The sequence below is a fragment of the Drosophila gunungcola genome (genome assembly GCF_025200985.1).
Source record: "Drosophila gunungcola strain Sukarami chromosome 3L unlocalized genomic scaffold, Dgunungcola_SK_2 000003F, whole genome shotgun sequence".
In the NCBI taxonomy this organism is placed as follows: domain Eukaryota; kingdom Metazoa; phylum Arthropoda; class Insecta; order Diptera; family Drosophilidae; genus Drosophila; species Drosophila gunungcola.
In genome coordinates this window covers 4,792,253-4,856,680 of record NW_026453179.1, presented here as the reverse complement: position 1 = coordinate 4,856,680, position 64,428 = coordinate 4,792,253, and the positions used below count along the sequence as shown (strand labels likewise).

The following is a 64,428-nucleotide window of genomic DNA, read 5'->3' as shown; positions in this document are numbered from 1 at the left end:
ATTCCCACGAATTCACTAATCAACATTAATTATCAACGTAGCTTAATTTGTTAGCCATCATTTTATCTGGCACACTCATCCGAAAGCGACGTCAACAGGTGTCCTGGCCAAGAAAATCCCCTGACTCGAACTTATGCTACGCTGCAGTGACTCTGGGATTTTTTTGAATATGTTTTTTGTTTGCCGCATCGCACGTGACGCAAAATAAACAGAAAAACAAAAACAGATAAAAAAATGGATTCAAAAACAAACCAAAACCAAAACAAACACGAAAAACAAAACGAAATGCGAACGAGGCGCGCGGCTATTTTGCATATTCAAATGAACAATTTAACTGCTAAATGCGGGCAATAAAATCACAGCCACCGCAGCAGACGGCGTCATCTTTGGGACCCCAGCCCCGGAGTGAATCAGCCATAAACGAGCTGATCTTAGAAAGCGGAGAGATACCCGCCCCCGAACTCCGATTCCGATTCCAATTTCCAGCACGTGATTGACATATCATCGGACTCAGACTCGGAATCGGACTCCCCCTTTCGACAGCTCATCGACATGGCTAATACTGTACTACATACATACCCCAATACCGACTACTTCGATTTGGGAAAGCAAAACCTCAATATTATACAATAATTAACAACAAAAATGATTGCCATTTGTAATTAATGCACATAATTGCTGGGCCAGATTGGTGCCGTATAGAATGTGGCTCTGTGGAATGAAAAAAAAAAATAAGTAAATTGAGAATTGAGAATTTTTGAAATGGACTCGTAATTGTATTTATTAATTGCGCTTAATTGAATTATGAATAATATTTATTTGCCCCATCGGAAGTGCTGGTCGCTGGTACAGTCCTAGCACAGATTTCTGTTCTCGGAAGTCCGCGGCAAGGGCATCCAGCGAGGGCTGGGAAATCGCCAGTTCCAAGTGGATCGCCGCAAGGCTGCAAGATTGTGATTCGGAGTGGGATTCGGAGACGGGAAAACAAAGCGATCCGGGACGGAAGGCTGGGAAAAACTCTCATTGCGGTTTCTGGTCTTAATAATTCTCTTAATCGTTTATATATTTATTTAGTTTTTACTACAATAAATTGTATTTCATCTTTAAATACTTTTAGTTCGGCGTTTCCTAAGATCTTTGTACAAATATATTAGTGCCTTATGTGTTTTTTTATGGAATTTCTATAAGCTGTGAACTAATAACTTTTTGTTACCTTAATCATTTTACATTTTTAAATTTGCTTAGATTTAACTTCGACTTCTGAAGATTTTTTAAAAAGATTTGAGCGAATTGTGATTTTTCTGGTTTGTTTATTTATATATTATTTTAAAAACAAAAATAAATTCACTGCAGGAATTATATAAATCATCTCTAAAATATGCCTCTAAAATATGTGATACTTAAGGGTTTTTATGATTTTACAAAGTATCGCCTTGTTTATCCTTTTGTTTTTTTTTTTCGACTTCATGCATAATTCAATATACCTTAAGGTGAAACATTTTTTTATATTATTACTATTAATTCCCGTACCAATTTCTCTTAATTCTTGTTCTCAGTTTCAAACAAATAACTAACAGGAATTGCTTTCCCCGGATTTGAAAATTCGAAAATTTTTGGCATTTCATGCTGACAATTATGATTGATGGAATGGATACACAAGAAACTGTACTTCGATACTCCCAAGTTAAGCAGAAATGTGGACTACGTGACCGAGGCAGAAATAAATACACCTTTTAATAGAACAATGATTGTGTGTGGCACAGTAAAAAGCCAATAAAGTCCGAAAAGGTCGTTTCCAGCTCTTGCCGCCTGTGAAATTTGTAATTATAGAATCTAATTTGTTTGAACGCTCTTTTATCTCGATGATTGATCATTGGGTCTAACCAAAAAAGAAACAAACATAAAACAAACGAAAAGAAAAAAGTAAATCCGTCTTATGTAACAAAAGTTTAAAATTGCAAAAGCCAATATCATCGACCTTCAAGCGCGAGCCAAATTCAGTTCTCAAAGGAGCCATTTCAAATTTATCGTGGCAAACAATTAAACATTGTTTAATGGCAGGGAGATAGAAACATCAAGGGAGGCGGGGATCGCTTATATAGACTGTTTAACTGATTATGGTTTGATCATGAGACTTCAATAAAACAAACAAACAAACTGGTTGGCCAAATGCGAGGGGGATGGGGAAAGAGTTTTAGAGGGGGCATCGCTCAGGAGCTAGTCAACCGTTAAAAGGTTCACGGCCAAGGACAAGGAAATCCCAGTGAACGGCCACCGCCTCCATGAATCACGACTAAAAACTCAGACTCCATGTATCTGAAACAATTTTGTGACTTCTGAAACCTTGGGCGTTTGCTCGTATATTCGTTTGCATATTGTTCGCCGTCTTATATCTAACACTACCTTTAGAATGAGCCAAGCGTATGCGCCGTGCACAATTAAATTTAAATATTAAATCAAACAAAAAAAAAAATAAGAGAATTAAATAGCAAAACTAAAGGCTGTGCCTTAATTATGCAGCGCAAAGAACAATAGTAGAAAACTAGTGTCGGAAGAAAAGTTTGTCCCAGCCGTGAGGGCATTCGAACGTGTGAGAGATTAAGATATGTACTGGCATAAATCTATAAAAACCTTAAACTGAAATTATAGTTTGATTGGCTTCCTAAAAGATTGCACGAAAATCGGAAGTAAATGTTTAGCCAAATGTGAATGGCATGGAGGCTAATGTGGGAACTTTTGCATATGACTAATGGCTAATGTAGTACGCAGTTTAGTTTATAGGCTAAGTGGGTTGCAATCTATTTTTTATAAATAAATGTATTTGTTTTAAAATGTCTTGTTTTTTAAATTACCTTTTAACATGCATGACAAAGTAACAATCTAAGCTCTATACTTCCGATTTAAAAAGTGGATATATAGTTGTTTTTGAATAAATAAATACAAAAGGAAATGAAAACATTTATAAATATAATGTCAAGGTATAAATTTAATGATTTAATTAACTATAGTATATAGTTATATTTTTAAGTACCTAACAAGTTTTTAAACGGCCTTTCTATCAAATAATCTCCAATAATGTTATAAAATTGATTTCGTAGCTCCCACAACCGCCAACGAACTGAATCATAAAGCCCACTTGATCGATCCAATTTGTATAATGAATCTATCAGTGTTATGATTATGTTTTTGCTACGCCAGATGTTATACAACTCGGTACACTTAATAACTTAATGCTACTGTACGATCGGTACGGATTGAATTGGATAGACGTATAGATGATGTGTTAGCTCATTATCGGGCTCGTTAGCTCAATCAGTCGATTTGATCTACTTATTTGATTGGTCCGCAGCAACATCGGCATTAGTTAGTTAGTCGCTAGATGCAGGCTGCAAGGATGACCGGATTGCTGGCAAGTACGAGTGCAAATATGTAGATCAATGGCAAATCGCGTCGATCTCGAGCGGCGCTAACTGAATTTGGTTGAAAAGCTAGCACGCTTGAATATAAAGCTGCCACCGCCACTGCCACTGCCACTGAAAATGTCATTCGATGGCGGCCCAAATCCAATTTCAGCAGCGGCGGCAGCCTTGCCGGCGTTATCAGCTTACAGGAATATGTGTTTATATTCATATTCGATCTCGTAGTCCGTCAGCTGCCATATGCTAATAACATTCGCCAGATGTTTTGCCGCTGCTTTCAATTATGCCATAGATCTAATTATATGGCCGTACTTATCGCCCGGGCTTAGTTTAATGTGCTACATTTACGCATGCAAATTAGTTGTTAAATGTGCTTTTAAAATATAATCGATATGGCCGGGTGCCGCCTACTCGGCACTCAATACTCAATACTCGATACTCGGCCACGCACGTACACAAGTGATCGGAACTTCCTGTTTATCATTAGTTTGTTTTTCTGCTCACTTTCACTTTGTCCCTATATGATCCGCTTCTGCATCCGCTCTAGTTAAGATTTCTGGTATTTCAGTTGAGTCATTCAGGATCTACGGGCATTAGCTCGGGGCTTTGACTGCCACAGATCTTTGACTATAATTACACATTGAAAAAAATTAGAGCTAAAATAGAATTTAGTAAGCAAAACAATTGTTTATAGATCATAATATTGAAATATTGAACTTTAGGAATACTAGTTATGATAAATGTAGATATATCACAGATCAATAGATATCTTGGTTTTAAAATATTAAAAATATATACTTTAAAATGTTTACTCCATAAGTAATCTCGATCATTATGAAATCATTGTACTTTAATTTTAGGAATTTTTGTATGCCTTAACGATAAAAATATAAAATAAATACAAAACACAACAATTTAATAACTGCTTTTGTTTTTTGAAAACACTAAAGAAAATCGATTTTTATTTCATAGCTTTTTCTTACCGCATAAGGAAAAAAACACAAATGGGGAAAGTCCTGACACTATTTAGATTTGTTTTTTTTGTGCATTGATTTGTTTCAGACATTGGCATTTTTAATATAAAAATAAAAATAATGAAATAAATTCACGAAAATAAAGAGATATTTTGGTAGGAATATATTTATTATATTAAACAAAATGAAGTTTTCATGTTGTCGATAGTTTTCTAAGTTTCTAAATTTTGCAAATGATTTTAAGATCAAAAGAAATTTATAAAGAAAAACAAAAACGATTAATGTGTTCAGTTACAGGTCGCTAAAAAACCAATATAAAAATAAAACGATGTGTGTAAATTTTGCATTTAGTTACGATGTTTTTATGTCTTTAAAATGATTTCTGACCAAATGTAAGCGAAGCAATAGTAAGTTGACCGAAGCAATAGTTTTGTTATTTTCCCCCGTGCACGCGTCGTATACGTAACATTTGGCATGTCTTGGCTTTGTTTTGTTTTGGTTTTTTCTATATGACCTGTTGAGGCTTTTCTAATGACGCTCCACCTGGCCGAGAGACATTTCCAAATGCTTTTGGGTATTCTACCAATCCACCGACTGACGCGCACGCGCTAATGGTTAACCCCGCTTTTTAGCCAAGAGATGGTGACAAGCTAACAAACAAGCGAGCGAGCGACCGAGCGACCGAGCGAGCGTCCGAGCAAGCAAGCAACAAAAACATGGCCAATGCGACGTTCTAGCCTTTTGCCGCACTTGAACTTGGTCGAGTCAGGCCCCGCGATTCTCGACCCACTGCTGGTGAGAGGAAACCCCACGGCATCTCGGTGTTAACCCGCTCCAGCTGGGCAACTACGTCACAGCCGCGTCATGCGAAAACCAGTCATCGTCGTGGTCGTCGTCGCTGGCATCGTCGTTCGTTGAAACGTTCGTTAACTTGGCCGTCGGAATCGGTGTCGGAATCGGAATCTGGGGGTATTTAAGCGGCGGCAACTCGACCTGGAGCATGCATTGATTCGCTATCATTCGCTCTAAAGACTTGTGCCCAGCCTCAAGTAGTTTGCTGACTCTGTTTGTTGTAATACAATTAGCCGACAAGGATAACCATCATCACATCAGTTTCGAGTTCGCGAAAGGATCCACAAAAGTTATACACCCAATTATCCCGCCGTGAATCGAGAGTCGAGATTCGAGATTCGATAGTTCTTGTCCAGCTCAATTCTAGACGCAAACAGTTCAGTACCAGGAGCGTATTTCTTGCCAGTCCCAGTTCAAATCAGCCAGATCACCAATAAGCAGTGAAAGTGTCAACACATTTCGAGTGCTTATTGCAAATCAAACAAGAAAAGCGTAACCAAGCACATAAGCAAATAGTATTCTAAGTGTTTTTGGCAACACTTTGCGTAAATTTTTGTTAATACAACTACCACACAAAAATCAAAACACACACAAAACAAAATGATGGCCGTTGCAGCAGCCCAAAAGAACCGCGAGATGTTCGCCATCAAGAAATCCTACAGTATTGAGGTGAGTCCACATGATGAATATAAATAAACACTGTTTTCGAAATCAAAAAAAAGTCAGAGAAAAATATCCAAATAGAGAGACAAGATTTGGTCTACGTGACTGGCCAAAGGTTTAGTGTTTTGAAAAACAAACCGAAATCGTAATCGAAATCGAAATCGAAATCGAAATCGAAACCAGTTAGCCGGGCAGTCGGCCCATTTGGTGATCCCGCATTTCTTTTCGCAAATTCAGGTGGCCAATTCAGTTGGCCAAAAAGTCACACCTCTAAGAACAGGCGGCCCAAACCGAAAGGCCCAGCAGCCAGCGGCCACAACGAGTCGTGTGTTAAGTTATTATTTAACAAATAAGTGAAAGTGGCTGCCTTTATGCCCCTGCACTTAGCCTGGTCGCAACAGTCGCGCCTCATTGTTGACTCGTCTCTGTTTATGTTTATGCTGCGGCCGACCAAAACAAAATATGAAATCAATAAAAATGATTCAATGAGTTGGGCATCTTTCATCAGCCAAAGCGGTGGCCCAAAAAAAAAAAAAAAACCCACCGAAAGCAAACAAAAACAAGATGACAGTGAAAACTGCAACTGATGAAAACCTTTTTCCCCCTTCCCCCCCCAAAAAAAAAAGAAAGAAAAAAACCTTTAACGGTTGCCAGTTGCATTTTTTCCCCCCAGAATCGCATGGGGATTTTCGATGGCTTTCAGCCACACACACACTTCATATTTATCAGTTATCTTCGCACCTTGCCGTCTTCGAATCGGTGACATCGCATTAAATTACCATTCCGAGCTTTGAATCACAATCAATAGACTTCCATGAATAGCGAGCTCTATTCAAGAAACCTAAAGAAAAGATCTGAAGACTACGCTTTCACAGGCATTTTACATAAGCCTCGAAAATTGCGCAATAGTCTGCTTAGCAGCACCACCCAAGCGTGCAGCAAAAAACCAAACCATGCCTGAAGGTCAAGGCAACGGTCTAATTTCCGCTGCATATCCTGCAAGTGTCACTAACACGGTGCTATCTCGATGTCTTTTCCAGAATGGGTATCCTTCCCGTCGCCGCAGCCTGGTGGACGATGCCCGTTTCGAGACCCTGGTGGTCAAGCAGACCAAACAAACCGTCCTCGAGGAAGCCCGCAGCAAGGCAAATGGTGAGTCTCAAAAATCTATTAAACATATATAAATAAGTGAACAAAATAGCTTTAAAGTGGTCTGAAAACTTTGCAAATTCAACAAGTGGAGGGTTAAAAAATATTCAAAAAACTTAAATTGGGGTTTTAAATTTAATTCTTAAATCTTGCTAAGAAACACCTTATAAAGTAACTTTAATTTGTTTTTTTAAATTTTGTCTTAGTTTTAAGTTTATTATTTTTTCTTCCCTTTTATTTATGATTTCGTTTTGTTTTAAATTTAATTTTAAAGACGATTCCCTGGAGGAGTGCATTCTGCAGGCTCAGGAGCACATTCCTGCCGAGCAGAATGTGGAGCTGCAGGACGAGCAAGCCAATCTGGAGAACCTGCCCTTGGAGAACGAATATGTTGCAGGTTAATATCAATGCCTTTTGCCGTTTATTCCTTCTCCTTTTCCCTTCTCCCTGCCAAGCCTATTATCTTTGATTTGATTTTGATTATGATTTTCATGGGTTTTATTATTTTTATTTCATTCGCTTTTAGTTGAGGAGGATGTTGAGTTTGAGAGCGCCGAGCCAGAGGCGGAGCAGTCGCAGGAGCCAGAAGGCGAACGCCAGCAGCCAGCAACCAAGAACGGTGAGCAGGGGCCACTACCCAATCATAAGTAGTACTTAACTTCTGAGGGGCTTTTGAAAAGCGTGCGACATTGATTTAAGTGCTTAATATGATAAAGTGCCGGGGGCAGAGGAAAAGCACTCAACACACAGGCAGCCACAGCCACACGGACAATTGAGTGGGTGTCGAGCAGTTGAAATGTCGCATTTCCCTTTTTCATTTGTTACGCTCGACTTAATAAGGGCAAAGTGAAATGCGTTTGCCTGGCAACCAGTGCCGCCGTCAGTCACCACGTAGCTCGCTTATCGCTTACGTGACCCTAAGCCCTGGATGATTGCATCTTAACCATATTTTTTTCTTCTCCATTCGGCCCCTTTTCAGATTACGGTCTCACCGAGGACGAGATTTTGTTGGCCAATGCGGCATCGGAGTCGCCGGAGGCGGAGGCCGCCATGCAGAGCGCCGCCTTGGTGGTGCGCCTCAAGGAGGGCATCTCCTCGCTGGGCCGCATCCTCAAGGCCATCGAGACCTTCCACGGGGCCGTTCAGCATGTGGAGTCGCGACAGTCGCGCGTCGAGGGCGTGGATCACGATGTCCTGATCAAGTTGGACATGACCCGCGGCAACCTGCTGCAGCTGATCCGATCCCTGCGCCAGTCCGGCTCCTTCAGCAGCATGAACCTGATGGCCGACAACAACCTGAACGTGAAGGCCCCCTGGTTCCCCAAGCACGCCTCCGAGCTGGACAACTGCAACCACCTGATGACCAAGTACGAGCCCGATTTGGACATGAACCATCCCGGATTCGCCGACAAGGTGTACCGCCAACGCCGCAAGGAGATCGCCGAGATTGCCTTCGCCTACAAGTACGGAGATCCGATCCCATACATTGAGTACTCCGACGTGGAGGTCAAGACCTGGCGCTCGGTCTTCAAGACCGTCCAGGATTTGGCCCCCAAGCATGCCTGTGCCGAGTACCGTGCCGCCTTCCAGATGCTCCAGGACGAGCAGATCTTCGTGGAGACCCGTCTGCCCCAGCTGCAGGAGATGTCCGACTTCCTGCGCAAGAACACTGGCTTCTCGCTGCGTCCGGCCGCCGGCCTCCTCACCGCCCGCGACTTCCTCGCCTCCCTGGCCTTCCGCATCTTCCAGAGCACCCAGTATGTGCGCCACGTCAACTCGCCGTACCACACCCCCGAGCCGTAAGTACCCCTTCATCTTCCATATATATATGAACACTCTTTTCGGAGGGGGGTTAAAATCACTTCAAAAGGGGGAAAGCTCTTTGTCCCAGCCTAATTGCATTTGCCTGCCTGCCTGCCTGCCTTGCTGGCATCATTTCCTTTTCCGCCTTTTGCGTGGAAAACTTTTCCCTGGAACTCAGGCAAATTGGCTGCAGGAACTGCGGCGTGTTGCCCAGCTCATTTAGCCAGGCTAATTGCTTTATGCGGAGCACATTTTCCACACTTTTAACAAGCGTTCGTTCTCCTCTGCCATTACAGCGATTCCATTCACGAGCTGCTGGGTCACATGCCGCTGCTGGCCGATCCCAGCTTCGCCCAGTTCTCGCAGGAGATTGGACTGGCCTCGCTGGGTGCCTCCGACGAAGAAATCGAGAAGCTGTCCACGGTGAGTTTCTAATTGAGTTGCAATTTAATGACCTTAGCCTCAAGTGCAGCTATGACAAAGCTGGTTTTTTTTTTTTTTCGTATTTTGTTCGCATCCAAGATCATTGTTTAGTCACTGTCAAAGTCGCACAGAAAAAGTTCAATTCAATGATTTTTAGTACGAACAAAATGGGTCTCACTTCAGTATTTAAAACTATTTTAACCTGAATATAACATTAAATGTTGTAACTACAAATTGGAGCACCAAACACTCGGGTCTTTAAAAGTCTTAAAGTTAGCCATTCCGACCTGAGAATTCTAATTTTTGTGCTATGAGCATTAGTTACTTTATTTCATTAACAATATGATAAATTTTTTTGTTCTGTGCCTTAGTAACTAATTGGCTATATGTTTCTGTCACAATTCCAGGTCTACTGGTTCACTGTTGAGTTCGGTCTCTGCAAGGAACATGGCCAGATCAAGGCCTACGGTGCTGGTCTCCTGAGCTCCTACGGCGAGCTGTTGCACGCCATTAGCGACAAGTGCGAGCACCGTGCCTTCGAGCCCGCCTCCACGGCCGTGCAGCCCTACCAGGATCAGGAGTACCAGCCCATCTACTACGTGGCCGAGAGCTTCGAGGATGCCAAGGACAAGTTCCGCCGCTGGGTCAGCACCATGTCGCGTCCCTTCGAGGTGCGCTTCAATCCGCACACCGAGCGCGTCGAGGTCCTGGACTCCGTGGACAAGCTGGAGACCCTGGTGCACCAGATGAACACGGAGATCTTGCACCTGACCAACGCCATCTCCAAGCTGCGACGCCCGTTCTAAACGGAGGGGGGGAATACAAAAAGAAGCACCCAGAACAACGTCCAAAACAATCCCCCTCACCACCCACCACCCGCCACCCACTACCCCACACTCACATACAGGTGCAACGGTCTCATTTATACAAATTAATTTTAAATTGACATACCGCACAATCCCTCGTAAACGTAATCCTTGAACCAAAATTAAGGCATCGCGCATTATTTTTATTTTTGTAATTTTTTGTTTATTGTTTTTTGTTTAATTTTATTTTATTGTCATCTGAAGTTCTATTTGTCAAAACGCGCACATGGTAAAAGCATATTTATTCGTTAATCACCCAAAACACCACCCGACCCGCATATTTATCACCTCAACTATTATTGGACCAAAAAATCGTTAGACGTTTAAGTGATGTGAAAACAAAGCCAAGCCAAGCCAAGCAAAGCAAAGCGATTTAAGTGAAGTGAAGTGAAGAGCTGGGAATGCAAAGTTCATATACATCCGCACTTAGTAGGCAAAGTACCACACAAAAAACCGCTTGTATACTCAGACACAAAATGTTTTTGTATTATTATTATCTTCTTTTTGTCTCTCACAATATTTACCTAGACTATATAGACACGCGATATAGTATGCCCGGTATTAAAACTTCATTCGGAGAGAGTATTTCAAGAGAAAAATGAACAAAAAAAAAAATACAACTTCAAACAAACGAGAAAATATGGTAAAGATCAAATTGAAACGGAAAACAAAATAGGAATTTCTTACATTGTACAATAACTGTAAACGACAATATTACTATTGTGTACTATTATTATTATTATCTATTATTATGCTTATGACTATTACGTATTGTATTGTAGGTATGTAGAGTTTAAACATTATTATTTTATTTAAGTTTTGTGTATTAATAAAATTAAAAATGCAATTGAAAAATAATTACTCTTTGGTTTCTTCATTTGATTATGTTCTTTGGCAATTAGCAACTCTAAAGTCTGATTCTGTTTAGGGAACATTTTACGACATGAAAGGAGAATGATTATTTGAAATTTTTACATTTGAAAGCAATGAAATGAGAAGAGAATTGAATTTAAATGATATATTTACGGGTGAGAACAAGTGAACGAAATAAGAAAAGTGAATTGAAATCGAGCTATATAGTATATACAAAATAAATTAAATCATTAATGTCTATCAAGAAATCAAAAACCCTTGGACCAAATATATACCATTATAAAGTAATTAATATCCAAACATTTTAAAGTGGATTCAACATTGGGATCAAGAATATTACATATTTAAAGTTAACGTAGCGTGGAATTTTATTGTTATTGTTCGATGTAGTTGCAATTGGATCGAAAGCCAACCAAGTGTTAACATTTCTGCAAGCAATTAGCCAAACTATAAATAATTATATTCGCATATAAATATATATACAAGTTAAAGCGCAGTTGGTCCCCAAGACAGGCTTCGTTGGCTCTGAAAAAATACAATACATAAAGGTATTATTAGCATGAGTGGTGCACAAATCGTGCAGATATCAAATATATATATATATATATATATATATGTCTCTCTATCTCTATATGTATGTATACTCATTCGCTACTATATGAATAAAGTTGAAACCGTTTAAACTTGAAAAGGAACTAAATTTCTGGGAGGGGCTGTGGCACTTTTAAAACGCCCCCAGCACTTGACAATGGTTCGTTTTTTTGCACACCTTGACTTGCCAGAGATCCTGTAGTCATGATTAACAATTGGAAAGGGGCCTCTGGTGGAATTATTTAATTCTATTCTCAACCTATGCCAATTTATTTTAATTAGCGAGCTCTAGTAATTAGTCTTAATTACACACGAGCATGCTATAATCACCTAATAGAACTTTTCTTTCCTATCCACGGGTTATGTGACCAATTTTCGGTGTTTGCGATTTTGATAAATGTAACATATTTATTTTAATACATTTTTTCTGATTAACACAGCGACATCTGTTTCAAAACATGACCTACCTCAGCCTATTAATCTGGGAAAGGAAAAAATCCGATCAACAAATAACACCTGAACGGATTTATCAAATGGCAATTACAATACGTGTACGAGTACGAGATTATTGTGATATAATAATTGGCTGTGTGAATTGGAATTGAATGTGCTAATAGCTTCGAATAGCGGCGGCCAGCAACAACGACAATTAGCAACTGCCGATCGGATGTAGGCGATGTGGAGTGGACTCGTGGGAACGCCCACGGTGTCGTCCAATTATAATGATATTAATATAGAATCAGAACGACAAGGGACGTGTGAGTGTATCGAAGCTAAAATGCCCTCGCAGGTGTGCTGATCATCAAAACAGACTAAGCTAATATATGAACTAGGGCTTGGGATTTCCCTTAAGCGATTCTCTATTGGCTAATTATTTCTCAAGATTCTAATTCATAGATTGGCTTGCAGGTGTGCTAAGAAGATGTTGGCTTTACTAACTTAAATAGTTAATGCTTGTGCTAATGTAGAATAATTTATAAGGCACATGTAGTGCATATAAGCATTTTGATTTAATTTTATATAATTAACAAATTTATTATATTCTGCTTACAAAATAACAATTTAATGTACAAATTCAAATTAAAAAAGCCAATATGGTCATCTTCTTTGGAGTTACCTATTTAAGCCTGATATTTAAACCAAGTCTATGGAATCCTCATAGGTTAATTTCATTGAATTAATATTATATTATAGATATATTAGAATCTCTTGCAGGTGGGCTATCTTGCTCATAGGTATAATTTTAATTATATTTTTATTTTGAGCTTGAACTTGACTTAGGAACATATTTAAAATATGAAGTGTTCAGATTACTTAAACTAAACTTAGAAAATTAATGTTAACTAAAAGTAGTTTTCCATAATTAATTTGATTGATCAGGGGTTCTGGAATGTAGTTTATTACCCTAACGCATTTATTAACTTGAACCAATGTTAACTATCCAATAACAAATATTTAAAATTTTATATGCAGTTCTTTAATTATTGCAGTAATAATTTTAGTAGCCGTTAGGCATATAAAATGTATTTAGTTTATGTATGAACTTGACATTAATGTTAAAAATTAACGGGTTAATGAATATGTCTAACAAATCCCATGCGTCGGTATACCCATTTAGCACTTGGTATGCTATTGCCGATATATATCTATTATAGCTATTGCCTGATACTAAAAAATATGAAAAGGCAGCGAAGTTCAGCTGGAGCTAAGGCTGGGCATTTATCAACTTTAGTTGGCTATAATCGGCTAATTGTCCGAGTGATTTGGGTCAGGTTTAAAAGGCTGGCCGAATGCTTTGCGCTGAGTTTGGCTTGGGCAAACATTTGCACTTGATTCGATTGCCAAGAGCGGCGGACTACGTGCCGCTCGTCAGTTCGGGCTGGTCGAGTAGGCCCACTGGCATAAGGTTCTTATGGTCTTCTGTCAAGGCCACTGAGCAAATGGGTTAGGGTTGCAGGAAACGCGAGGCTCGCACGGGTTTGTTGAACCGACGACGGCGAGGTAATTGCCGGAAGCCCAATGCACTTTGCAATTAAACACTTTTCATTAATTGTTTAGGTTGTTTTACACTGCCGAAAAGAAAATAAAAATATTAACAAGAATAAAGGCAGTGGCAGTGGCACTGCGCAGAACTCAGAGCGCAGAGCGCAGAGCAAAACACGTTTCATTTACAGCCGCCGCAACATTTCAAATTTGGCTAATTAAAGCCGCATAAAACACAGCGAAACAAAAAACCCAAAATACAAAAGCCAAGGTTACCTGAAGCTTGGCTTTGACAGTAGCCAAAGGAATTAACTAGAACATGTCTACCTCTATTATTGCCATTACCAGTTGGTATTTGAAATTTAGCTTTGTCTAATCGAATATCAAAGTCAATGACTTACAGCTGGCATGGCCAAATTCTGGCCGCCATTTCGTGCCAATTAGTTGCAATCGAAACGCGAGTCTTGAACTTTTCAGAGATACTAAATCTAGTCTCATACTTAGCTGGAGCCGAGTGTGTCTGCTGGAGGTGTTAATATCTGCAGCCAAACCGTTAGCCAGCCCACTGTCAACTACACGGGGCTTTGGCCAGAGGTGCACCTGTTGGCCGGTTCTAATTTAAATGATCGGCCATTTATAATCGCAATAGCTCTAGGGCTAATTAGAGTATGAACAGGTTTCCACCCCGCGTCTCTCGAGGGGATGCAGTGCTTCCAGAGGTTGGGAGGCTTGGTCGTAGAACCCCTCATATGCATGTCTATGCCGCTGGTCAACAGCTGGTCTTATGAATATTAAGGGGCGTGAGAGATGCCCCCATAAATAACTGCAATATTTATACCCTTGCATTATAATTTCAGCCAGAAGTTTGTAACACTTTATATATATTCATGATCAGCATCACAAGGAGAGTCGATCTAGCCATGTCCGTCTGTCCGTCCGTATGTCTGTCCGTTTATCCATCCATCTGTCCGGTAGTCCGTTTCTACGCAAACTATTAGCTCAGTTTTAATGTTATCTGCATGAAACAAGTCGCAAAATTAGATTATTCTCAATAAATTACTTAATATTCAGGCTTTTAAAAGGAAAATCCCGGAATTCTGGCCCAACTTTTATGTAAGAATAAATTTACCAATACTTTTACTTTTAACTATTTATTTGTAAATGTTTACCTTATAGCTGCATAATTCAAATATTCGTATAACACTCTCGAATCAAACATTTCCATCAGACTCGAAGGAGGCGGAAAAGTTTCGGTTACAAAACTTTTAGATTTTATGATAGTACTGTTTCTTTAAGGTTGCTTTATTTATTAATTAGAAGAACCAAAGAACACAATACCAAACCTTCCTGAATTCCACCTGTTTTCTCAGGGGCATGCAAAATCTGTCTCCAGAACAGTTAAAGTCACGGGGCTGTAATTAAAACTATTACAGCATTAAATGGCTAAACAATTACGGCTACGGGTGCCAGCTGCGCGACTGCTAAATAGTCCAAGCAATCGATTTGGAACACAACACCTGGCCCAGATCAGTGCTGCAACAGTAGCTAAGGGCCGAGATAGCAAGACCACTTTCGATCATAAATTAAAATTAGAATTTTAAATGCGAAACTAATTAAACAAAACTGCAGAAAAAAAGGTAGAGATAATAGGTATTAAAAGTAAGTGGAGAAAACCTGTGAGATTTCATGCCAAAAGTTGTCAATGTTGTTAAACAATTGCAAGAAAATCGTGCATATAATTTCCCATCACCGGTTGCCAAGCAGCCGCCCTGTCTGGCATTGATGTTAAAAGCCAGATGGTCGTGGTAGTCGGGTTTAAGCCCGGACAGCGGGGCGTATGAGCGATAATGATTGCACACCAATTGGCTCGAAATCGGGATCGACTTGGCTTGGGCCTGATTCTGCGCATCATTGTACCCGTTCATGGGTGTCAATATTATGGTTTTAAGTGGGCAAACAGATCGGGTAACAGTTACCCACAAAAAGAGAGCTGACGCAATGTCAACAATGTCCGGAGCGATCTGTTTGCCAGCCCCATCTCATCATCTCATTCATCTTGTGGCTGCCGCAGAGCGTGAGCTGGACCTGCGACCACATATAGAGTCTGGAACGGCAAGTCTTAAGTAGATTTACACGCTCCATTGGGCCACTTGTTGACTCTGGCTAATTAAAAGTCATGCACACGCGCCGTCAAAGCGGAAGTTTGCCTAGAGCTGGGGAAGATGGCAAAGGTCGGTGCTGGATTAGGGAATCACTTGTCAAGTGATCTGACACATTCTTCTTTAAGAGTGGGTTTTTGATTGTTTAATTACGGTTCAGCAGGTATTTATTACGAAAACCTATTTCAAATCGTGCGAAGCTGGCTAAAGCTGGCTGGATAAAGACATCGGCGACATAACTTCGATTGAAGTTATATACATATACAAAATGGGGGCGATCGGACGACTTACAGCAAGGCCTCGCTAATTAAAAAAAATATACATTTTCGTGCGCCACCCTGTACTTGTGATTAAGCATTTTGTTGATTAATTTAAAGTCAGTTTTTTGTACAAAATATCAAAACATTTGTTTTGTCTGATGCTGCTTTTTAAATTTTTAAGACACTGAAGCTCCATAAATAAAAATTAATAAAAAAGAAATAACAAACTTAAAAAGTGGCGCCCAGAAAGTGTGACCGCCCTTAATCAATTCCTCACAGCTCGTATATTTTAACTTATACTAAGCTTTTTACCTATACTACTTTGGTAGTACAAGTTATATTTAGCACGGAACCCAACCAGTCGAAAAGCTTCTCTTAAGTAAAGTTCCTGTTAAAAGCTGAGTGTTGCGAAACAAATTTCCTTATTTTTCAAAAGTATCAAAACAAGTAAATAAATTTATACAGAATAATAATATCTACTGCGAATATGTACCAAAAATACGAATGTTTAAAAACAAATGTTAAATGTATTTATATGGCACTATTTTATACCTGAAAAGCTTTTCATTTTCTGGCTAAAAACATTTCAAAACAAGACTACACCAAAGGGCTACTTTTTAAAAAAATAAATAAAGAAAATACTTTAAGCAATCCTTTTTAATTTAAAAAAATTTACATTTATTTACATTAAAATCCCATCATCGCTATCAGTCTTTTGGCAAATTGCTGTCGCTCTTCCCTCGGCTGTAGGGGCGTGCCCCGCCCAGCATCCTTTCGAGCAGACTCTGCTTGGACTTGCGCTTGGAGGCCAGCACCTCCTTGCACAGCTCGTTGAAGACCTCGGCCACTTGGTCCACATGGTCGGCGGCGGAGACCTCGCTGAACTTGCACTCGAAGTCCTTGGCCAGGATTTCGCCCTCATCGCGGCTCACCTGGCGCAGGTGCACCATATCCACTTTGTTGGCGCACAGTTGGACGGGAGTATCGGACTGAAGATCGGACTTGGCACGGCGTATATAGTTGAAGCTTTTGCGATCTGTTATTGAGTAGACCAGAAGTAAGCCATCGGCCCATTGGACAAGCTCAGCTGCATTTGGGTATTCGTCCTCAGCCTGATGGGAAAAATATGATGAGACAATTTCAAGCGAATTTTCTGATAAAAATATGGATATTTCACCCACCTTGGGACATGTGTCGAGGATTTCGAAGAGCACTGGCTCGCCATCCACCATCGCCTCGTGCTTATAGCGATTCTCAGTCTGATGATCGTACTCCCCGATGTAACGCTTTGTCAAGAAACGCACAATTAGGGCTGAAATTAAATTAAATAGCCAAAACCATTTACTTAACATGAATTTAATTTATTGCCGGGCTGGCTATCAGCGGGATCAGGTGTAAACCAGGGTAACGCCCTACAGTCCGGAGCAACCCTCGTCCAGGATTTGGGTCAGCACTTAAGCGAGCGTGAAGTACGAGTAGCAAAATGTCAAATGCGATTGCAGGGACAAATGCAGAAGGGACTCGAGACCGGGGCAGGTGGAAATGCGCCTTGTGGGGTTAATAAACCCGAGTCGGCTGCCCGGCAACAAATCGCTGAGCCCTAAAGTTGCGTGTCTCGAGCCAACAAACTCCGTCCTTCGTAGGCCTCGTGTCCTGACAAGGGGGTTAAGTTTTTTTCGGACCTGGTCTTTGGTCATTTCCCCATGCAAGTCCTTTGAACTCGCGTCAAAGCAACAACAACAGCAGCGCTGGGAAACTACAACCTCAGGGGCCACTTCAAGTAAGGATGACAATGACTACATTATACAGTGGACCCTCTGATTTGTGACTTCTATCTGATTTGAGTATATTATATTCATTAAATTCATAAATATAAATAAATATTTTATTCCAACCCATTGTTGTTCATATAACTACTTAAAATGTATATATTGCAATTTAAATAATTAATTTAAATAAGTCAAATAAGTTTGACTGTATCTAAGGCTTTGGCCGTTGGCGTGTGTTTTTTAGTGTAGTTAGTGGTTGCCTTGGTTGCCTCGCGACTTTTTAATGACATTTCCATCATTTATTTTCCCAACACCGCATATATTTGGCCAGCGTTTTCCCTCAGAATGTATGATTTCCGAATTTTCTTTTTTGTTTTCCGCGAGGTCAACGTTTAAATTCTTCAACGCACGACGCCGCAATAGCAATGGGGATGGCGTCTTCTCCGCCCGCTGGGCGCTGATCGCGTCTACGTCTATATGTATGTCTTGTGTTCTTATTATATGTCTATATGGCCAAGTGCGTATGTGTGGCTGCACGGCAAATTCCGGCGGAGGTGGATGTGGGCGATTTAATTGCCCCACCGCATGCACAGACATGGACACACAGTTGAATTAAATATCTTCTCTGGTATTTGGTCAGCGATTTTGGCGAAGTGACATTAAAATATGTGGCAATAAATTTATTAAACATATATGCATTTGTTATTATGTGTTGGCTGCTATTGGGGAGGAATTCCATTTGCTTTAGGCGGATTTTTTTTTATGGCCCAGGAAAATAGGAGTATTTTGTGCTATTTTGTTTGGTTCACTAAAAGTAATCTGTAATCAACTTTATAAAACTTTTTTTTGTTATAAAATTTAATTTTTAGAAAGTTAAAACATATTAGAAAAAAGGGATTTGTTTTGAAGAAGTTCTTAAGCTATTTAATTAATTTATGGAAACATAAGAATATATGTTCAAATCAAAATGCTTTAAATAATTTTAAATATTAAAATAGTAAGGAAATGAAAATTGATAAATTTAATTTTAAAACTTAAAAAAGCTAAAATTGTAAAAAATTAGAGTGTTGTTTTCTTTGTCCTCATCCATAACACAACTAGACGTAGCTCATTCGTTTGTCACCAAAGACACACCCAGTCGTAGATTTTCTGCATGACATGCGTTTTCTTTTTCGTGTTTTTTTTATACCCGCTATATTTATTAGTGAAGCATATTTTCTAGTCATATTTCAGGCGGCTCCACTGTCCACGGTCTTCGGCTGGCCCCGCCAGTTTTCTTTTTAGTTTGCACTCAAAATAATTTGTGACCGGGGACATATAGTACGCAGGTGAAGCCTGAAGTGGACAGCCGGACAAAAATTTGACCTTAAGGCCGTAATTGTCATCACAAAGTAATAAGAATTCCAATTATTTCTGCGTTTTTTAAATCCTGTATTAAACAAAATGCATCTGTGCAAAAGATGTATGTTGCTAGTCTATGCTAATATGCAGTATCTCTGCTTGCAAAACTTCTTAAACAATAACAAAGTAGAGACTGGTAAATTACGGAATATAATTTGTCAGGACCATGTATTTGCAAAAGAAGCGGTCCTGAAAAATTGACAAATAAAAATAATAAATGAGCTTTTAGGTGACCAGCTGGTCATAGCCAGTTTAAGTTCTGTAGAGACCATCGGAGTGCTAGATGATGTTAAAGATTGTAGGGACTGTAAAACGGTTCACTATATGCTTCGATACCTACAGACGTCTTTAGATAAAAGCAATAGTCGTGCCATTCGGATATGCTTTGCGGTATATCGGCAAGGTCCAGACATTCTGTCATGGTGCTTGTTCAAAAACCTCGATTACTATTTTTGAATAGGATTTTAAAAACCCCTAAAAATTAACGTTAACACGATTCAATAAGCCTTGCGTTTTTTTTCTTATAAAAATGCAAACTACTTTTCTCCTGTCAATCTTTGGTTTACATGGATCGCAAGTTTAATTTACCTATTAATGAATCCTTTTTATTTGAAGCAAAGAGTGGTTACTTGACAACGCGGACAAATAGCATGCAGGGGTGACATGAATTTGGCAGCCGCGGGAATAAATTTTCCTGCTAAAGCCATCATCATTAGCTTCATGGATGGGGCCCACCAAAATGTTACAAATTAAATATATTTCGGTGCCTCCCGGTATACGTGATGCCTGACAGGGAGCATCAATTTATGCTAAGTCGTCCGAATCGAAGAAATATGCAACGTCTTTGCTGCCAATGATCTGTGATCTCTTGACTATCTATATATGATCTGAACCCATACACCAAAAGAAATCAGGTCATTTCCTAAACATCTTTTTTTCAATAAGCAAAATAAAAATTTAGCTACTATGAACAATATCAATTTAGTTGAAGCACTCTTCCTTGCCTTTTTTCCTATAAAATAAAGATCTAAAAAACCAATGACCTAGTGCTGATTTTAATAATTTATATTTCCATATGTGTTTGGAAAAATCACAGAGAATTATTAAATTCTCAAAAAAGTACTTTCTCATCATTCCATCGAATTTAATTTTGATTATCACAATCAGTTGGTGGAACAACTTAAGGTTTTACTTGTTAATTTGTTCCATGAAAAAGAAATACATTTTTTTCGGTGTTCTATGCTATGTGCTCATGGGTCGTCATAAATTAGTGCATGGCCTGGTCTTTTGGCCAGAGCCGCTTGTCAAATCAAACGGTGGAAAGCGATTAAAGCGGCAGGCAATGCCAAAGTGCCAGCAGCCGCCACACACAGATACTCCCATTTGCAAGAGTGTGTGCGTAAGTATGGGGTATGGGGTATCTGCATCTGTATATGTATGCTGCCACTTTATAAACAAAACAAACAAAAGTCTAAATATACACGAATCGGCGATTGCTCAACTAATTTGCTGTTGTTGCTCGGCATCCATGCTACAAGTATCTATCGGATACGTCTGCTATTGCTCGGATTGTTTTGGTGTTCGGTGTGTTGTTGCTGTGGAATCACTTGCCGTGGTATTTCGAATCTTACCGCTCTTGCCAACACTGGGTGCCCCGATCACGGCTATCTTCAACTCCGTCAGCGTGGACTTCTTGCGCCGAATACGCGTGGTCATCTTCTCGAATTCCCTGAGCTCTCCAAATTCCCTGAGTTTTTTTTTTTTGTTTTTCTCCGCAGATAGATGGATTCGCTGGTTGGACAGCAGGTGTATATCCGTTGGCGTGTGTTTTCTCCGCTTTAATTATCCGATTGTTATTGTTGTTTCATTTCAATGTCAAAACAAGCGCAAGAAATGCGTTTAAAATTACAGCCGCACACCGAATTTCGCATCGGTGAGATACGTTCATTTGCTTTTTTTTTTAGGGTATTTGGAAAATTAATGAGTTTTCTGCTGCTGCTGCTGTTGCTTTTTTGCTGTTGCTGCAGGTTATTTTCGAAATAATTTTGCGGACTTGTGTCTTATGCTTTTGGGCATTTTTATTATGGATACAGGAATCGCGATCTGCCTGTAAAACGCGCACTGCACTTTCGACGCGCACATAAAACTCATTTATTTATTTATTTAAACCATCAATTTTGCGTATTTCCCAGTCCGCCGATCCGATCCCATGGAGTATGTCTTTTCTACCTATTTTCTTTTATTCTCTGACTGATCTGTTTCGGTATCTCTTGGATTTTAGCCCGCCCGCATCTGTGCGATTTGCGCGGCCAACGGATTTCTACTGAAAGAAAGAGCGGCGGAATCTGTGCTACGCCGGAGTGTAGATGGGATCGTCCGATCGGCCCGATGTCTCTAGCTTTTCGCGAGTATGCGAGCGGGCACCAACCAAAAATAGACAGCCCGAAGAGCAGAGCAGCGATCAATTCCAATTCCTATTCCAATTCCAATCCCATTCCGAGCCCCATTCCCAGACACGCGCCCTGCAAAGGGTTAGAGTTAAAAGATTTCACTCGGCCAATAGGCTAATCGGTGCCATCGAAAATAGCCCCATCGATGTGGCACATCCGATCGCTATCTGCGGCGATTTGGGATCGTTTCGAGAGCACCATTATCATAATCATCACTCTTGTGGCATTTCTCCCAAGACAAATGCTACTGTGAGTGGCTGATGGCAAACGTCGCCTTAAATTAAATTTAATTGGCACGCTGGGGCCTGGCTAAAGCAGCTGTGGGGCAGCAACTGTTTCTGGATATATGGATGTCCTCCTACCCAAAGTAGAAAGCCTTGTTGAGGTACTAAAGCAATTGCAGCTGTTTCGAAAGACAGTTACGAAAAGTTTGTTTGGCTATTCGAGGTGGTTGCACCTGGCTTACGAATTAAGTTATTACCATTTAGGGGAGGTTAGTTCGGAACAGTAAAGATAACTATTAACAAAACTATTAATTAAATTAGACTTTAATAGACTGCAGAGTACAGAAGTAACACAGTAATATGTTTTATTTAGTAAAATACATAAATATAATAAATATAATAATTATTTATGTCTTATTGCAATTTATATACTCAATTCATATATTTTTACTGAAAATTTATTTTATGCTTAAACCCTATTTAAGTTTAATAAAACACATTTTAATCAAATTGGAGTTGTTTTATCAAATATTTTGCACGAAATTAAAAATATTTTAATATTAAACTATGCAATTTAATATACGTTGTATTTAACATTATGATTTAAATTAGACAATGTTGAGAAAAACTTTGTTCAATATAAATATGAAAACATTATTATTATTATACACTCAATACAATTTTACATTGCCGTGGGAAAAACTGCAGGACGTAAAAAAATATGCTTCATAATCTAACGTGGATACCCAATAAATAATCTTAAATATCAACTGTAACGGACACTAAAAGTCAATTAAAATCTACCAAAACAATCATGAAAATAATATTTGTATTTATCTAACGTTTCTTCCCCATGTTGACAACTTATTAAAGACCTTTTAGTTATGCATATTAGGTCAATATTTTCTAGTTCATTAAGGAATCGGTCTGTCCATATGCATATCAGCCAGACAAAACACCCTCGAAACGTGTGTGTGTCCCCGAGGAAATCCCATTGTGGGGGTGTTTCCGTGCAAATGTGTGCACTGTGCCTAAGGGTTGAAAATTCCAGACAGCCGAAAAAACAGAAAGCATTTCGTTAGCCGGGAAAATCTTTGCGAATGCCAAAGTGGCTGGCAACAAGAGCCGTAGCATAAATAGAGGGCTAACCATTTGCGCCGGCAGCCGAAAGTATGCAATGCTATTTCTCGACCGGCTCTTAAGTCACAGTCGCGTCCCCGCGAGTAGGAAGGCCGGCGGACCGGAACAGCTGGCTGAATATTTTCTGGTTTCCCGACCCGACAACTGGGTTTAGTTTTCTTTTGAACGGCGAGGCGTTTGGACGCGCACGCGGATTGCCAGACGGAATCAAATCGAAATCGAAATCGTGAATCGAAGTCACCCACGCCAGAGCTTCTTTTGACTTCTGGCAGCTGCCGCCAAAAAAATAAAATAAAAACAAAGACGTTTTTATTTGAAGCAGCCGCGCGACTCGCGCTTTTCGGTGTGTTTTCCTTTAGCTACTTATACATAATAATAGTGTTTCCTTTGCCTTGCTGTTATTCAAAACTTATTTTTGTAGTCACACTTCGCATTTAGAAATTGCTGCGCGTTTAGTTCGGCAGTGTCGCTGTTATTCTTGTGCCAGCCAGTGTTGAATTTAAAATATTTTCATTTAATTTGAAAAGAAAAGAGGCAAATAAAACTACAATCAAATACGATTTCGAATTCCCTGGCGATATTTGGCCGCATACGAACAAGTGCCCGTGTTGTTACTCTATATGCGTGATTGGTTGTGTGTGCTTTTGGTTAATGGAGAACGTATAAATAGCAAATAATGAACCCGTAACAAATAAGAAGCTTCGAATTGGTGATTAACTGAATAATTAGCCTAAGCAATTGCCACAAGAACGGAAACATTATTAACCGAAACTTGGAAACGTTAATGGCAACAAGGCAAATTAAATTAAAATATTATATATAATATTTGCATTCCGAAATGGAATTGTGGACAGTAAAAACTTAATTTGCATGTAAATTTTAGTATTGAAATAGAAAATGAATTGCTCATTGACAAGAAAGGAACCTCATTTGATGAATTTATTGTTATTTTTAAATACATTTGGAAAACTTCAAAATTAAAATTTCTTTTTTAAATTTTGCATTTTATATAAACAAAAAAAAAATGTGATTAATGTATTGTAATTAAGGTATAAAGTATCCCCATATTTGCAGATGGTATAATTTTTTTTTAATTCCAAATAATACATATACAATTCTATAATATTTTTCTTCTTATATCTTTTCTGAATATCCTTCCTAAGCCCTCCACAAAGTCTTCTTTAAGGCTTACTCATCAATCTTTTCGCACACACAACACACTGACACACAATCAAACCCACTCACAAAACTGTGATGTCATCTGGTTTGGTGGCTTCTGCGGTCATCGGTGGCAGCCAAAGGGCGAAATTAAAAGCGAAAATGATGTGACTTACTGAACTCAAAATAGGACTTCGTTTGCCTTTCGTCACGTGTTGCATTTGCTTTGTAGGATATTCGTGATTCTTGTGTGTTTTGGTCTGAGAATGAAATCATCAGCTCAGAGAAGGGAAAATCAATGAAATTGTGGGGACAAAGTTTTTGGGTTGAAGCACTGCAAAGTGCAATTTTCGCGGCGACTCACTGACGCGGAGACCGAATGGCGACATGGCCATGGCATATATAAAAAGGACAATTGCTTAATGCACTATGCAATCCCCCTCTCCATTGACCATTTGTCCGTTACCCACACTGTGCGCTCGGGTAATTTAATCAGCCGAGCGCTCAATTGACGCCAGGACACTAGGGATAGGATAGTAACCTTGGTAACTACATAAAGTGTCCAACAACCATGTGCCCAGCGTGCTACCACTTGCCGCCCCCTAATATAAACGGTGGTTAGGGGGCGCGGCAGGCAGCAATTTGCTGTAATTTTTATTGACATTTTTATTTTCCACCCATGACGTCGGCAATCGTTTCTACTTACCATGTTGCAACTGTTGCGTTTCCTTTTTGGCGCACCACAATTGCACTCTTTTTCAGCCCATTAATGCCTTCTGCCAGTGGCAGACGGGCCCCTCTAGAGTTTTCTTTTTATGGGAATGACCTAATAGTGAATAAATGGTCTTATGAGCTCGGCGTCAAAAGAGTGGAAAGGTATTCCCCAAAGGGGCCATTTAAAATAGTAATTATCCAATTGATTCTTTAATTTAATTAGTTCCAGTTTTTTTTATATTTTTTTATGTTAAACGAAATCATTAAAAACAAACTGAAGAAACATCTATTTTTTTTATTAATATTTGCTAAAATGGTTTACTTATTGATTTATAAAGAAAAAATAATAATAATTAATTTAATTGTAATTGTTATGTACAATATTGGCATTCCATTAAAAAAATTAAAAGGCTAGAAATTTAAATAAATTTAAAATTTATGAATTGAATGAATGAGCTTTATATACATACAAACTGTATAATTCCTCATTTGCTATATAAATGGTATATCAAATTTCAAATCAAGCCCTTGCCCTTTATGTAGAATTCTAAGTTGTTGTTTTAATGTATGGAAATCCTAACAGCCCTCTGCAATCCATTGACCCAGATACCCTTACATATTTCATGATCTATCAATGAATTAAGCAATTTATCATCACCCTAAGTCACCATAAAGTAGCCAAAAAAGTAAGGAAGTTATGCGTGTGGGATTTCGAAAAAATGCCGATAGGGTGGAACAAATGCCGGTACGTAAAACGTAAATAAAAACAACCACCCTTTGCAATAAAAGGAGGAAATAGGCATTAAAACACGCCAGGCGTTGCCGTCAATCAAGCCAAAAATTAAATCCAAGCAAAAGAAGGCCAAGAAGCGCTTTTAGAAGAGGCGGGAAACCACCCCGAAAGGTGGAAAGTGTCGGGAACCACCCTTATAGAAAACGTTAGACAACCACCCTGTTTCTAAGAAAGCGCAGAAACTTCAAGATATCTCCACCTTTCTATTGTTTTTTTGCCATACTTTCTGTGCGAGTTCGTGTTGTTTTCGATACACAAAAAGAGTAAAATAAAAAATACACCCGCATCGTCTGTCGCTTGAACTTGAATTTGGCAGAAAGCAGCACAGTCGATGAGGTAGTGTGCCGATCTGTGCAGACAAAAACCCGACAAACAACTTCAGAGCTTAAAACCGGCAGACAAGACATTCTAATGGCAAACAATGGAGCTACACCAATACAAATAACACAATCAATGGACCAGAGGGGGCGGTATACAGGCACATGAGATATATACAGGCGGTACCTACATTTATCGGTGTGTGTTTGAATTTGAAACACAAAACCCGAAACAAGCTTTAGATATAAGGCATTCGAGTGTGTCGGCCGAATATGACATCATTTTGGCGTCATCAGCGATAGCCTCATCATGATCTTCTGCTGATCTCTCTGCTGGTCTGTCAGTTTATTTGCCCTCGTATCGAAATTATGTTAGCTAAACTCAAATGCTGTGCTGATTTTCCAGAATTTCAAATTGCACATACTATATGTACGCATGTATATTATGTTGTGGGCTATATTGTCGACATTTTGAGCTTATCCGTCCGCACATCTGTTGAGGATACTTTTAATGTGTGGTGTTTTTTATATAAACGACAGGCATGTGGGCAAATAAACGAAACCAAAATAATCTGCAAAACATAAATAAAAATAATGTAAATAAAGAGAGGGGTGGAATGAAAAACGGAAGAAAACATTTAAATTTCGATTGTTTTCCTTGGATCATTAATTGTTTGTGCTGAAGAAGTTGTTTTGTTAAAGGGAAATTTGTCACAAAAAAGGAACAAATAATATTTACAATTTCTTCAGTGGCCTTCAACTTTCTTATCCCTTTAAAAATGAATAGGCATTTGAGCACATAAACAGATTTTTAAATGGTAAAATGATATGCTGGGAATGGTAAAAAAGGTCTTTTATCTTCTTGGTCTTAAATATAATTATATTCTAGATTTTAAATATTGATATAGAACATTTTGTCAAAATTAAATTGTTTAAATTTATTTTTTATAAATTTATATTTGTAGGATTTGTTTTAGATATTTATCATGTTGAAATTATAAACACAGCAAACAATTTTTGATCGATTTATTTGCTGTATTTAGCATGCACTGTATTTAGTTTGACTTGTCTTCTTATACATGCCCCTCCTTATGTGTGTCAAAGCTTTTGCAAGATTCTGATGACTCAGAGGCGACGACGCCTCCTTCGGGCTGTGTCAAAGAAATATACCTAAAAATATATGTATGCACCGAGAGCCAGATACTTTCGGGCTATTTCGGCAACTGTCATGGACCCCCAAGCATTTACAGTAGCGGCTCCGTTTGTTTTTATTTATGACGCACCACTATTTTGGCGGACCAACGAAACTAGGGCAAACTTTTGTTTGTTCTGTGTTGATTTTTGGCGACCAACATAACCAGAGAAGTAAGGCAGTTAAATGGCAGAAAATTTCAATGTCAGACGGCGCCATTGTCAAGTCGAGAAAAGCCCACGCCAAATGAAAAGGGATTTGCTATGTCTTTTCGGCGTCGAAAAACAGACAAAGGAAATGTTGTGAACCAAGAACCGAGAACATGCTCAAGTTAATGCTGCGTTCGAGGAAATGTTTTCCTGTTTACGAGTATCTGCCGCTTGAGTGACAGGCCATCGTCAAAGCCAACTTGTAGCTACAAATGTATCTAGGTACCTCCTTTTGTGGAGCTGTAGCTGGCGCTCTTGGGGGCCGGTTTCGAGAATTGCATTTGCTGGCATTGAATTGGAAATCAAGTTTTGAGGAAATGTTTGCAGTGCGTGACTTGACTTTGTCCGTTCCTCGAGACTCTGGGTCGTGTCAGCGCCACTGGGCCTCGCTGGCTTCGATTCTCTGGCTCCAAATTTGTAAATACCCAGGTTATCATACGTTTATGGTGGCCCCACAATGCGCCTGCGCAACTGATGTCTCAATTGTCGGCACTGTCTCTTTAATTCTGTATTCGGATAACGGCAATTAGCGCACTAAACAATTAATTGAGACCCAAACTAAAACCATTACGCTTACAATTCAATTAAATTCCTATCACATGCTGCAATATCAATTTGCAAAACTATTCCAAAAGTTTTAGAAAGTGGTAAGGGGGGGTTGGCCGGCACAAATATTTTCACGCTGCAGTGGAGCGTTCAAAATGCATGGGAAAATACAAGGTTATATGCAAATATCTCATTCGTTGAGTCAGCACATTGCGGGGCATGATATCATAATTTGCCTAATGGCGGAAAATTGATTTAGAAAATCTGAAAGGCATGAACGTCCTTCGTGAAAAGTAAATAAGTTTATCAGAACTTTGCGGTATGGATACATGAAGGCAGAAAATTGTTTTAGAAAGAAAGATGAAATGGGGCATGCACATGAATGTGAGAGAAATAAATAAACCTTTGTACCGAAAACCTTAATGCGTATTTATTTTAAGTTCTTTTTCCTAGTCGTCGTGGAAAATTGATTAAAAAAGCCAGGCTAGCACGTTCTTCAAGATAAGTATATTAATATATTGAAACCACTCGAATGTGATTCAAACACATGTCCCTTCTCCCCCTGCTTTTCTATGATCTGAGTGCTAAAAAGTTTTTTAAATATAGATCGCCCCGAAAAATATTGCGTCAAAACAGCCAGATGATGTCATCGAGGCATCGCTCCAAATATCTCTAGAGAAACGTAGACGCTCTCGCGTTGTTTTCGTTGTCGCCGGGGTCATGACACTAACAAATTGAAGCTGAAATAAGTTTCGGACAGTTTAATGGGACTTGCTTCACCGCTGACGGCACTGCAACCCAAAGCAACCCAAATTAAATGAGAATATATTTTTTGCAATTTATCCACCCACCTCGGCTGACCAGTTTGGCAGACAGCTGACTGAGCAGACACAAGCGAACAGACAAGAAACAAGTGATGTAAACAAAAGTGCATTGGAAGGCAACAAGTTGCAGTTGCTGCCGGCCGGCCCATTTGCATTCAAGTGCTGGCTGGCCTCCACCTCTCACCACAATAATCCAAACAAGAATTTAATTCTTCTATTGGCTCACCTGAAAGCGTACATGTGCCACTGATTTCCCATATTGTGCGGTCTAAAAATAAACAATAAATTGTCTGGAAGACACCCTATTTTGGCAGCAGGGGAATCTTTGATGTTTGTATTTATATCTTGTGTATAAAAGTACAAGTTTCAAGCAAACAATTATGGGAATTCCTTTAAATACCTGATATTGAATTAAATACCTGATAAGAATTTAACTCAAATAAAACACATTTTTATTTCAGCAATCTGCTTTGTTTAGTTATTTTTGCCATAAAATTGGGGCTTGTGGTCCATATTGAAACTAGATTCTCAATTCAAATATAAACAACAATAAATTCATGCTAGACCGAAATATTTATGAATTTATTTTTCTGCCTGGCGGCGAAGACAAATTTTCTATTTTTGTGTCTGGCACTAATTGAGAGAATTTTCGCCATAAACTATGTGGAAATTATTTCTCCACTGGATTTGTTCATCTGCATAACTTAACCTCCGTCCCATCCCCTCCCCGAAATCGGAACTTGTCTAGTTTTCCCCTTCGCCCCGGGAAATGGTGACTTGCGTGTGACTGCCCTATAAATTGCTCAATCATGGGCTCCGCTGGCTTTGCATTTGCACATAAATTCTTTTTGGCCTGTAGGAAATTTACGAATTTTCCGATTCGGGGAAACATGAAGATCTCAGAGGGTCGGGTCACTACCCCACCCGTGCTCCCCACCCCATATGCACTTGCCTTGTTTCTGTTCTGTTGGGCCTGTGTGTGTTGACCCAGTTTCTTCGGCTTAATTAATTAGCCGGCAGCGAACACGAGCCAACATATGAGGTGCACCAGGGGAGAAGGGATTGCGTGTGCCACCAGTTTGGGGCGTGACCAAATGGATCCTCAGGGGAGTCCGGCTATGTTGTTATACTGTTAATGGGAATGCGTTTTTAAGTGCATTTCAGGCGGTCGAAAGATGCTAAGTAGGTTGTAATTTGCTCAAAGACAAGTGGGTGGAATGACTATAAATAGACTTGATGTATCTATACATTGAATTACCTATAACACTGGGCTGCAGTTACTTCGTACTTTGAACACGCTTTGATTTTTAGAAGTAAGCCAATAATAGAAGCAATAAAAACATTATTAAACCTTGAAATGTTAAAGGTTTTAAATGAAAAAAAGTTGGATCTTTCAGTAAAACTAGATGCAGGAATAATTTAAGTGTCAAAAACATTGCAATTTTTTTGACTGGCTCAAACCTTTTTAAAATTCCAATACAAAATTAAGCTCATGAAAATATTCTATTTTAATTTTGTATAAAAATATTGACTTCGTATTGAAGATACTTTACTGTTTTTTTTATTTAAATAAATACTGTTTTTTGTAGCCACGTGTAAAAGTTAAGGGGGATCTGAGCTGGCAGCATTCCAGAAAAGTTGTCAACACACGATTGTGAGTGAGGAAAATGTCATTATGGCATTTCCATAATGCTCAGGGGACTGGGACTCGCAATGCCAATGCAAATCTCGCATTCAAAAAGACCTCACACAAAAGCAATGAATTATTGCACAATATCATTAACAGAGCCCTAACGGAAATGCGCCTTATAAACTACCGCCAAGGTTTGTCCCGAAGGCGTGCGATGTCGCCTCGCCTCAAAACTCCCCGACGCATTCATCAATAAGTCACTCTATAACTTACCCAATTGATTAACGGTGCGGTACTTTATTCGTTCATTCAACTATAGATTTTCGAATGTGTGGGTCTATGAGTGTAGGTCGTTCCAATGCAATTGTAAAACTGAAAATAAACCAGAACCTCGCTACGTGACCACAATGTAAACAAACGGAGAGCCCCAATTAAACGTAAAACCTAACAATAAAATTGATCACAAATGCAAAAAAAATAACAAAGTATAATAGAATATAAAATCCAAAATTATGTGTTACTTGCTTAGCTAAGTTAGCGAAACTGATTTGCGTATTGGGAAATTTATGCTGGCTAAATGTCAGAAGGCAAGTGCCAGAAAATGTGCAGATACACCATTTGGTTTTCAATTGAAATTAACGCTTTGTACGCTCGAGCGAAACCGAAATGAAAATGGGGAAAAATGTTAATGTTGCGTTTACTGGCGATTCAAGACATTAACAGTGCATTGACTGGCCGAAAAATCTGGCAGACATCCAGGGGAAACTATGCAAATGTTCCCCAATAAATTTTCCTCACTTTCATTGAACCTTTTCGAGAGTCTAGAGTCTAGACCTTCAATGACGCTGCACTTGCCGATGCGATCGGCCCACGTAGGCTCTGTTCGCCCATGTTCGGAGCCAAATTGCTGACACAGTTCGAACGGTCGCACAATTTATGCATTTTAAATGTTAATTAAAGCCGGCACAGTGTGCCCAGGCCTTTGCATTCATTCATAAATTTAACCAAATGCAAGCGGCTTTTGTTGCGGCTTTTCTATTTTTCTGTAGTCGTGTTACGCATAATTAAGCGGGCGGCGCGCTGTCTGAGCACAATCCCAAAAAAAAAAGACAAATTCTAAATAAAAACCAATTGACCCACAATGTCTTGAGGGATCCCATGCAAAAGGCGCAACTTTTGCAGCTAAACATTGCACCCAAGAAAAAATATTAGTCGCTGCCAAAAACTGAAATTTCCAGCTGCCCGTAAAGGTGTTAAAAATCGTTGTGCAAACAATGCGAATAAACAAACAACTGCAAACCCAGCCAATTCGATGCTAACAAATACGATTTGCATAAGGCATGCGCAAATATATTGCCTCATTGTCTTTTGATTTTTGGTCTCTGGCTTTGGCCTTATCACTAATTGACATTTACAAAGTGATTTACTAGGCAGCTGATAAACAGAGGGTCATGCTGATTGTCGTTGTTTGTAATTAAATTTCTATTTTCGGGTGGCTACATGGTGGCACATTCGTACATAATTACCGCACCGAGTTCCCCCGCCAAAAACAAAAAAAAAACTCAACATGCACGCAGAGTTCTCACAGTTGGTTTTTATTTGGCAGTACAAACAAAAGGCAGAGGCACTGCCGCCACCGAAGCGGAAAAGTTGCAAGCGGACGTGTGGCGAAAATCCGAAAAGAAAACTCGGATAATTTGCTCAGGCGGCAAAGCCGTCGATTGGGAAACCAGATAGGAAAATACTCCAGCTAAAAGCTATAGCAAGAGAATTGTTTAACATGATAAATGTGATTTTAAACGCACTTTTGGATAGATAAATAACTTATTTTTCAAAAATATACAACTTAAATGGCCACTAAAATTCATCATGGAAATATAATAACGAAAAATATAAAGAAAACTGAGCTAACAAAGATAAATGGTCATTGTAATCCATTATGTATATATGTATAAAATTATAAGTGGCTTCAAAAACCTAAATTTAAACAGTTCTATAAAGTTTAATAATATGTTATTGACCAATTCACTATTAACAACCTTTTTATGCAATCTGGATAGTTACGTTTTATTTGTGGATAGTAATCAATAATTTAGTTTTTTAATTCGGTTTTAATTGGTTAAGCTATTTCAATTATTGCAAGGAAAAATTAATTTTACTTATTTCAAAGACAAAATAATCTAAGTTTAAATTTATTTTATTTTACACCAATCAAAAAACAAATTCTTTTTTGAAAGAGGAATCTCATGTAAAATTATTTTGAAAGGCACCGCTAAATTTCTTGAAAGATGCGTTGGCGTCAAGGGCAGCACAGTCCCAAAAAAACGAAATGGATTTATAAAAGCCAAAAAATGATTTTTTTTGAAAATATAAAAGTTTAGTTTCGTAGGTACCTTCCAGATGCTTGTCGCCTGCGCAGATGTATAGCATAGTGTACTATATACAGCATGGTTAATTGTCAATGCCCGTGGGCATGTTCGCCTGGGGCTAGTTCCCTTGGACTGCTCCGATGGCACCTCTTCCACCGATCTCAAGCCCCCCAAACGAACACGCAATGGGGAAATGCCAGCCATTTTGTTTTTCCATTTCCCAGCTTATGGCATTTCTGGGGCTAGCGCCGGCCAAAGTTTACCTTAGGTCATAAATAAGCGCACTGTGTCATACGTAGTGCCCATGTGGGGCAATCACTGGCTGCCCAGGTTGTGCGGGGTGTGTGTGTGTGTGGAGCTCGGATTTGGATGGTTTTGTTTGGGGTTTTTAGTTTTTCTTCGCTCTGTTTTTTTTTGGGTGTGTGCGTGCGGGGCGTTTTGTCATTAAGTTGAAACTGAAGCTTCATTTTTGTTGTTATTTTATTTTTTGCTGCTGGTCGTTGGCTGGTTACTAATTTGAATTTCGGTCTCAAACACAGCGACATTTTTATAGCTGCTCTCGTATTGTTTTCGTTATTATTTGGATTACGTCATGCATTGCTAGTTGGTTGGCTTTTGTTTGGCAGTTTGACCTTTTATAGTACCTCCAGCTGAATTCAATACTGATGCTTAGATAAGCCGGCAATATATTGTAATTATGTTTGTTGATGGGGAAATTTTTAGCAGCCATCAACTGATAACCCAGATTTGTGTTCATCTAATTTTGAAATATTACGGAGCATTTCTAGATGATTCATTGACCGGTCCAAATGTTTTGTTTACTTATCAATTTGCTTGTGTTTGTCTTGACCTTTGGCAAGGCAGACGTATTTTACATTATTGATTGGCCCTAGCGGCGGTGTAGCATTAAGAGCTTAGCACTTTATAAATTGTATGTAAATCAGACCTTGGAGTCTGTGTGAGTTGTTCAATTAGCTGGTGGTCGCTGTGAGATTTTGCAGATGGCAGCTGGATGGATGCCCATCTGCCTGGCCTTCCACCGCTTCGGTTGGGTTGGGCTGTTGTCTTTGGGGGCGTAGATAACACGCAGAGTCAGTCAAATGTTTCGCTTTTTGCTCGGGGTGATGTAATTTGCCTAGCCGACAAGCCAAACAACCGGTTTTGCCACAAACTACTTAAATCTCGTTTCTTGCCATCTGAGTTCTCGCGCGGGGCTGCGCAGTTGGAAAATATGATCACCGTCGTCTGGCACTTTCCTTTTCCTTTCCGAGTCCCATTGTCAATGTTGAGGAACAGAGCTCACTTAAAGTATCATCTTGCAAATTGCAATTCAGACGGCGAAAGAGTGGGCTTTCTGCTCGACACATGCGTTTTAGGCATTATCAAGCAATTTACTTGTCGAGTGGGTTTAACGCACTGTCTAGTGGTTGCATTAAGCGTACAGAAGGGGTCCAATAAATAGCATACAAAATAAGAAGTCACTGTCAACACCTAATAACTCAAGTTCAATTACTCATAGAAAGCAAAACTGTAAAATTAAAAAGTAAAGGAAAATTAAAAAAAAACAATTCTTTCACTTTAAATGTCTAGAATTCTTAAAGATTTTAAGTTATAGGTATTTATGATTAATTTTAAGAATATTTCTGTATACACGAAAAACTCAAACCTGTTTTATTACCCTGATAATAACTCATACAGTTCATAAAAATATAATACAATTTGCAAGATATTTGCATTTTGCGGAAGGCATCTTAAGTGGTATAACATTGACTGCAGCTGTTTATGTCACAATAGCCCGCGATGCCTTTCCTTTAATCATAATCTCCAGTAAATAGTTTGCTGATGATTAAAGCTACGTGTCATTGATAATTTCGTTGACAGTTAATTTAAATTTATGTCTAGGGCAGATACAATATATATTTCATTATTGTTTTGCTGCTGCCATTGCGTTCAATTACTGTGTTATTTTAGTTATGTTGTTGTCCCGACTGCCACTGTGCAATGGTGCGTATGTGTGTTATGAATGTCGACTGTGGCCTATTGCCTATTGACACTTGTTTATATTTGACACCCCATTGTGACACGTATATATTTATGTTATATTTGCAACGAGGGGTCTCTGAACGAGCTCTCGAACAATTTTCAGCATGTTGTGTTTGCCCGCCGATTATCATCGATGATGGGTGGCATCAAATGGCTTGATTGCTTTTTGATATGCCCACAAATTGGGCAGAGTAGCTTCATGTGTATTTTGGTACAGGGTGCATAAAAAGGGCTTACAGCCTCTGATATCTTATTGTTTATGCGGTTTCAGTTGGTAGCCAGCAAGTTGGTATTATTTACTGTTGGTGTCTGTGACTTTTGTGGTTGCGTGAGGCCCTAGTATTTCAATGCTTTGACATGTTGTTTTTCTCTCTTTACGTCTCACAAATTGTTAGACATTTTATCTTTCACATTTAGTAATTATTATTAACTGTGTTTCTCTTCTTTACAGAACCCATCCAGTCTAACATGAGCAACTGAATCCCAACGAAACGAAGAAGAAATTACGAGGAAGAACGAGACCCCCGAGAGGTGGCTTAATTACTGAGATTATCTATACATAGTTTGTAGACACCCAAATCGAGAAAATGGGTTTCATTGCGGCTCACAAACCGCGTGTCAACAGAACGTTGATATCGCTCAAATTTGTCGTATTCTTTGTCATCACCGGTGAGTTTTTAAGAAAAGCTTTAAGCTGGCACTTAAACAATTTAAAAACTTTCATAATAGTTTTGATATATAGTTAATATTTTAAATATACAAATATCGCTGGGTTTCAATTAATTATAATAACAAATTTATTTTAAATGGCCATGAAATGTTATTCAATAAATTATCAATGCATCAATTATCATCAATGCGTTGTCAATGCATTTAAATTGTTTATTTTTTTAATCTGAATTTATTTTACCAACATATCAAAGTTAAATAATTTATAAACAAGTATTATGCCCTTCAGTCAGAAGTTTGCAACGCAGCGAAGGAGACATCTCCAACTCTATAAATTATATATATTCTTGATCATCATCAAAATGTATATGTTTTAAAGACTATTTTTTTTTTTTGCAAAAGCTGCAAGGGTATATAAACTTCAGCTTGTCGAAGCTTCTTTCTTTCTTTTATTTTATAATGTCTTTTTAGGCTAAACTATTTACTAAAATCATTTATACATTACAGGCCTTACAGCTTTGCATGTTTTGCATTCCACAAAGCCATTGCTTTTGGGTCTGGACTTCTCGGAGTACCGCACGATCACCATATTGGCGCCGTTTGTTTCCATTTTGGGTCCATTGATCGCTGGTCCTTGGGCGGATCGCCTAGCGGCCAGGAACCCGAATACCTTTGGACGCACGTTGCGAGTGATGACTGCCGTTTTCCTGCTGATCTCGGCCTTAATCTATGCCTTTCTGTTTGCCGTCCCGGATGTCAGCCGGCGGGGAGAAATCCGAGAGCCACTGGTCAGCTTTGGCTGTGACGAAACCGGAGGATTCCTGTTCCAAGAGCGCTGTGGCTCGAACTCCAGCTGCAGCATGTGGGAGCATAAGGAGGGTGCCATCAACCTGACCCGTTGCACCTACAGTTGTCAGAATCCCAAGCTCTATGAGCCACTATATGTGGCCTGGTTGGCGGAGGTGCCCACGGTGGCCCCTTCCACGGAGCAGAGTTCAGAGTTTGACTACGAGGACGAGGGCAGCACTGCGGTCACAGAGAGCTTGCGCGTCAGGAGGGACTTGGAGGGCTCGGACCCAGCGGACAGTGCTGGCGTGGAGACCATCAGTGGCGAGTTGCCACTCCACCGGTCCACCAGACAGGTGAAGAAGCCCCCCACCAAGGTCTACGTCCAGCCCCCGCACGTTTGCCTCACCCAGCGCAACCAGGACGGCAAGGATGTGGTCAAGCACTGCCACGCCTACACCGAGGACACCACCAGCGTGGTCATCGATGCTGTCATGGGCTCGGCAATCAGTCAGGAGGAGCACTACGATGACTACGAAGGATGGTGTCAGTATCCATTGGGTGAGTTAAATGTAAAACCAGTTTAAAGATTTATCACGAATTTTGCAATAATATATATTTTGAAAAAATGCTCATTTTGGAATTCATTAACTAATTTATTTCAAACCGAAAATAAGGAAACATACAGATTTGTGAAAGATTTTATAATATATATATATATATTTCCTACAATATAAATATATGAAAGATTTCTTATTTTCTTAAGCCACATTGGAGTATCTCCCAAATTTATTTAAAATTCTAATTTCTAAATGAATTTTAATGTTGTGTAAATGTACTTAATAATGTGTTCTCTTTTTCAGAGGGTTTCCAGTGCCACATTCCCGCACAGCAGGTGACTTACATGAAGGACTTTAAGCAATATAGCCTGAACGACAGCAACTGCAAGCCGATGATCGAGTGTCAGGTGGTAAGTCCTTACCATGAGAAGAGTGTGCTTTCGGACAGCGAGTGTACGAATGTGAGTAGTTCGTTTAATTTTTGTAAATATTTAATTTAATTTGTCCAAAATCCATAGACCACTGGCAGTGTGCAGGAAACCCTGGTGGGCTATACAACCATTCGACTGATTGGAGATATTTTCCCCATGGCCGCACTGACCCTGCTGAACACAGCCATCGTGATTGCCGTGCGTGAGACTTCCGAGGGCAGGGGAGAGGTGTGCCGCCAGTATGTTTGGGGTGCCATTGGCTATGTGGTGCTCTTCTCGCCACTGGAGTTGATCTTCTTCGAGAACGAACCTAATCAGGATGCTGCTGTTGTTGCTCTTATAATATTTATTGTAAGCTTTGTTCTGGGTGCCATAGTGCTGCTCTGTGCCTCTCAGATGCCACTGAGTCCGCCAGAATGGTGGTGGCACACGAAGACCGGAATGCTGGTGGTGCCCATGTCCGCCATCCGGCGCTATAGTCCCGAGATCTTTGTTCTAACACTGGTGTCCATTCTGTTTGGCACGTTCTGGAGCAGCATTCACAGCTTCCTGCGCTGGACCTTCTACGATCCAAACGCTCTGAGCTATTCGGGCTTACTCCTCATTGTGGTCCTTTTCTTCAATGTGGACAAGTTCATCGAGTACTGCGGCCACTCGAATATCTTCATCGGCGGTTTGGCTATCTATGTCATTAGATTCACCGCGTTGAGTGACCCCCAGACTCGTTGGTTGACCGTCATCATGGAGATCATCGAACCGGCTGCCATCGGTCTCATTTGGATCACGATCATTCTGTACATGCGTCATGCCATGCCTAGGAAATTGACTGCCACTGGACAGGCCATCGCTGTTTTGGCCTTCTTCGGATTGGGTAAGTTTTGAAAAAAAAAAAATATTTAAACCAGAAATTTAAATAAGCGTAGGAATATACATATATAAATATTTATCAAAAGATTTTTGACTCTTAATGTATTGAAAATAACCCCTTTTTAGTAATAACGTAGTATTGAAATCTAGTAAAATGTAAAAACAGAGAAATATTATTGACCCGGCTTGGTTTTATATTTTATTTTTATTATAATGAAAACAGAATACAAATATAAGGATAAGTGATTTCAATGATTTTAGTTTTGCAAAAACTAATTTATTTGTTTTGGTTTTATATTGCATATCTTACATTTGTTTATAAAAAGTATATAGAAATATTGTTTATATATTTTCCTGAGATACTTATTTCTAACTTATATTACTCCTTTCAGGCAAAGGCTTTGGAGCTCTGATTGGATTAGCTCGCGAAGAGAGAGACCCGAAACTTGGGGCCTGGTCCTGCACCTACCAATGGCTGGCCGTGGTGGCCTGCATCGTGGCTGTGGTTTATTTCGGGATCTACAACCTGGTGCTGGCTCCACGCTGCACCGCCAAGCCACAGCACTCCGAGGAGCTGATCTCCGGATCAGCATCCCAGAACTTTGGCAATACTGGAACCGGTACTGGAAACGGGGCTGGCAATGGCAATGGAGCCGGAAACGGAAACGGAGCCGGAGCGTCACTCAATGGAAACGGAAATGGCAGCTACTCACCACTGAGGGTCTACCACAACGAGAGGGGGAAGAAGGGACAGTTTAGATACTAAGATACAGTGGGAAATTCAAAGAACAATGGATAATTTATTCTTTGCATGGATCACCAATGCTCCGCCTCTCTCAAATCGAGTGCGAATGATATTCTTAGGTTTTAAATGTGTGTACACCACGCCTCGTCCTCCTCCACCTACCGCCCCCGCCCGCTTGAGGGCAACACTGCTAATAGTTTGTAATGCGTATTTTTGCTAAGTGTATACACCAGGAGGAAGACCACAAAAGAGAGGATAAAAACGAAAACAAAAAATGAACTTTTTTACATAAATCGCATGTAGATCTTATTTTATTTGTTATTTAATGGCAACTAAGCGAGTTCATAATTTTAATTAAACCGCAATGGGGAAGCTGACTAATACAAAAGGCCAACCAAAATCATCAACTGCCCGACTATAATTGCAACAATAGCCATGGATACAGCAAAAGCAATAACGACTTCCCCAAACATCACGTCGTTCTCTTTACAACGTTACAAAAATGAAGGCATCAATTTTTAATGAAACATTTGCGTGATTTTACTAAGCATAATATATGATGCACAATGAGCATATAAATGTAACAATAAAACAGAAAATGTAATTATACAAAAATATAATTAATGGTAATTAAATGTTTTCAAATTAAGCGTAATAACTGCTGAAGAGGTTTTCGTTGTATGTTGATGGAGGAAATGGAAATGTCAAGCGGAAAGTATAGTCATGGTAAATGCGGATGTAGTTTAGCTGTAATCCAGGTTATAACATCTTAGACAGATTAGCTTAAGTAAGCCCCTTTTGACATCTTTATGGTGAAGCGCCATCTACATTTGGCTTTTTTCCGAAAAAAAATAAAGTTTCTTAGACAACGACCTCTTAAATGGAACTTAGCTATTCGGAAAAGCTAGATAAGGGATTTTCTGAAGCTTTTCTCGGGCAAGCTTTTCTTTTATGAAAAGCTGTTTTCTTTAAATCCATCGCCCTGCTTAATTATTTGTTTTTCTTTTTATGTGCCGCGATTTGCAATTTATGAGTTGTAGTATCCCAGAGGTAGGTGTTCACTAGATATGTTAGTTTTCTAGCGTATAGACGGATCGGTGTTCGTGCACTTCTTGCATGGCTCGGTGCAAAGCTCGTCGGATATGGCGTGGGTCTTCCTCCTCGTCTATACATCACACCCGTTCTACTACGAAAAGTTTTAAGTGCACTATCTGTACTTTAATGATTGGTCAAAATATTGTAGATATCGGACGACACAGACGGACCCTAAAGAATATATATTGGGAGAAGAATACCAGCAATGTGGGCGGCTTAGGTGTAGTTTGCCCCCATTCTCTACCCTCCCGACCTTAGTAACAGTAGAAATTGCTTGCTGTTACCCCTTGGCAAACGCTTTATTGTAGATTAAATGATGTTCGAGAAGGTTGACAACAGCATCGCTGTACTAGCAGCTGACCGTATTTATACAAATTATTCGCTCATATTAAACGGTAACAAAATTCAAGATAATTTACATAAATTCTTCATATTCATTCTTTGTTCCTTTGTTTCTTTTCAGTTTCTGAACTTACATTCTAATAATTCATGTTTTTTCTTTTTCAATTTAACTTCTTAAATATATTTTGTTTAGACATTCTCTAATAATTAATGATTTTACTTGATAAATTTAATGAAGCTCTTGGTTATGCCCTTTCTTTACACATCCCGGTTAAATCAAATTACTCTTAGATACATATATATGTATAGCTACTGTTGTCGTTAATAAAAAAAAACTTACGCACATATTTTCCGCTGCCGATTCGCTGGGCCCATCGAAGATGCAGGTGCTGTTTAGGACTTCTCAAAGAGCGTGGTTATTTTAATTTAAACGGGATTATTAGTAGTGGCATCTGGCATTCACTTAATTTATATGCTAAATAAAAAGAAACAGCTAATAAGAAAAATGTCTAATTCTCAATGACAAAAAAAATAAAAGTTCAAGCTAAATCAAAACAATAAGACTTCTCTTATGGGCGATCGGTATCGCCGACGTCTGTCCGTGTAGGCGCTGTTTTGCAAGTATGCGTGCTTGCATCGGTTGTTCTCCGTAGAAGTGGTATTCCCTCTTCTCAAGTTCGCTGCGCCGGTCTCCTTTGGGCCTGTTTATTTTCCGCCCAGAAACGGTATGATCCGCAGGTACTTCTGAAAGGCTGTTGTGCGAGTCTGCTGCCTTCTAGGTTAGGGCTCCACGTGTCGGTATGGGTTTCTCCAAGTTCCGGCCAGGTATCACTCGTGCTCCGCTCGTAGTCCCGTATGCGGCATTTACGAAGATCCGGTTGCAAGCGCTCAAACCTGCAGCAGCCTTAGCTGGGCTCTGCTGGTATGGGGGTTATGTTGTCACGTGTTGGTATATGTGGGCTGCAGCAACGCACAGTTTTCCCAGTTTCGCAGCAAAATATCGGCCGGCCAGGCACGGTGATGTACAAATATGTATTTTGTTCTAAAGATGTAAGCGCAACAGCGCCCGCGACGAGCGCGTGTGCTTTCTGGCCGGCCTCCGATGAACGTGCTCTACATACATGGACACATTGTGAGGTTCACTCGTATATTTCAATTAGCACAAATAATTACCCTCGTTTGAACGAATTTATTGTTTTAACAATAGGCTCTTTTCTTCTTGTAACAGCGCGTGGTCTATGTCCTCTCTGGCTTTCGGGGTACAGTTTATGCACGCGTCGAAATTGCAAGTTGAAATTATTACTGCTGATCAAATACTTGTGGATGCTTATCGTTCCCAAAATCAAGTGAGCGAGCATCTCTTCGCGTTGGTTCAGGCAGCGCGAATTGGAAATTTCTAGATCACAATAAACGGGACTTTTCCCAAACTCGCTCTTTTTTTTTTTTTTTCCTTCTTTGCCTTTCGCACGCCGATAGAGAGCGAGAGAGAGAGATCTAAGTAGGTGTGTGTGTGCGTGTGCAATGCGACTCAGCAGGCATAACCGATTTGAAGTTTGGAAGTCTTCTCTACATCCCTGCCTGAGCCTATCCGAATTGACATGCGGGATGCGTTTTGCTTATTGCTATTACCCCGAACCCTACACCGCAGTTAATTCTGCTAGAGTCCTGTCTCGAAGAAGTATTAACTGAAAAAGGTCGGGCATTCTTCTTTTAGGTCCTTATATCTTTTAAGTGGTATACCCCCAGAGGTTTGTCATCTTCGGATGCTAATTCGTAGTATATATGACTAATTTTCTTCCACACTTTAGCCTTAATGAAAACTGGGGCTAGTTTATTGCTAAACTTCTTCGCTGCGTTGCTCTGTGCAAAGCTACGAGCGTATACAGTATCGCCTACTTTAAAACGAACTGAACGGCTACGCAAGTCATACATTTTAGCGTTAGCGGCGTGAGCTTCCCTTACTTTTTCCTGTGCTTGCCTCCGAGTCAATTGCATCAGATCAGACGTTTTTAAAGCTGTATCGTCTCTAATCAAATTCAATTTCCTTAGAAGTTCGTAGTCCTTGCCGTTCATCACCATATTCTGTCCGAAACACAAAAAGTACGGCGAAAATCCTGTGCTACGATGTGTGCTTGCCCTCAAGGACGCGCTAATCTCATCTATGTTTCTGTCCCAATTGGTATGATCTGTTCCGATGTAAGCCCTGATAGCCGCCAAGACCGATCGGTTCACTCGCTCGCTCGCGTTAGCTTGTGGGGAGTGTATGGCCGTACAAACCGGTACAACACCGAATCGGGTTAAGAAAGCTTTATAGTGGCCAGACTTAAACTGTGATCCGTTGTCCGTCAATATGGATTCAGGAACTCCGAAAGTGAAAAATACGTATTTTTCCAGGAAATCACATATTTTATCAGAGGTGAATTTTCGTAGTGGGTGTAAGAAATGAAATTTCGTGCAATGGTCGACTATTATTAATAGGCCGATATTACCGCTCTTAGACCTAGGGTATGGGCCTAACAGGTCCATATACAGTTTTTGGAACGGTCGTTCTGAAGTAGTTGGATTGCCCATTGGAGGTCTAAGAATTTGATTGGGACTCTTGGTGGACTTGCAAATGGAGCAGTTAGCTACATAGTCTCGAATCTGAGTCACCATTCCGGGCCAAAATAGATAGCGTTTCAACTTTTCAATCATTTTGGTCATCCCTATATGAGCGGAATCAGGAGCATCGTGAGCGCGATACATAACATGTTCTCTTAATAATGCTGGAACCCAGAGTTTCCAGGATTCTGCGTCTTTAAGTGCATCCCCCTTAGATGGCTCAGTTCGCTTGTACACAAACTTATCTACTACTTTTAGGTCGGGTAACCTAGCTTGATTTTCCTTTATGCGGTTGACTAGCTCAAGATAGTCCTCCGACTCGAATTCCTTAGATAACAAATCAATTACTGGTCCCGAGTCAGTGACTTCGCAAACGTTAGCTTCTTCGCATCTCGACAATGCGTCAGCCACTACGTTCTGTGTCCCACTTCGGTGCTTAATCGTAAACGAAAATCTCTGTAATTGAATTGACCACCTTGCTAGGCGTCCTGACAGGTCTTTCTGCTTTATAAGCCACTGCAAGGAAGCATGATCTGTCACTACGCAAAACTCTTGCCCTTCTATATAGGCCCTAAACTTATTTATACCCTTGATAACGGCTAGCAACTCAAGTTCAGTAACGGAGTAATTTCGCTGTGCTTTTGACAGTTTTTCTGACATATATGCAACTGGAAATTCAACTCCGTCTTCATATTCTTGGGCCAATACACACCCAAGACCATAAAGACTTGCATCACAAAGCAAAACAAACTTTCTATTAAAATCTGGGGTTCTCAACACTGGGGATGACGTTAACTTCGACTTAAGTAAACTAAACGCCTCTTCTGCCTCGCGATTCCAGCTAAACTCTTTGTTTTTCTTAAGTAACTCAGTCAAAGGAACGGTGATAGAAGCGTAATTATCTACATAACGCCTGTACCAGCCGGCAAGCCCAAGAAATCTACGGAGCTGCTTGACTGTGGTCGGAATTGGAAACTCGTTAATGGCACTAACTTTACTTGGATCGACTTTAAGCTGTCCGTGCCCTATGATGAACCCTAAGTACTTGATCTCGGTCATACAAAAATTTGATTTTGCTATGTTAATCGTTAAATTAGCCTTTCGCAAATACCTAGCGACCTCTTCTAGCAACTTCATGTGTGACTCAAAATCATCAGACAAAATTAACAAATCATCTAAGTATACAAACACCCGAGTGCGCAGACTAGCTGGTATTACTAAGTCCATTAACCTGCAGAGTGTTTGCGCGGCGTTACAAAGCCCAAAGGGCATTACTTTGTACTGATACAAAGGCCTATTGGGTATCGTAAACGCTGTGCACTGCCTTGACTTTTCCTCGAGCGGAATCTGCCAAAACGCGTGCTTCATGTCAAGTCCGGTGATGTAACGCGCTGGTGGCAGTCTGCTTAGGATTCCGTCTACGTGAGGAAGAGGATAGGCATCCTTTACAGTCAGCTTATTCACTTCTCTCGAATCTAAACATAACCGAACCTTTTCTCCTCGTTTAACTAGTACACAGTTGCTGCTCCAAGGGCTTCGGGATTCCTCTATCACGTCTAATGCTAACATGTTTTCTATTTCTGCAAACATAATTTTCTCCTTTGCAGGTGAGATCGGCCAGTGACGCTGCTTTACCGGCTTCGCCCCGCCAACATCGATGGAATGCTCTAGCATCTGCGTCCGCCCTAATCCCTCCGACTCGTAAGAAGGGAGTTGACGTATTACTTCTTCTAACCTTGTTCGTTGTTCTATTGAAAGGGAATGTACTTTCGGGATATCAACCACATCGTCTTCTCGCCCTACATCGAGTTCGCTAACCGACCCAATTTCTTCCGTTATTTTGTTCAGCAATCCGAAATCGCGCCAGAAATCAATACCAAGATAAATATCTTGCTTGAGCTCTGGTATGACGAAGAACTCAACTGCATTAGTGCGATTACGATATGTGATATCCAAAATGAGTCTGCCCACGACTGAACACGATGCATCATTAGCTGTCTTAATTTGACCTGAACATTTACGCATCCTCGGATGCTGAGATAAATCTTTCGCAGCGTTGCCCCCGATACAACTAATCGTCGCACCTGAATCCAGCAAAGCTACGTAACGCTTATCTGATATATCTATTTCGGTATATAAACGGTTATCGGAGTTAAGGAAAACTGCTGCAACCAACCTTTTCCGACTTTGTCGCACCGTTTTCCAAAATTGTCGTACTCGTGAAGTTGAACGTCCGGGTTTCTGAGAAACGCTACAGCTGCTAATGTCTCCAAAAATTCTCTGTCTAGCTGCTGTATATTGTGCTTCTCTAACGTGGTAAGGTCTGAGATGATTAGGTCGTGTGTTCAGATCCGAACTTTCAATTGGATCGGTCTGCGTACCACAGTCTGATTTTAATTTTTCGGATGCGTCGAGTGGTTTTTGGCCGACACATCCCGTTGGTGGTTTTCCGATGGGTTACATTTTTGACAATTTGGCTTCTTGGTGTTTTTGGCACCGCATCCAAAGCAAAATATACTGATTGACTCAAGACAGTCGTCGAAGCGATGCCCAATCTTGTCGCAGTTCCAGCATCTCATTTCTCTACGCTGCAAAGCTGAAACTTCATCTAGCACTGTGTCCTCAGAATCTGGATCCAGTTCAGAAACATTCGGACGCGCGGAAAAATTATTCCTTCCTGGCTGCTGTCTATTTTGTTTACAAAACTGCTCGTGCGTTCGGATCTCTTTTCTTAAGCTAGCTAAGGAGTCGATATTTAAGTGCATTAACTCGTACCTAAGAGAGGGTTTCGAGTGTCGAATAAGAAGTTGGACCAGAGACTGTTCCGAAATTGGGGTGCTCAAGCGCGCCACATGTTTTTCGATATAAATTTGATATTCCTCAAATGGTTCCCTATCTGTCTGACGCCTGTTGTTAATTGATTCCCATATATCTAAGTCTGTATCTATGTCCCTAAACTTTTCCCTAAATTCTTTGCAAAACTCATTCCAAGTTACCTTTTCACTGGCCTTGTGGTATTTCCAGTACCACTCGCTAGCCCTGCCTATAAAAAATAGGTGCAGATGGTCGCATAATAACTGATGATCACCATTTAAATTCTGTTGTGCCAAAGCATTAACTCTGTACAAAAAGTCTTCCGTTTGCAATCCATCTTTGGCCCCGTCAAATTTGATGTGCCAACTCTGAATAATACTAGGCACTTTCTCCGGCTGAACCGAATTGGGGAATCTGCCTGATATCCTACTAAGCTGCTGATTTACCGGACTGATGTTTGTGCTAACGTTAGGCGAATTCTGCTCCTCCGCTGGCTGTGATTGACCAGCTGTGATCCCTGAGTTCTCAGTATTATCGTTGACCCGTCTTCCGCTGGGGAACTGTCCATTGTAGCCTACTTGCATGTTCGCCAACTGTGTCTGAATAAAGACTGTCAGGTCGTGCATAAGTTTTTCCTGTTGGGTCTGCATTGCCGCTTGCATTGCCCTTCCTATCTCTTCCAAACTCTCTGATTTCGAAGAATCCAATATGGAATCGGTATTCGCGGTTCTGTCTAGTTGTTGTCCTGCATTAAGAGGTAGCTGCGATCTAGTAACAATGGTTCTGGGTTGCACAGTATTCCTGCCTCTTCGCGAGTTGACTCTACCTCGGCCTCGGCCTCGATTCACGATTTGGTTACTACTGCCTTCGCCAGGATCGATTTCAGACGGCGCACTTGCAGCGTGTGATCTTTGCTCTGCGTCTGTCAACTCAGCTAACAAATTATTATTTGATATCGATAACTGTTGCACAGTACATATGTTATTACACGTTGGGCAAGTATTTGTTACTTGCAAGTGATCCGTGATGCATTGACGGTGGAATTTATGATTACATGGAGAAACTGCTTTCAGGTCCTCCACATTCAATGGTCGAGCGCATAAAATGCAAACCGTTGTGTCATCATTTGACGCGGCTGCTAAGTTCTCCGTACTGTGATGAAGTGGCATTTTCCACAAAATGTTATATAGTTTTTATGTTTTTCAAAATTGGTCTCTGCTTTCCAACGAGCCGTTTATCAATTCTCTCGAACATGCTTGGTATTATCTCCTAAAAATACTCTATACTAATATTTGCTTGATGAATTTGACTTCCGGGATTCGTATTCGCTGCACTGGTCAAGTATCGAAGTTCCTCCGATGACTTGCTACTCCTAAGTACGCGTACTGTGCCCTGACGCCAGGTGAACTAAACAATATCAACGAAACTAGTTTTCTACGATTGGTTCGCCTTGGTCGATGATACCATAATGACTTGATTTTCAATCGCAGTTCCAAAGTACGAATTTCCGAATTCGCTTCCCTCTAATATCGAATCAAAACTTTAGTCTACCGGATTAATTTCTGACTTAATTATTAACCCTGTGAATAAGATCGTTCCGGTCGCCTCAATCCGTAAGGACTCGAATTGCAGTCGCTATTCCAGGCAACGACTTTATAAAACAGTTATGGCTAACCTCAAATACAAAAATAGGTTTCTGCGGACTTAAATATTTAAAAGATTTTAAATTATTTAAACTTCAAAAGCTAATTGGATGAATAATTGAGCAATATTGATGGCTAGTACCTCCTGAAGATCCTGCACATAACTTGCGATTTCGGCTCCTAGGACTTGTATACTACCTGAGTGTTTAATTTCTCTTTAATTTCTCAAAGCGGTTATCGGTGTCTAGCCCCACGTTGGGCGCCATTTTCTGTAGTATCCCAGAGGTAGGTGTTCACTAGATATGTTAGTTTTCTAGCGTATAGACGGATCGGTGTTCGTGCACTTCTTGCATGGCTCGGTGCAAAGCTCGTCGGATATGGCGTGGGTCTTCCTCCTCGTCTATACATCACACCCGTTCTACTACGAAAAGTTTTAAGTGCACTATCTGTACTTTAATGATTGGTCAAAATATTGTAGATATCGGACGACACAGACGGACCCTAAAGAATATATATTGGGAGAAGAATACCAGCAATGTGGGCGGCTTAGGTGTAGTTTGCCCCCATTCTCTACCCTCCCGACCTTAGTAACAGTAGAAATTGCTTGCTGTTACCCCTTGGCAAACGCTTTATTGTAGATTAAATGATGTTCGAGAAGGTTGACAACAGCATCGCTGTACTAGCAGCTGACCGTATTTATACAAATTATTCGCTCATATTAAACGGTAACAAAATTCAAGATAATTTACATAAATTCTTCATATTCATTCTTTGTTCCTTTGTTTCTTTTCAGTTTCTGAACTTACATTCTAATAATTCATGTTTTTTCTTTTTCAATTTAACTTCTTAAATATATTTTGTTTAGACATTCTCTAATAATTAATGATTTTACTTGATAAATTTAATGAAGCTCTTGGTTATGCCCTTTCTTTACACATCCCGGTTAAATCAAATTACTCTTAGATACATATATATGTATAGCTACTGTTGTCGTTAATAAAAAAAAACTTACGCACATATTTTCCGCTGCCGATTCGCTGGGCCCATCGAAGATGCAGGTGCTGTTTAGGACTTCTCAAAGAGCGTGGTTATTTTAATTTAAACGGGATTATTAGTAGTGGCATCTGGCATTCACTTAATTTATATGCTAAATAAAAAGAAACAGCTAATAAGAAAAATGTCTAATTCTCAATGACAAAAAAAATAAAAGTTCAAGCTAAATCAAAACAATAAGACTTCTCTTATGGGCGATCGGTATCGCCGACGTCTGTCCGTGTAGGCGCTGTTTTGCAAGTATGCGTGCTTGCATCGGTTGTTCTCCGTAGAAGTGGTATTCCCTCTTCTCAAGTTCGCTGCGCCGGTCTCCTTTGGGCCTGTTTATTTTCCGCCCAGAAACGGTATGATCCGCAGGTACTTCTGAAAGGCTGTTGTGCGAGTCTGCTGCCTTCTAGGTTAGGGCTCCACGTGTCGGTATGGGTTTCTCCAAGTTCCGGCCAGGTATCACTCGTGCTCCGCTCGTAGTCCCGTATGCGGCATTTACGAAGATCCGGTTGCAAGCGCTCAAACCTGCAGCAGCCTTAGCTGGGCTCTGCTGGTATGGGGGTTATGTTGTCACGTGTTGGTATATGTGGGCTGCAGCAACGCACAGTTTTCCCAGTTTCGCAGCAAAATATCGGCCGGCCAGGCACGGTGATGTACAAATATGTATTTTGTTCTAAAGATGTAAGCGCAACAGCGCCCGCGACGAGCGCGTGTGCTTTCTGGCCGGCCTCCGATGAACGTGCTCTACATACATGGACACATTGTGAGGTTCACTCGTATATTTCAATTAGCACAAATAATTACCCTCGTTTGAACGAATTTATTGTTTTAACAATAGGCTCTTTTCTTCTTGTAACAGCGCGTGGTCTATGTCCTCTCTGGCTTTCGGGGTACAGTTTATGCACGCGTCGAAATTGCAAGTTGAAATTATTACTGCTGATCAAATACTTGTGGATGCTTATCGTTCCCAAAATCAAGTGAGCGAGCATCTCTTCGCGTTGGTTCAGGCAGCGCGAATTGGAAATTTCTAGATCACAATAAACGGGACTTTTCCCAAACTCGCTCTTTTTTTTTTTTTTTCCTTCTTTGCCTTTCGCACGCCGATAGAGAGCGAGAGAGAGAGATCTAAGTAGGTGTGTGTGTGCGTGTGCAATGCGACTCAGCAGGCATAACCGATTTGAAGTTCGGAAGTCTTCTCTACATCCCTGCCTGAGCCTATCCGAATTGACATGCGGGATGCGTTTTGCTTATTGCTATTACCCCGAACCCTACAGAGTCCAATGAATTGCATTTACTCAGTCAATGACGTAGTGCAAATATTTTGCCAGCACTTGGCCGGCCACTATACTATATGAGTCCTTGTGTGGAAGGACCGAGACAAGAGCCACAGGATGGCGGCCTCTTGACCCCGAAGGATGTTGGCTGGCTGCTAATAGCCCCAAAACTTAAGAGCAGAAGGGCAGGTACACTGTGAGAAAATCGTTTTGTATTGAATTTCATGTTAAAGTTGATTAACACTTGAAATTTATGTATTATCAAAAATACATTTAAAAGAAAGAAATGGCTATTGTCATTTAAATACTAATTAACTTATTTATAAATTCGAGTAATCAAAATTTGATTGCTTAAGGTGCTGTGACCAATGACTAACATATTTAATTTAATTAAGTTATTATAAAGCTATTATAAATTTTTAGTAAAAAAAACCAACAAATTTAAATTGTGAAAAAATATTTAACACTGGGGTTATAATTTTCAATCAAGCATTCTTTAAATGCTTCAGCTTGCAAGCTTTAAAAGTTTATTTCAAAATCTCCAAAATATCCGTAGGTTTGGACTAATGAAATATAAATAAAAAGGTTTTTTAATGTATAACCTATTAATTTTATATTTCATTGTCCCTTAAATTAAACTTAAAAAAAATAAAAATAGGGTATGTGTGTAAATAATTGGTTACTATACTAAACTATTTAAAGCTAGTTTCAAAGTGATAACCTTTTTCTCAGTACATCCAGCTTCAAGGAAGAAAGCCAGTGACAGTGTCCACTTAACCGAAAGTAAGTAAACACACACAGGCGAACAATCTCACACACTCACACCCCCTTGGCTATTTACTTGTGTGTACATATTTAGTTGCATAAAAGGAGTAATAAGTGCGGATTTTATGATGCGACGCGACACAGACACACGCACACACAGGCACAGCGTGACTCTATTGCCTTCTTCCCCTGGAGTCCTCGACATGCGTCTGCCCTTTGACATTACGCACACACACAGACACACATAGGACCCATTGCATGTGTGGGTGTCAAAGTGACAATAAGCCACTTAAGGCAGCGCGCACTTCATTAGTTTTCTTTATTGATATTTTCACAGCAAGCCAAACAGTTATGAGTAGTTGCGAGCCAGCGATTTAAGCGTTCGACTTATTCAGCGCCTGATTTTGATGATTCAATAAAAATAACGCGCAAGTTGTTGCTTTAACTTTGAGATCTAGGGGTTCAAAGATCCATTGGATTTTTAGAAATTAAGAGGGGTCCACTAGCTAAAGTGGCTTAATGATAGTTTTCAATAGTCGGGGATGGCTTAAATGTGCAGAAAGTTTGGAAACAAGCTTTTCTTAATCTATGGTACTAATGCCAATTTATGCATTAGATTCTTAACTGTATATAACAAGCTAAGGGAATCTGGGTTTGGGTGTTTCTTTGAAGGGTTTGCGGAATGTACATAGCTTTAGTGTGATTTTTTTCGGTTTTTACTTTAAATAAGGTTAAACATTTAAATGTAATAAAAACAGCCAAGCAGTCACGCTTTACAAATGATAGCAGTTTGCGATTACAAATAATGTGATTACGCTGCACTCCATTTAAATACTTTTTTGGTGGAACCACAGGGCGTATGTGCAATAAACTAAGGAAGCTGCGCTTTGGGATATTCTGAACTTCACGATTTAAGGTTTTGCAGAGGGATTGGTGCTGAGGCCGTTGGCCTGAACCGGGGTTCCTCTCTCGGTCTACCAAGCAGCACAAAATCTTGGCAATTAGGCAGTGACAGCGAAACAAAAGCCCCTACAGAGGGTTAGCGTGTGGGTCTGGCTTGTCTCTTCGGCTGGCAGGGAAAGACAAAATTATTGTCACTTGGCACCTCGCAAAAGACAACAACGGAAGCAACGGGGAGTGGGTACAGCGATGGCAAACGAGATCTAGGGGGAGTTTTGCAAGCGCTTTGCCCTATGAAAAATTGCTGTCATTTGCACAGCATAAAAATAAGGAAAATTCTGGAGAGAGAATGAGAACGAGAATGAGAATGAGAACAGCAGGATGGGGGCAGGATGCACACATAGAGACTGCTAACCATAAGTTAACGGAAATCCACAGAACCACATGGCCACATCCACATGCAGGCGACATGGGCGGGCTGCAAAGCACTTGTGAAAAATAACTTTGCACATCGTTGAATTTGGTGTGCAATTTTCTTTCCATCTCCATCGTCCTTCGTCCTTCGTCCTTCGCCCTTTTACTTTTAATTTTGTTTGTAAAGAAAACTCATTTTCATCATTCTGGAGTTGCGACTGCGCTTGTCTTTTGTGCGCGAGGAGCGGTAAAAAAGTGTTCTACATGTAATTATTTTGATCATTTGCATTTGCATTTAAGCAGAGGGAACCCGCAGAACAGACATTGAAAGGGAGACGCGGCCCTTTAAGGATTTCACTGTGCCCCACGCACTCCACTCCACTGCCACCCCTTCATCATCATCATCATCGTCATCATCATCAGCATGGCGGTGGCAATTTATGAGCTTGCCTGCAACTTGCACGTGTGAAAATTGTTTTGCCCGAGTTGGTTTTTGGTTTTCCATGGCAACGCAGCAAACCCTTTACCCTCCGCTCACCCCTCGACTGCCCTTTGTCTGCCCCAGCATTTATTACTGTCGCACATTGTGTCATAATTCCAGCGTACAAATCTGCACGAATTTTTATAAAATTCTCTTCTTTTGGCTTCATGCATAAACATTCCCTCTGATTTGTGATGTTTACCCACGGCGGTCCAGCTTCAGATCGTGCTCCCTGATGCGTCACCCCTGGCTCAAGCTTGAGCGATAAAAACCTGCCAATTGTATGAAAAATTCGTATCCATTTCAATGCTAATTTGTTATATTGTGGAATTTTTTATTGCTTCGTAGGCGTAAATAAATGAATTCCATTGCATACATTTGAGGGTAAAAGCTAGCCATTTTTTCTTCGCAATTTATTCATTTTGAAAGTTGGCGCTCCGAAGCGAAACGATGGAAGTGACTCGGCCTTATATAATTGAAATATGGCTAAAGGTGTCGCCTCACTGAATGAGTAATACGTTTGAAACGTACACTATAAGAAACAGTTATTCAAAGTATTTTGTATTGCCAGTAATAAACTTTAGAATGGTTTTATCTACGGATATAAAAGCCAAGAACTAATACTTTAAATATTCATCATTTTTAAATTAAGCTTAAATGAGTTTTGCATTTTGAAAGGAAAACAATGAAAATCAAGGCTTTTATTTTGTTGTGTTATTTTATTTTTTTTGTATTTTTTACTTACCCTTTCGGATGAAAAATATTTGACCTAACACAAATTTACTATGAGAGCCACTTATTATTACAATATATTATTATATTTTTCTTTATGTGCATGCAATAAATTAATTCATTCTCAGCGGCAATCAGTTTGACTGAGTGGCTCTTGAAAATATTGTTCAAGTCTGAAGTGGATGTGATTATCGCAGACCAAAAACACATGGCTGCTCATATCAAAGTTATGCAAATTTCTCCGTTCATCTAGCTCTCAAAGTTCTTTGAAATAAATTGGATTAAGCCCTGGCTGTTGTTGGTTGTTCGGTTTGGTCGGAACCAACTATAGTCGGGCTATCATTCACTCGTACTTGGGGTCGAGAGGGCTTTTCATTAGATCCGCCCGTCTGACAGGCGCCTACAAAAAAGCCGGATGCCCTTTTGTTTTCAGGCGCAAAACTTTGCTAATTACTGTGAAAATTTTCGCAGCGTGCGACTTTTTTGTTTTCTTCGAAGGTGGGACATCCCAGCCCGTGGCCTCAAGCCATTAAACGTGTGAGTTCAATTCAAGGTGTTGACTTTTTAATTGTATGTGAGGTGAGGGTGACAGCATGGCAAAAAGGGAAGGGAGCGACCTGCACAATGGGCTGAGAGGGCTTTAATTTTTCCCCGTTTGTGCAGTTAATGAGAAGGCCTCTTCTTTTGTCCCGGCCGCTTGCAATTAACGCTTTCATAAATTACAAAATTCATTTTGAGTACCGCCACGGATTGTGTCTTCTGTGGGTCCGTGCTTGATATGAATATGCGAAAAACTTAACTTTTTTAATTGGCCATCCATATGGCCGTTCTGTTTGGACTTCTTGTCTGCATTGAGCTGCTGTCTGCATAATTAAACTTGTAAAACTTTATGCCAGCCACATGCGGAAAAATAAAATAACTTAAACAGAGTTCGTGTGTGTGAATTCGTCTTGCCAAAATTGCATTTACCTGGCGGCTTTAAATATTGCTAAAGATTTTGGGCAGCTGCCTTTAATACCTACTTTATTTAAAGTAATGCCATAAAATATTTTAACTTTATTTGTTTGGGTAATAAGTTATTAAACGCATTCTGTTGGAACGAACAGTCATCAAGATTGTGACGAATTGAATATAATTGGCTTTATTTTAAATAACAATAAAAGCTCTGAGTGAAAAGAGAGAAACTAAATAAATAACGGTTTGTAGGAGGAATCATTTCAATTATTATTATTGACTTTCACCTTTTTAAAAAGTTAACTTTTATAACTATAACTCCTAAAGCTGATAATGTATTCTATATTTACTATGAATAAAATTGGTATTTATTAAAATGTAAACTTTTAAAATTGTATCTTTTTTAATGGAAATCATCACAATAGTTATTTTTACCTTGTTGAAATTTCCTAATCCAAATTGTTATTTTTGGGATCAAAATTAATCTTTAAAAAGTGTTATAAAAATAATTGCTCAAATATTAAGTTCCATAAATTTTTGTATTTAAATTGTGTGTCCCTTTTTTTAGGTGCATGGAAGAAAATTTAATGTACAAATTCAACTTCAAATAAAAGTGCGCTGTTGAGTTGGATTTTCAAAAAAAGGAATATCGTTTTTGCCGATTTGGGCTGAGATTAAAAAAGCTTAACGAAATTTAAAACATTTCAATTGTGCCCGGTCAGCAGACCCACACGCACACACTTTTTACTTGAGGCGGGGCACGCCTCTTTATTAGCCGCCGTCTTGAGCTTCCAAAGTTTTTCGCTTGCCGGTGCAGTTTTCATCATCAAAGGATAAGCGTCCCTGCGGGGGCGGGAATAGGGAACAGGGAATAGGGAATTTGGCAGGAGTAGGGGGCGTGGCTAGTACGTCGCTTGCATTCAAAAGCGCACAAATCGCATTTTCTTGGGAGAAAATGTTGCTTCATTTGTGCAGCACGGCGGTGGTTTGTATAGAAAAATGTTTGAAAGGATTTCTCTTTCTATGCGCTTCGGTGTGCGTAGGTGGAGCAGTCAAGAAGCAGCTGGGGACAAGACGGGACGAAGGGAAAGGAGCCCAAATTGCATGTGCTAAATTAAATAAAAGCGCAAAGCCATAAATGCAATTTAGCTGCAACGGCAACTGCATTGATAAAATGGATATCAATTGATTTTTAGCTATTATTTAGATGGCACGCTGATTCAGCAGCGAATATAGATTTTCCAGATGGGCTGCAGGATGAGTCTTGGCCAAATACAAAAGGAGTATTTTCCCGGCGAATTAATGTCCACCTTTATAACCTCTTAAGCGGAATTTATGGCCAGAAATCCGGCGAAAACAATTAAATAAAATTACCTCCTGCAAGAAAAAGTATTAAAAATCCATTAACATTGCATTGCCATTAGGCACAAATTGTATGAGTTAAGTTATTTTTATTTGTCGTTCCGTTCCGTTCCGTTTCGTTGGCTTTGCTTAATTCTTATACCGCCCCGGCTCGGCGGCAATAAAAGATAGAAACTTATTTTATGGCGCTATTTATTTTGCCTGATTACAGTTTTTACGAGGCGATGGCGACAAAGCGAAAGCCGGAAAATGCTGCATACCTTTTGGCGCAGCAACCGAAAACCTAACTCAATATTCAAAAGCCACAGAAAAAAACACAAGACCACAAAAAATAGAAAGAGGGAAAATCAAGGAGGGTAAGCCAAAAAGCAGCGCAGCCAGAGCAATAAAAATGCATTTTTATGAGCAAAACTACCAACAAGCATAAATCTCTATCGAAAGCTGCTTTGCATTGCCGTCGTGTGGAGCATTCTACCTGTATTTCCCGGCAGTGGTAGTGGCAGTGGCAGTGGCAGTGGCGGTGGTGGTTGAGGTAGTACATATGTAGCTGCAGATATACCCGTAAGATAATGCGGCGACTTCACTAAGACTCCTGCGACAGGGAAGCCAAGGCAAACACACAGTCGGAGAACAATAACAAATGCATGGGGAAACAAATTACAATTCGTTTGCCGAGAGAGAGAGAGAGAGGGAGCCGAGAAAATAATCCCATTTGTAAAAATTGATTGCACTTTATCGATAAAGAACGTTGCACCACAGTGGCACTGGCATGGTGGCATAGTGGCATGGCATAGTGGGGTAACCTGAGCAATCGGAGACGGCAGAGAAAGATGAAACACGTTTGTTAAGTGGAACGTTGAGACCAGCAGACGTTGACCAGGCCAAAAGGAGGCGCACATACATAGGCCAGGCCATCCATAAAGAGGCTACATGTGTAAAGCACAGATCATTAGTGTGCTCCGACAGACTCGTGTGGTCCGACATTAGGACGTGATTAATGGACAGATGACGACAGTAACTCCAGACTGGGCAATCAGCTCTGCTCCTGGTCAATTACCCGGTACCCAGTCGGTGTTTGGCTCTGCCTTCTTCTCCATTTATTAGTGCATCTATTTTTTCTGCGACATCGTTCTGGCTTGCAAATCGGTCACAGGATTCGCTTGAGTTGCGGTTTTTCGCAATCGGGGCTGGCAAAGCCACCAAACTTTTTGCCCTTGCTTACCTTATACAAAAAAATAGCTCTAAACGGGGGGAGTGGCCTGCATTCAATGGAAAAGTTTTCCTATTTTTTGGTCAGACTTTTCTCCTCCATTTTTTGTGCTCAAGGGCTACAAATGTTGCCAAGCCATGGCGCTGCCACTTGCGGCCGGAAATCTAAATTTACAGCATTACAACTTCCGGTAAGCTGCTTATTGGCATAGAAACTCCGACGCTCAATGGTCGCCCAACTGCGAATAAAATCCGACAATAAAATGATTTATAAATAAACGTTTGCCTAGCCATATAAGTTTACATAGCCGCATTGCGAGCATGGAGGTTGAGAAAGCAGCAATGACTGCTCGATTTTTGCCATTTCAATTGGCCAGCATTTGTTGCAGTGGCAATGGCCATAATCGGAATCGGCCATATCGGTATCGCATTATTAGCTTTTGTGCGCAATTACACGTGAGTGGCGGCAATTTTGCGGTAGTTTCGAGTGCCAGGCAATCAGCTAACAAAAATTTACCTACTACCAATCCCGACTGAAGTGGAGTTCAAGTGTCCACGCGAAAGTGGTTATTAGTGTTTCAGCCTTGTATGGCTTTCGAAAAGTTATAGAACATAACTTTTAAAGGTTATCGATTCAGACTGTAGTGGTGAGCCCATGGGCAAAGCCTACTTCAGAAATTTTTAAAGTTTAACAGCAAAAAATGACAAAAACTGATACAAAATGAAACAAAAAAAATTTCTATTTAAAAAAAAACTAAACCAAAAGTTATGATTACAAGCTTTTCGTTTTTTTAATCACTTCCCTAGATAAATTTATGAAATTTCGAGAAGGCTACAAGGCTAAAGGTCCTAAAATTATTAATCCATTTAATTTGTGAGCTGAGCAGTGCAGGCTTAGCCAAAGAGTGTAAGCAATGTTGATTTTCAGAGAAATAAGCAACAAACAGTGTAAGGTTCGTCACTCAAAAAGTTAATTGAAAATCATTAGAGGGGAACGAATTTCAATATTAATGGGACCTATGGCCCTAGATGTGGTAGTCCAGTTAACGAGAGCGGTCCATCTATAAATTTCCGTAGTTTCTAAAGTTTCAATGTGCCTAGTAGGCATATTTCCCCCAACGTTGTCAATCAACTTCGATGGCAAACCTTTTCGAAACATTTCAGAGAATTAGTTGCCTGCACCTTGACTTTGAATAGAGTTCTGCTCGGTTACCTGCAACAGCTAAGCCTAAATCTAAAACTTTGGCACGACTTTTGCACTTTGTTCGGTTAACTTAACTAAGTAACCAACTGACAAGGCCTGCCGAAGTTGCCAAAACTTACGGCTCATTCTGGCACTGGCTTGTATGGGCGAATGTCAATCATTTCCATCAAATAGCTGGGCCACTTAAAGCGGCTTAAACCGCTGGCCTGGCCAGGGGCTGTAACTTTTTAACAAACACTTCACGCAGAATGTTGGGCAAGTTCTCGTTTTCCATCTCGGCTCGCAGAACCTTGAAACAATGTCAAAAGAAAGTTGCTACAAAGGGCAACTTGTCACAAATTGCGCATACGCCGCGTTGTCAACAACTCGGCAACAAACTCCGACCATAAAACCAAAGTCAAGCTCTGCTTGCTGTGGTAAATTTGCGCCATTGTTTCGCTTTCGACACATTTAATGATGCCACTTCTTTGGGGGCTCGTGAAATTGAAAACTTTACAAATTCAGGTTGGGTCACACTCAATACTTACTTATTGCAAATGCAAAATGGTTTTGCCCTCCCGCCACCGCCGCAGCCATCCACAACTCGAAAAATAATAAAAGAAACCGAAAAGCAGAATGGTAGGGGCCGTAAAGTTAAATTGAACATAATTTAATTTGGCTGTGAACCGCAAAAGTTTTGCGTTTTTAATTAAACAAACAGCAACAGTGACGGAATCAAAGAGCAAAAACTGCGTCAAGACCTTTCAATGTTTTCCCCCGAACCCATCCTGCCATCCTTTGCTACAGCGAGCCTGTTTACCCCCATTCCACTCCAGGCCAAGGATTCAACATAAATCATGCTCGGCGTTGAAATTTTGAAAAATATTTTTGCAGCGATAACTTTGCATTGTGCCGCGTTGTTGTTCTTGCCGTTGTCATTGCGATAATTAATCAACATGGCGGCATAGTCCTAGGCGCTGGCATTATCAATTACCAGATGATAAATTGTACAGCAAAGAGTTCTTTCTTTAATAAAATTTATGATGCAATTGTTAAGAATCGGATAAATAATTTCAATGGATTTCATGGGACAGCGCAGGCCACAAAAAAGAGTATTAAAACGCCATTAATAAGGGGCATTATTGTTATTGCTGAGCACACACGAGAGCTGATGAGCGTGTGTGAACGAATGAATGGCGTTCAAAGTTCAGTGTCCTCGCCAAATATCAATTAGTGAGCGCTGTCAATCGCCGAACTCTTTATGCTTTTTATTCCAAAGAAATCCCATTTATTATGACAAAACCCCTTAATCAGTTATTATCCCGCGAATCGCAATTATTTGCTTCTGTAATGCTGTGAAATTGTTTCCCATAAAAATAACAATTGGGAAATTAGTTGGCCAAGGCGGAGAGCAGAAGAAAGGCAACTTGATATCAAACAACATGCCTTTTGTTTTGCAGTCGAACTTAATTGCTATGGAATGGGTGGGGAGTGGGGGAAAACATCCAGGACATTGGCCGGGAGCAACGACAGGACCTGCTCTGCACCGAATTCAGGCTCAGGAGAAGCGACAGCAAGAGCAGAAAATATAAATTGCATGCGAGCAAGGGCAGCTATTACCTGATGCACACAGATACATTTGCAGATACAGATACAGCTATAGATACAGATACAGATACAGATACACAGCCACTCGTACAAAGGGAAAGAAGGATGTGTGTCCGTGTGGCAGGCTAACATGCATCTTCCCCCGCTCTGCATCTGTATGTGTGTGTGTGTGTGTTGTCTTTTGTGTGTAATTAAACAGTGCTGTTGGCATGAAATAAAATATAAGCACTGGCAGTCAACAACAAGAATCCAGCGAGGGCAGCAAAAGGGTCGAAATGGGCCGGGTGGCCAGCCAAGGGTTAGGGCAGCGGACGGAGGGCGGAGGTCGGAGGGGGGTCGTTGCGGAAACGTACAAAGCATAGCATGAAATTTTCTTGTCTTGGCATCCTGTCGCCGGATATGTTGCCTCAATATGGCCGCCGGATGAATGATGCGTGCACATACAGATGCGGATACATCTATAGCTAAACCTACAAATACTGCCTCAGATACAGTGCCATATATATAGGTATACCATAGTAGTACAAAAGACACAGATACATCCTTTAGCTGAGCACGAGGACAATGGATATTTTATTGAATTGTGCCTTTGGAAATGCGTTTCGTTCGGATTCTATATTGTTTAAAATTTTAGCTATAAAGTATTTCTTAGGCCATTAGTTTGACACTTGAAAATTTAGTGCGCAACAGGGTTCGAGTTCGATTGACCCCCGCTTCACTTCTTCTGCAGTTGATTATGGGGCATTCTTTGGGTGCAGTTTATTTTCTGTCAGGGAATGGCATTCAACTAAAGCCAAATGTTCTGGAAATAAAAATTGACAAAATGGTAAGCAATAAACTAAAGCAGTTAACGCAAAATGGTAAAAAAATGGATTTTCCGATCTTACTTTGAACATCGATTACTTGAATCTGCGTATAGATAATATATAACACTTTTTGTGGCTGGCGCTAAAAATAAAATTTTATTATGTCATGCAATAATTAAGTATTAATATTGTTATAAAAAATAATCTGACACTTAATAAACATCAAAGTGTGATTTTTGTTTTCGGTGCACAAACAAACCTGTACAGAGAAACAAGGCGCATGTAAACCGCAGACAAGCAACAACATCTAGTCGCTCATTAACACAGGATGCAATTCAGCGGCAGTTAAACGAAAGCTAAGCGAAATTTGAAAGGGCCAAAAGCCAAAGACCAAGGACCTCTTCCCAGTTCTCCACTACATGCTGCCTGGTATTTAATTACCTGCGGTCGGGGCCATAACTTATGCCGTCCGCCAAATGTGTTGCAATATTTTGCACCTTTTGTTGCCTCTCGCAAGTCTGGGAAAAGAGGATTTGCCGCTGCCGTGGAAATTGCATGCAATTTTCTGCAGCTTGTGCGAAAATTGATAATAATATTAAAGTTTGTGCTCTGGAGAAAAGTGCGAGTAACAGACCGAAGAACATGCCGTGTTATGTAGGAAAGGCTGCAGCGGAAGCGGAAAACTAATATACTCTACTAAGTAGCTTTCGCAACAAAGTTGGCAAAAATTGAAAATTTTTTAATTGATAACTCTCAACGTACTTTAAATGTTTCTTTGATTTTGGAGGCTTCTTAATGGCCCTCAAGTACCCATCACAAACTCATTAAGTTAACCAACATGCCCACGACTCAGTTGAGGGTGTAAAATACTTTTTGTTCTTGCGCCTCGCACTGCAAAATTGCTAAGAAACTTTTATTATTCTCGCATGTCGGCTGGCAGGGAAAGAGGTCGCCTGATTGCAAAATAAATGCAAAGGCAAATGCATTTAAAAACTTTTGCCAAAGAACTTCCCACAATTGCAGCAGCAACATTTTCCGAAAATCGCTTCACGCATTTCAGGGGGGAATGTCACAAAAACCAATCAACTCGCTCGCTTCGAGTTGCATATCAAAATGAGTTTTGTTTTGCTGTTAGCTAGTAGGTAAAATGCAATAAAACGCAGCACTCAAACATTTATACGGCGACATCAATAACACGCGAAACACATTAAAATAAAACTATTTTTGCGCTTCCCCACCATTTCTGTTTTATGCGTGTTTTGTTGCCAAAAATTTCAGCGCACTTTTTGGTGTACTGCTGATTGTTATTGCTATTACAGCTATTTTGTTTTAGTTGGCAATTAAAACCGATTTCTGAAATTCGCCGGCAGCTGACTGTGAGTTTTACCCTCCACCCCTCCACCACGCCATTCACCTTCTACTGTCGTAAAAGTCACGCGCCATAAAACTGACAGCTGTTAAAATGTTGTATGATTTGGGGTAAAGTGTGAAGTACTGGGGTGCTGTGAAAATGCGTGGGATGAAAATGCGGGGGAAAAGCTGCGGTTGCTTTGATGAGTTAATGTGCCATTAAGCGAGCAACCTCTTAAATTCCGCCACTGTCTGAGGATCACTTGAAAAGCAACTACAACGCGAATATAGCTAAATAAGTAATCGAACTGAATGGTTCTATTTAGCTAAATTGCAGCATAAACATCGCATCAATTGCAGACGGTAATTTCGGATCAATTTATGGATACAAAGTAACAACTATTCCATATGCAATGTGTGATATTCTGACAATGGCTTCAATCATTCCTCGCCGTCACATATGCAGCTCAAATCCGTTTAATATCCGTAAGAGATATTGGGAAACAGAATTTCAGCCATAATATATATGCCATTTTCATTTTCATTTGATTTTTGTTTGGGGGCAGAAATTTTAAGTGTGCAGCGGCTTGCATATTGATGTGGCGCATCATTTTACATTTCGGTATTGCATAATTTTGGACATCGTGGTTGTGAGTGACGCAGCTGCCGGGGCTCATGGATAATGCTTTATGCAAATATCTGTAAAAATCACAATTAAAATGGGCAATCCGAGCGAAGTTTTAGGCCAAATCAAACGAGACAATGGGGCGTATGGTTGACGCATCGAAATAGTCAAAAGCTGTTGCCAAGTTTGTCGTCTGTTATTCTCGGTTTAGTCGTAAGCCCGGGCAGCGCAGTGGCAAGACTAATTTATTAGAGCCACGTGTAATACTGGCAATTATTGAAAGCGTGAGACAAATAAAAATATATGGCAAAATCTATAGGAAAGACAAATGTGAACGGAAATCTTGTATACTATACTATACTATAGTATATATACCCACCGTGGAGTTTGTGTGTGAGTGCGACCAAATTGCAGTTGCCCGGCACGTTCGTGGCCAACAAATCACAAGCAATTATAGAAATTTAAGAAGAAATAGCCTGTCCCGTGTTCCCCAGTTCCCAAGCTCGCCAAGGACCAACAGCTGCCGCTGACGCAGGACACGGCCATAAAAGTTGAGATGGGCACGAGTATTTGTTTAGTCGCCGACTAAATCGAAATTGTTCGCAGATAAACGTTAAACATAACGTGACAGTGGATGGTGGATGGCGGACGGAAATTGTGTCTGCGATTAGTGAGCCTGTGTCAGGATGTCAGGGGTTACACTCGTAAGCACTTTATTGTTAAATGTACAAGTGCGATTATCGCCCTGTTCTACATATTTGTGTTCATTACAAGAGATTAGTGCTCGGCGATCGATCCGTAATCCGTTTCGAGTGTCGTCCTCTGCATATGCAGTATACATATATGTGGGGCGATTGGTGTCGCGCCCTATGAACTCCGTTAATTTGCATAATTGCACTCAAGCATGTTTAATTTGTATTTATTGCATTATTACGCATATCAACGGACCGCAAATTCAGCGACAACCGCCGAAATGCAGCGAGCACACAGAGCTGCAAATGCACTCGAGGAATGCATCCAGATGATGCATCCCCGGAATGACGACGATAACGATAATGGTGATGATGATGATGATGGGCCAGGACAGGCTCAACGGCGGTCGACAGTCCCAAACTATGCAGCGCAAATTGCGGAATCCGTTGCCTGATACACATTGTATATCAGGGCAAAATTTGTACCATACATATATTACAATATTTATACCACTATATTGTTAATAATTACTCATAGGTAATCCCAAACCAAACTATTTTGTGCACAGAAAAGTGGCTCTCAACGATGATCGATGGGCTGCTGCATAAATAATTCCCTTTAGAATTTACTAGGATTAACACTGGTAAAAATTGTATATTCAATATGTTAAATAAATATTAAATCAGAATATTAAATAGAATTAATTAAATTTCTTTTTATATATGTAAGATTTAAAGTATTTCCTTTTTGATTTAACTGCTTTTTATTTAAGTTAAATGTGGCTTAAATATAATTTTCAATGATAAATATTAAAAAATTTTAATATTTCCAAATTTAAATTAACTAATGACCACAATGGAAATCAAAGCGAAAAATATTGAGTACATAATATATTAAGATTTACTACTTTATTTTGCCAGTGAAGGAATCGCCCTCAAAGTTATTTTAAATCAGCTATCAAAGATCTAATATTGCTTTAGTTAAATGTTTTCATTCTTATTTGAATTAATTTAAAATTTAACATTTTTTTCGACTTATAGTAAGAAGCCACAGAAAGTCCTTTGCCTAAAATATGATTTATATATGAAATAAATACACTATGAGCTAGCGATCTTTCTTAATATAGATGTGCATGAAACATGAATATAAGGCGTATTTATATAACTTGACCTAACTTTCACAAATAATCCCTTGTAGGTTATCCATATTGAAACAATTTGCTAAAACTAATCTAGGTTCCACCAAGCATCTGATACACCTTTTTCAATTTCCATCTCTGCCATAATTAAATGAGCCTTAAGGATTCCAAGTGGGGTTTCTATCTTTGCATTTTATCTCGTTGTTGACTACCTTTACCTAACATTGTGTGGGTATTTAATTATGGGCAACGGCTATCGGACCCAGCTTCTCTATTCCGGGCAACAAGTGGGCGATATAGATGCATATACAATTCCTGTTAATTATTTAATTAAAACTTTTATCTGGCCACGCACACGCACACCGGATTTCCACCCTTTGGGTTCGAGCAGCTCGAAGTTTTTGTTTCGAGTCTGTTTGAGTTTAGTTTGGCCAGAGTTTCCATGCAAATAGTTTTCTTGGGAAAGTTTTTATCAAGTTGCTGCAATGGAAATTGCAATTGTTGTGTGTTTGGATTTCGCCCGCTTACGAGTGGCTCTATCCAGGT

The 64,428-nt window shown here is 40.0% G+C and overlaps 3 protein-coding genes across 5 annotated transcripts; 2 read left to right on the top strand and 1 right to left on the bottom strand.

Moving 5' to 3' along the window:
- The first annotated feature begins 5,387 nt into the window (after positions 1-5,387).
- On the top strand, positions 5,388-11,007 carry LOC128258132 (tyrosine 3-monooxygenase). Its single transcript, XM_052989556.1, has 7 exons — positions 5,388-5,914; positions 6,949-7,060; positions 7,332-7,454; positions 7,584-7,676; positions 8,037-8,856; positions 9,157-9,283; positions 9,691-11,007. Exons 1-7 carry the CDS (start codon positions 5,846-5,848, stop codon positions 10,087-10,089), a joined length of 1,743 nt encoding a protein of 580 aa, XP_052845516.1. The 5' UTR covers positions 5,388-5,845; the 3' UTR covers positions 10,090-11,007.
- A 5,647-nt stretch (positions 11,008-16,654) lies between these two features.
- On the bottom strand, positions 16,655-21,523 carry LOC128258632 (ras-related and estrogen-regulated growth inhibitor). Its single transcript, XM_052990339.1, has 3 exons — positions 20,817-21,523; positions 17,197-17,327; positions 16,655-17,127 (listed from the first exon to the last, which is right to left on the bottom strand). The coding sequence occupies exons 1-3, from the start codon at positions 20,899-20,901 to the stop codon at positions 16,723-16,725; spliced, it is 621 nt and encodes a 206-aa protein (XP_052846299.1). The 5' UTR covers positions 20,902-21,523; the 3' UTR covers positions 16,655-16,722.
- A 1,621-nt stretch (positions 21,524-23,144) lies between these two features.
- LOC128258284 (uncharacterized) lies at positions 23,145-39,510 on the top strand. 3 transcript variants are annotated; one of them, XM_052989833.1, is made up of 6 exons: positions 23,145-23,342; positions 35,246-35,463; positions 35,971-36,810; positions 37,113-37,270; positions 37,328-38,111; positions 38,500-39,510. In XM_052989833.1, the coding sequence occupies exons 2-6, from the start codon at positions 35,382-35,384 to the stop codon at positions 38,871-38,873; spliced, it is 2,238 nt and encodes a 745-aa protein (XP_052845793.1). In that variant the 5' UTR covers positions 23,145-23,342; positions 35,246-35,381; the 3' UTR covers positions 38,874-39,510. The 3 variants fall into 3 exon arrangements, with proteins under 3 accessions (XP_052845793.1, XP_052845796.1, XP_052845795.1); XM_052989836.1 differs by having other exon boundaries at positions 37,328-38,115; positions 38,506-39,510; XM_052989835.1 differs by lacking the exon at positions 23,145-23,342 and adding an exon at positions 23,688-23,708.
- The last annotated feature ends 24,918 nt before the right edge of the window (positions 39,511-64,428 follow it).

What these genes read in the sequence shown, in the direction of transcription:
- LOC128258132 (XM_052989556.1), top strand. Translation starts at nt 5,846, where the DNA reads ATGATGGCCGTTGCAGCAGCCCAAAAGAACCGCGAGATGTTCGCCATC. An exon ending in GGAGAACGAATATGTTGCAG is followed by an intron (nt 7,455 to 7,583) that starts GTTAATATCAAT and finishes ATTCGCTTTTAG; the next exon opens with TTGAGGAGGATGTTGAGTTT. An exon ending in CCGTACCACACCCCCGAGCC is followed by an intron (nt 8,857 to 9,156) that starts GTAAGTACCCCT and finishes CTGCCATTACAG; the next exon opens with CGATTCCATTCACGAGCTGC.
- LOC128258632 (XM_052990339.1), bottom strand. Translation starts at nt 20,901, where the DNA reads ATGACCACGCGTATTCGGCGCAAGAAGTCCACGCTGACGGAGTTGAAG. An exon ending in ACCCAGTGTTGGCAAGAGCG is followed by an intron (nt 17,328 to 20,816) that starts GTAAGATTCGAA and finishes ATTTAATTTCAG; the next exon opens with CCCTAATTGTGCGTTTCTTG. An exon ending in TCCTCGACACATGTCCCAAG is followed by an intron (nt 17,128 to 17,196) that starts GTGGGTGAAATA and finishes TTTTCCCATCAG; the next exon opens with GCTGAGGACGAATACCCAAA.
- LOC128258284 (XM_052989833.1), top strand. Translation starts at nt 35,382, where the DNA reads ATGGGTTTCATTGCGGCTCACAAACCGCGTGTCAACAGAACGTTGATA. An exon ending in CGTATTCTTTGTCATCACCG is followed by an intron (nt 35,464 to 35,970) that starts GTGAGTTTTTAA and finishes TATACATTACAG; the next exon opens with GCCTTACAGCTTTGCATGTT. An exon ending in TTTGGCCTTCTTCGGATTGG is followed by an intron (nt 38,112 to 38,499) that starts GTAAGTTTTGAA and finishes TACTCCTTTCAG; the next exon opens with GCAAAGGCTTTGGAGCTCTG.